General features: G+C 44.5%; 1 protein-coding gene and 2 long non-coding RNA genes across 3 annotated transcripts; all 3 read left to right on the forward strand.

Annotated features, from left to right (window-relative positions):
• Window positions 1-35,537: 35,537 nt before the first annotated feature.
• Window positions 35,538-37,267, forward strand: LOC122940470. Its single transcript, XR_006390291.1, has 3 exons — window positions 35,538-35,566; window positions 36,978-37,127; window positions 37,211-37,267. It is a non-coding gene; the product is annotated as an uncharacterized LOC122940470 (long non-coding RNA).
• A 3,202-nt stretch (window positions 37,268-40,469) lies between these two features.
• LOC122941890 (zinc finger protein OZF-like) lies at window positions 40,470-49,060 on the forward strand. Its single transcript, XM_044299386.1, has 3 exons — window positions 40,470-40,516; window positions 44,109-44,164; window positions 46,957-49,060. Exons 1-3 carry the CDS (start codon window positions 40,470-40,472, stop codon window positions 48,141-48,143), a joined length of 1,290 nt encoding a protein of 429 aa, XP_044155321.1. The 3' UTR covers window positions 48,144-49,060.
• A 792-nt stretch (window positions 49,061-49,852) lies between these two features.
• LOC122940478 lies at window positions 49,853-53,041 on the forward strand. The gene is made up of 2 exons (XR_006390302.1): window positions 49,853-52,101; window positions 52,205-53,041. It is a non-coding gene; the product is annotated as an uncharacterized LOC122940478 (long non-coding RNA).
• Window positions 53,042-72,089: the final 19,048 nt, after the last annotated feature.

The following is a 72,089-nucleotide window of genomic DNA, read 5'->3' on the forward strand; positions in this document are numbered from 1 at the left end:
ACGCTCACACTCTGCCCTAACCTCTGAAGACGCCGGTACATGGCGAAACATGTCTGGGGCAGTGTGAAGCTCTAGTTTTAATACAGCACATTGTCACAGCCAAGCAGCACAGAGTCAATATAAACACAGTGCTGTCACAAATACTGGCAGCGCACAGCCAGAAAGGCACTAGTGTTTTCTACCCTGGACTAGTGAACCTGGTTAGGTGACTCCTAACATGGAAACCAAACAGATGTGAAATGGCTACAATGTACAAAATTTTTTTAAGATTTAGTTAGTTATCTCATTAATATTAGGAGCAGATTAATAAAAGTTAAGTCTTAGGCAATTAGGTAGGTGCAGGATTAATAGGTGTAACACAGTCCTAGGGACACTAGTAATTTTGAAACTGTGGATGAAACCCATATGCACCAAAAAATTGTGACTTATCAGAGGACTCCTGGTGACGGTTATTTAAAGCAAACTCAGCAAGGGAAAAAAAAGAATACCAATCCTCCTGATTCTCCGCCACAAAACAGCGCAGATATGTCTCCAGATTCTGACTGACGCGTTCGGTCTGACCATTCGACTGCTGATGAAAAGCAGACGAAAATGACAACTCCAAGCGAGAACAGAAGGCCTTCCAGAATCTGGAAACAAATTGTGTGCCCCTATCAGAAACAATGTATGAAGGAATGCCATGCAATTTAACAATGTGATCAACAAACGCCTGCGCCAACGTCTTAGCATTGGGTAACCCAGGAAAGGGAATGAAATGCGCCATTTTGCTAAAACGGTCGACTACCACCAGAATTACAGCCTTCCCCGAGGAACGAGGCAGGTCCGTAATGAAGTCCATGGACAGATGCGTCCAAGGACGGGAAGGAATGGGTAACGGGAGGAGAGAACCCGATGGCCGTGAATGAGGGACCTTGGCACGAGCGCAGGTCTTGCAGGCTGCCACAAAACCCTCAACCGTCTTACGAAGAGACAGCCACCAGAATCTCTGAGCAATGAGATCCACTGTGGCTCTACTCCTCGGGTTCCCAGCAAGGACAGAATCATGGTGCTCCTTAAAAACCTTGTGTCGTAAAGCGAGAGGCACAAACAACCTCCCAGGAGGACAAAGACCAGGAGCCTCTGCCTGGGCTGCCTCAACCTCTGCCTCCAAATCAGGATGAAGAGCAGAGACGACCAACCCTTCAGCCAAAATGGGACCCGGGTCTTCAAAGTTCCCCCTCCCAGAAAACAACGTGACAGGGCATCCGCCTTCAAATTTTTAACCCCAGGGCGGAACGTGACAACAAAATTAAACCTAGGAAAGAATAAAGACCATCTAGTCTGTCTCGGGTTCAGACGCTTGGCTGATTCCAAGTAGGTCAGATTCTTATGGTCAGTAAACACGGTAATAGGGTGTCTGGCTCCCTCTAGCCAATGGCGCCATTCCTCAAAAGTTAATTTGATGGCCAACAACTCCCTATCTCCCACATCGTAATTTCTCTCTGCGGAGGAGAGTTTCCTTGAGAAAAAGGCACACGGTCGTCATTTGGCAGGAGAGGGACCCTGAGATAAGACCGCACCCACACCCACCTCAAAAGCGTCCACCTCAACAATAAAAGGTAGAGAGACATCAGGTTGTACCAAAATGAGAGCGGAAGCAAAACTCTCTTTGATACTAGAAAAGGCCTTAAGCGCATCTACCGACCAGGAGGAAAAATCTACCCCCTTTTTTGTCATATCAGTCAGTGGCTTAACAACAGAGGAATAATTCAAAATGAACTTTCTGTAATAATTGGCAAAACCCAAAAACGCATTAGCGCCACCTGATTCTCAGGAAGCTCCCAATCAAGCACAGCGTGGACCTTCTCAGGGTCCATGCGAAAACCAGAAGCGGAGAGAAGAAAACCAAGAAATTGAATCTCTGGAACCGCAAACACACATTTTTCCAGTTTAGCATACAATTTATTCTCCCGCAGAATGAGCAAGACCTGATGTAGGTGGTCCCTATGAGTTTTGAAATCAGGAGAAAAAAATCAAAATGTCATCTAGATACACCAGTACAAATTTCCCCATTAAATGATAAAAAATGCTGTTCACAAAATGTTGGAAGTCGGCCGGAGCATTTATCAAACCAAAAAGGCCTAACCAAATTCTCAAAATGACCCTCAGGGGTATTGAAGGCCGTCTTCCATTCGTCCCCTTCCCTGACCCTGATTAGGTTGTATGCCCCTCTTAAATCCAACTTAGAAAAAACCTTAGCCCCAACAATCTGGTTAAACAGGTCCGGGATCAGAGGAAGCGGATATGGGTCATAAATTGTGATACAGTTCAGCTCCCTGAAATCCAGACAAGGTCTTAAAGAACCATATTTTTTCTTAACAAAAAAATAATAATGCGGCAACAGGTGACTTCGAGGGTCGGATGTGTCCCTTTCTCAGGCTCTCAGAGATATAAGTACACATAGCAACTCTTTCAGGTTGGAAGAGATTGTATAAACGTGATTTTGACAGCTTGGCGCCTGGGATGAGATTAATAGGGCAATCGTACTCCCGGTGAGGGGGCAGCTCCTGGACACCATTCTCGGAAAACACATCCGAAAATTCTGAGAGAAAAGATGGCACAGTCTTGGTAGAAACCTCTGAATGAGATGTCGTGAGGCAATTCACTCTGCAAAAGTCACTCCAACCATTTATTTGCCTTGCTTGCCAATCAATGGTGGGGTTATGTTTAGTGAGCCAGGGTAGCCTCAACATTAGAGGAGTAGGTAATCGGCTTAGGACGAAACATGACATATCCTCAACATGAGCATCACCCACAGTCAAACGGATATTGTGAACTATGCCCTTTAACGATTTTTGAGAAAGTGTAGCGGAATCGATAGCAAAAACAGGTATATCCTTTTCCAAAGTGCATACCTGGAAACCATGTGTTATAGCAAATTGATTATCAATGAGATTGACAGCTGCTCCACTATCTACAAAAATCTCACAAACAATGTTCTTGCTATCTAGCGCCACCATGGCAGGTGGGAGAAAACGGGAACTACAAGGAAACGGCAAACCTTCAATTTCAGCATCAACCTTGCCAATAGTAGCAAATGGAACGTTTTTTGAGGGGTTTTTTTGTTTGTTTCTTTATTACCCTGAGAAAACTCCCTAAATCTCCTAGAGGGGCAAACATTAGCCAAATGATTTATACCCCCACAACAGAAACAACCCGTCCTCTGAGAGCTGAATCCTGTACTATCAGAGGCAAGCAAACCCAGCTGCATGGCCTCCTGTTTAGAGGGGATTGAGAGAGACTGAGGCCCCTGCGCACTGAATGAGACCGCCCCACTGTCCTTGGACTGAATATGACAGGAAGGAGTGGTCTCTCCTCTCTCTCTAAGACGCCTGTCAATACAAACAGCTAGAGACATGGCAGACTCCAATGAGGCAGGTCTCTCATGAAAAGCAAATGCATCTTTCAAAACCCTCCGAAAGACCATGGCAAAATTGACTTCGGAGTGCAGCATCGTTCCAACCAGTATCAGCTGCCCATCTCCTCAATTGAGCATTATTAATTGTCATTGTCATTATATTGCAGATGATTAATGAACATAGAGAAAAAGGAGCCATGAAGTTTGGGTGCCGTTTTTCCACATGGAAGTGTGCTGTATCCCACGTCCAATGATATCCACATTTTTGGGCTGATCTGGATTGGATTGCGTGTTGGTGTCGGATTATGTTCCGACATACTGTATATACCTGTTTCTTTTATGAATATGTAACACCGAGGAGAACCCTTATTGAGTGGCTATGGGTGACGAGATAGAGGCGGCATTTGGTACGCGACCGATACTGGGGTGTCGGTCGGGACCATAAAGCATGCCCAACATGGGATTACCATGATCCCCTGACGGAGGGTTATGGTTCTCCTATTCTTGCCTCCTGGTAGCCATCCCAAATATAGATTCAGGAACTATGGGCAACCCGTCCAGAACCAAATATGGCGTGGCATAGAACGCCTTGAGCATGCGCACTGATGTTGAGCTAGTGGCGTGCAGTTGATGACGTAAGGTATGATGCGGGCGCGCCGCAGCAGGACGTAACATGACGCGATTCTGTAGGGACGGATACTGGCGCCTGCGCACTTCATTCAGCTAGACGCCAAGTGTGGCCATTATCAGGATGTGGATACAAGCGAACTCTGTGGTACGTCACCCCTATCTTTCTGGCACCTTCTTGTTTTTAATTAGAGTTTATTAAAGAAGATGTGAAACAGATGATTTATATTGGAGCCACTTATGTTTACACTATGAATTATACTTCTTTCCATGTATTTATTGTGAATCACATCCACTATTATGTATTATTAGATTCATCTCTGTATGCTACTATTTTTTATAACACTATTTATTGATGTATTTGTTACTTTGATATTAATTGTGAAACCTAATTGATTATAATGTTATAATTGTGTACACCTATTTATATGTGCATTCACCTTTGTATGTTGATGCTTGAGAAAGGCTCTGGATTTTGAGCCGAAACGTCGCCTCTGTGCCACTGTGGCCCAATAAATTATTATTTTTTGTACTACTTGGAGTTGCTGTCCGTTTTCGTCTACATATATATATATATATATATATATATATATATATATATATTAACATAAAAACATAATTAAAACCCCTTACAGTTTTACAAGAAGGAACTAAATCCCAAGGTTTTGTTTAAACTTCTAGGTGCCATAGTGCCCAATCGAAAGATCCATTTGCTTTCGATTTGGGGCCAGCCTCTTACTGAGGTCCCATCCCCCCCGCCCGCATTCCCATGTGTACCTGATCTATACCTATAAACTTCAACAATTTTTCATTACATTGATTAAACAATTTAAAGTGTTGGGGTATCATTTTAAGATTGTTTAGGTCCTCTTCATCTTTACTTTTCTCTATATCCCGTATGTGTTCCCTAACTCGCTTTCTCAATTCCCTGGTTGTCAGATCTATATAGATCTTATTACATGGGCATTTAGCGTGGTAGATAACACCTTTTGAGGAACATGAGATATATTCTCTAATTGTATAGCTTTTATCATGGTTGAGGCCTTTGAATTCCGTAGATCTTACCATATTTTTGCAGGCCTTGCATGTTCCGCAGGGGAAGGATCCTTTCAATTTATCATTATCTTTGCTCTCTGTTTTTCCTATATAGTGACTATGCACCAGTAGGTCTTTAAAAATTTTTGCTCTTTTTGCTGTCACAAGAGTTATTTCGGAAACACATTTTTTCAGGGTCAAATCTGTTTGTAATATATTCCGGTGTTTCTGTAAAATTCCTTTATTTTGCCACCATTGGCTATTGTATTCCGTAAAAAATCTGGTGTCAAATGATGTCTCTTCAGTTTTTATCACATTAGGGCATAATAGTTGTTCTCGGGTCTTTTTCTTTATTTTTCCGGCTCCTCTTTTAATTTGTCTGTTACTATATCCCCTGGCTTTGAATCTCTCTATCATATTTTTACTTTGTTCTTTATACTTTCCTTCATTAGAACAGATCCTTTTTATCCTAGCTATGTGTGGAGTGGAGATATACGTTATATATACCATATGCGACTATTGAATAAGTCAGCATTCATAGTCGCATCCATTAGAAGAGGGAATTAATAATATATTCGATAACACCAGCAATTTACCTCTATGCACCCACGGACTTAGTAAGTCAGCTGAATGACTTCGGTGCGCATCACGGGTCGGAGGTGGGTGGACTTGCGCCGTTCCGTCAGGCGTGATCCTCGTGACGTCAGACGTGTGCTGCCCTCACTAGAGTCGCGCGATCGGAAGGGCGGAAGTCCTTTGAATACCCGGCCGGCTGACTACATGATGCGCCTTAAGTGGAGTCAACACTTGATAGCTCACATGACTGGAGGGAAACCAACTATTGGCCACAAGATAGTTTAAAGACCTCCTGTGCTAATAGATAGCGAATTCTCCTGAAGAAGCGAACGCAAAACGTGCGTAGAGGACCACGCCAGGCAGTGACAGCTCACTCACACACAGCGGGATATCAGGTAAGAGAGATCTGACCTGCTCGGTAAACATATGATTTGCACCTTACTGATGCATATACGTATACACTTGATTTACTGAGCCGGCTACATTGCACATATATCATCTGTACCCGCTATACTCCCATCGCATATTGAAGTTAGCTATTATGGTAGATATGTTACTTATTAGATATATGCTATGCAGATTTCGAGTATTCCTGCTGTGAATATCATATGTGATCTCCTTTAGCTGCATTGTTATGGGATCTTTGTGAGCTGCCGTTGTGGGCACTTTGTATTGTCTCTACTTATTTGTATCTGTGTTCATGTTTTTATGTTCAATACATTTTTGATACTTTGGGTATTTTGTAGTATCTGCTCTCCTTGTTGATATATATTTAGGGGGTTCACCCGTGCAAGCACTAGGTGGTGTCGATCCAGTTGATTGCTATTTATACTTGTGACCCCACCCAGGGGCTGTGCTGGGAGGCAGGAAGCACGCGCCCCTGGAATAATAAATGACAGGAAGCTGCGGGCACGCACCCTTATGGAAAGCTAGCTTGGGATGGGGCACAGAGGCAGCATGGCCGAAGGATTAGTCTGGCAGGCGCGCGCCTGCACTATCTGGTGGAGACAGCAACGGGCAGCGAGGCAGGAGATGCTGGGATATGACAGGTGAGACAGAGGGAGGTATGGCAAAACGCCCAGGCCCAGGTCAGACCAAGGGTCCACAGACATAGAAACAGGCAAACATAAAGGGCCCCTGTCACATACACATCCGAGTTCTTGGAGCGCCAATAAAAACCTGACACCTGCACATTACATAACACACATAAAACATTATAGAAAGGTAAGTGGTTCCTCTCCACACATTTACTACCTCAATTTATACAGTCACTTTTCCCTTGCTATTAATATGACTTACTGTTAGTATGCACGCATGCTTTACTTGCCTTCATACAAGTACCCAACTTTCCTGTAACTCAACACCGCATTCACACACAGCTATTCATATTTACTGCCTGAGAAGAACGCTTTAAATATTAATTTATTCTGATAAAGGTTAAAATTCAGGCTAGGTGCAATGAAGCGGTGGACTGTTTGTATAATTTACAGCCACTGGCTTCACTAGTACCAATAATACTTCTGTGTGCAGTACTGGAATTAATCTCCACCAGGATAACTGCTCTCAGAATAGATACACTTGATGTCTGTAATGTGTATCAAGGGTTAATAGGTCAGTCAGAGCTAATGACAGCACTCACTACGTGAGGGGGCGATTGATTAAATGTGCGTTTGTAGCTAGCAATCATACCCCAAACAGCTGTCACACTCTGGGACCTAGTATTAGGCTCTTATGTGCATAGTCCCTGCCTAATGTAGCGTCCACTCGATTCTTATGCTGACCAGTAGGGGCAGTCTGTCATCAGGAGCAGAGTGACTTAGCTCGCATTGCGCCTCGCCTGTGTATTTTAGCGTGACTGCATCTGGGAGAGAACAGGGAATAGCGCTGCACGCTGGAGGAGCCACTCGTGCAGCTGAGTGATCGCACAGCCTCCGGCTCTATGACGGCCGTAATCGCGGCCGCCACGAGCGCTCTTTACATAGATGGGGCCACTCCCACTGGGTGGAGCTACAGACGTCGAGAATCGGACGAGGCAGAATAGACCTCCCCTCATGCCGTCCTTCATTTTATGCATAGTGCTGACGTGGATACTGGTTGATTGGCTACATTAGCTACTTGTAAGTAGAAATATAGATCCTATATGTGGATTATGGGTTACAGCAAGGGAAGGGTTTAAACAAGGTATAGTCAGTCTCCCTTGACAGGGAAATACTATATATGATTATCTATTCTTTATATTTATACATACAGCACTTAGGTGTTATTACTGACATGGGTGGAGGGCATTGGAGCCTGTATGCATCACATATCAAGGCATAGAAACGGCATGACATATATATCATACATAGCTGCTATTAGTAAGCTGCAGATTTTTTTTCTAAAATTAGATGAAGTTAGTATATAAAATAAAGTCATTCAAGCCGCTTGGTTTAAGTAAGATAAGATAAGATGCCTTTATTGTCACCGTACAATACAATGAAATGTTGTTTTTGGAGCAATCCTAGATGCCATGGACAGAGGAACAAGAACTGACATTTAAACTAAAGCATTACACTAGAAAAATACAAAACATTGCACTAGAAAGCATTACTATTCACAGTTCACAGCATATATATAGCAAGAGCAAAGTAGGAAGTGCTTGTGAGTATATATACACACTGATTCAGACACCACTGCAGAGATCATCATGGGTTCATGAATGCAGCAGTCACTTTCAGTCTGTGGTAGTCTCTATCCTAGGAAGGGGCAATAATCTCCGAGCATTTAGGAGACTGATTGCTTTGGGGTAAAAGCTGTTCTTCAGCCTAGTGGTGCGGGCATGTAGGGCTCTAAGACGCCTACCAGAGGGTAGGGGAGTGAAAAGGCTGTGGCCGGGGTAAGTTGGATCCCCGCAGATAATTTTTGCCCTGTTGCTGCAGCGAGCAGTGAAGATGTCATCCAGAGATGGTAACTGAGTACCAGTGATTCTGCCAGCCATTCTGATGATGCGCTTGAGGGTCTTTTTGTCCTCAGAAGAGCAGCCGGAGGACCACACTGTGATGCAGTATGTGATAACAGATTCTATGGTGCACCTGTAAGAATTGACTAGCAGCTGTTTTGGGAGTTGTGCTTTCTTCAGACTCCTCAGAAAATAAAGCCTCTGAAGGCCTTTTTTGGTAATTTCTGTTGTGTTTTTTATCCATGACAGGTCCTGACTAATATGAACTCCCAAGAATCTGAAACTTTGAACTATCTCCACGTTTCCACCATTAATGCTAATGTTAGTCTTAATGATGAAGAAAAGTGCTTGCCCATGCGTACGATTTGTGGTCTTTTTGTAAGAAAATCCAGTATCCAGTTGCACAGGTGTGAGCTAAGACCCAAGTTGTTCAGTTTCGTTGCCAACTTGTTGGGAGGGATGGTGTTAAAGGCCGAGCTGTAATCAATGACCAGCATCCGCACATAGCTGTCTCTCTGCTCCAGGTGTGACAACACAGTGTGAAGGGTAAGTGAGACAGCATCCTCAGCCGACCTATGTGCTCTGTAAGCAAACTGGTATTGGTCAATGGAGGTGCAGATCTTGCTCTTCATGTGCCTGAGGACAAGTTGTTCAAAGCACTTCAAAGCAATAGGAGTGAGAGCCACCGGGCGATAATCACTTAGGCTTGTTTCACACGAGCGGATGCCGTGCGTGGCATCCGCTCCGTGAAAGAGTGCCAAGACCCGATGCGGACAGCAGAAGCATGGAGCAGTAACATGACTGATAATGATCCGTGCCTCTCTGTGATCTCTATACTACGAAATCACAGTGACAACTTTATCTCACCGTGATTTCGTAGTAAAGAGATCACAGAGAGGCACGGAGCTTTATCAGTCATGTTAATGCTCCGTGTCTCTGCAGTCTGCATCGGGTCTTGGCACTCTTTCCCGGAGCAGATGCCACGCATGGCATCCACTCGTGTGAAACAGCCCTTAAGGTCTTCACCCCGGCCTGTTTTGGAATTGGGACAATTGTGGAGGACTTCAGGCAAGTGGGGACAATGGCCGGCTCTAGTGAGCTGTTAAACATACTGGTAAACACTGTTTTCAGCTGTTTAGCACAGTTTTTTAGGACTTTTCCAGGAACTTCATCAGGGCCAGCTGCTTTGTGGGGATTAATGTGGTTTAAGGCCCATTCTACCTCATGTGCTCTCAGCATCAGGGAACATGATCTCTTGCTGGGCAAATTTGATGATAGGCAGCTCATTGTCTTTGTCAAATCGTGCAAAAAAATGATTTAGGTCATCAGGAGAGAAAGAGTTTCCAGTGTTGATAGAACAGGTGTTGCGCTTATAATTCGTAATGGACTTGATACCCTGCCACATGCGTCGGGAATCAGAGCTTGTAAAATGATGTATTTTTGTTTTGTAGCAGCGCTTCGCCTCCTTAATGCCCCGCTTCAGATTGGACCTGGCTGTTTTGTACTCATCTGGGTCTCCCTTTCGTAAAGCAATGTCACGTGCCTTCAAAAGGTTTTGGACATTTCTGTTTATCCATGGTTTCCTATTTGGGAAGGTCCGAATGATTTTGGTATCAGTGACATTGTCTATGCAAAATTTAATATAGGGTAGGACAGAGGAGGCATATATGTTTAAGTCTGTGTGATTTTCCTTTGTAGCTGCCTGTTCAAACAAATCCCAACCGGTGTCCTCAAAACAATCCTGTCGTCTCATTGTGGCTCCTTCAGGCCAAACTCTGATTGTATGCAAAGTAGGCTTAATCCTGGTGATAAGAGGTTTGTATGCTGGAGCTAAAAACAAAGAAATGTGATCCGACCTGCCAAGATGGTGGGCAGGTGATGCTGTATAAGCATTTGCTATGTTACAATAAACACGGTCCAATGTATTTCTCCCCCTAGTTGGGAATTTAACAAACTGGTAGAATTTGGGGAGCACAGTTTTGAGATTGGCTTGGTTAAAATCCCCCGCTAAGATGAGCACTCCATCTGGATGGATATTTTGCAGACTGTTCGTAGTATCATGCAATTTGGACAGTGCCAGCTTAATATTAGCTTGTGGAGGAATATAAACTACGGTGAGATACACGACGGTGAATTCCCTCGGTAAGTAGAACGGTCTGCATTTAAGTGTCATAAGTTCTAAATCAGCAGAGCAATATTGTTCAGCGATGACTGTGGAGGTACACAGCGCCGATGACGTCTTCTCTTTCGGTGACATCATCGGCGCAGGCGCACTGAGGGAGTGCTGAGGAGGCCAGCCTCCTTATCTCAGAGCGCCTGCGCCGAATCAACACAGGCACGCGATTTTTTAAATGCTGACAGGGCCAGCCGGAGGAGGAGATTGCGGCTGGCCCTGTCAATCAACAGGAAGAGGGGGAGTTTTTTTTGCGGCTGCTACCAGCAAGTAGACGCCCTACTTGCTGGTAGACAGGTAATTAGCATATTATAAAAGTATGTTTTTGACATATCTACAGAACGAAAATGATTAATAACATAATGTATAGCTATATCACAGGATAGGGATTATAAGTACCCCCCAAAAAAAGAGTTTAGTGGGGTGACAGAAGCCCTTTAAAGGTGCCCATGGGATTGTTACTCAGCCCTGTAGCATCTATAGGGGGATTGTATAAGCTGTGCACCAACTTGTCTCTCAGATTGCTTCCCCTTCTGTATGTTACCAAGGGATAGTCTCCCACCAGGTGACCTACTATTGGGTCTGATTTCAATAGTCCCCAATGTTCATTTAGTAGGTCACGAATTTCCCTATTTTCCACATCATAGGTCCCTATGATCTGGATTGTACCGTCATTAGAGTCACGTTTTTTAGGGAGCAAGAGGTCATATGTGTTACTCACTGATGCGTGTGCGTACACCTCAGTGAGACATGACTTTGGATATCCTCTTTGGGAAAATCTTTTTTGCAGGTCATTGGCAGCCCTTTTAAAATCTACTCACTCAGAACAATTGCACCTGACTCGTTAATATTGGCCTTTGGGTATGCCACGTTTGAGCCTCTTTGGATGAGTGCTTTCCCATCTGAGTAGGTTGTTGGTGGCCGTAGGTTTGCGGTACATATTAGTAACAATCTTTCTGGATTTGTCAATGGTGATTGACAAATCCAGGAATGTCAGATGGGTGTCATCAATTTCACTGGTGAAAAACAGGCCAATATCATTGTTATTTAACTGTGATACAAATTCATGGAAGGCCGTATGTGTGCCATTCCATAAAATAAAGACGTAGTCTATGAATCTTAACCAGAGAGTCACAGACGACGTCCATTGGTACATTTTATCACTGAAGACAAATTCTCTTTTCCACCAGCCCAGGTAGAGATTGGCAAAGGTTGGGGCACAAGGACTGCCCATTGACACTCCCCTGAGCTGGTGGTAAAATTTCCGGTTGAAGAGGAATACATTTTGTCCAGAACGAACTCTAATAATTCCATCACCAGCTTGCCATGGGCCATTAAATGTGATCCCCTCTCATGAAGGAATGTTCTGACTGCTCCACATCCATTCCTGTGTGGTATAGAGCTGTAAAGTGCCTACGTCAAGGCTGGCTAGGTATGTTTCTGTGTCACAGTAGACGTCGTTTAGGCGTCTGAGGACGTCCATGGAGTCTCGTATGTATGACGGGAGATTGAATACGAAAGGTCTTAAAATTTCATCCACGTACATACTGATTTTTTCAGTGAGACTCCCTACGCCTGACACTATAGGCCTGCCCTTTAAGGGACTAAGCCCTTTGTGTATTTTTGGCACCGGACATTCAGGTAACAGGAAAGAGAATTCTGTCTTATCAATAAGGTGACATTGTCCAGCCTTTGATAGGATGTGCCTAAGTTGAAGTTTAAATGCATTCATAGGATTGTGGTCCAACCGCCTGTAGCAGCATGAACTATCATTTAAGATGCGTGTACACGTCTTCATATTTGTCCACGTCCATAATCACAACGTTACCCCCCTTGTCCGAGGGTTTGATTACTATAGTGGAATCTTTTTGTAGGGTTTCAAGAGCCACTAAGACTGGTTTCATACAAGCGTTGCGGATTGGGGCCGGATGAGTTCAGAGTGCGTTCAGTGAAACTCGCACTATTTTACAAGCAAGTTCAGTCAGTTTTGTCTGCGGTTGCGTTTAGTTGTTCAGTTTTTTCCGCGCGGGTGCAACGCGTTTTGATGTGTTTTTCACGCGCGTGATAAAATACTGAAGGTTTACAAACAACATCTCTTAGCAACCATCAGTGAAAAACGCTTGCTTGCGGATGCAATGCGTTTTTCACGCAGCCTCATTCACTTCTATGGGGCCAGGGCTGCGTGAAAAACGCAGAATATAGAACATGCTGCGATTTTCACACAACGCAGAACTGATGCGTGAAAAACAACGCTCATGTGCACATACCCATTGAAATGAGTGGGTCAGGATTCAGTGCGGGTGCTATGCGTTCACGTCACGCACTGCACACGCGCGGAAATCACGCTCGTGTGAAAGGGACCTAATTTTTCCTCTGTCATCTTGGATGCGTGGGATACTGTATATATGGAAGGAGAGATTTTAGTTTATCCGTAATGACTGAGAAACGCATCCAGCGGGGAATAGTCACCTATTTTGCGTGATTGTGATCTCAGATTAGTAAATGGGCCCTGGCCTGGATGTTTATCCCCTTCTTCCAACAGGTCAGTTAGCATTCTGACATCTTGTAAATCTTCAGGTTCAATGCCTAATCTATGACATTGCTCACTGTCATTTTGTAGGAAGAATTTCTTCCATTTGAGCTTCCTGATATACAGGTTAATGTCTTTGACCCAAAGGAAGGGGTTAAAGCGACAGTCTGGGACAAATAAAAAAAAACCTTTATATAAGGCCTCATGCACACAACAGTATTTTTTCACGGTCCGCAAAACGGGGCTCCGTTGTTCCGTGATCCGTTTCCGTTTTTGTTTCCGTGTGTCTTCCTTGATTTTTGGAGGATCACCAGACATGAAGGAAAGTCAAAAAAAAGTCAAGTTTGCCATGCAAATGATAGGACAAAAACGGACGAGGACGCGTGGACGTGGATGACAATCTTGTGTGCCTCCGCAATTACGGCCGTCATAGAGCCGGAGGCTGTGCGATTACTCAGCTGCACGAGTGGCTCCTCCAGCGTGCAGCGCTATTCCCTGTTCTCTCCCAGATGCAGTCACGCTAAAATACACAGGCGAGGCCCAATGGGCGCTAAGTCACTCTGCTCCTGATGACAGACTGCCCCTACTGGTCAGCATAAGAATCGAGTGGACGCTACATTAGGCAGGGACTATGCACATAAGAGCCTAATACTAGGTCCCAGAGTGTGACAGCTGTTTGGGGTATGATTGCTAGCTACAAACGCACATTTAAGCAATCACCCCCTCACGTTGTGAGTGCTGTCATTAGCTCTGACTGACCTATTAACTAGGGCTGCAACGATTAATTGAAGTTATCGATAATATTCGATAACGGGAATCGTTGTCACAACGAATCCCGTTATCGAATAATCGGCCGATTCGTTGCTATGCGGGGCGGGAGCGGGCGGTCAGGGTCCTTAACCAGCAGTAACTTTTACTTAAACTTTAAATCAGCGCATCTTTACTAACTGAGGCCTCCTGCACACGACAGTATTTTTTAACGTCCCGCAAAACGTGGTTACGTTGTACCGTGATCCGTGCCCGTTTTTTCTTCCGTGATTTTTGGAGGATCCACGGACATGAAAAATGAAAATAAAATCTAAGTCAAGTTTGCCATTGAAATGATAGGAAAAAACGGACACGGATCACGGACGCGGATGACAATCTTGTGTGCATCCGTGATTTTCACTGACCCATTGACTTGAATGGGTCCGTGAACCGTTGGCCGTGAAAAAAATAGGACAGGTCATATTTTTTTCACGGCCAGGAAACACGGATCACGGACGCGGCTGCCAAACGGTGCAGTTTCCGATTTTTTTCACGGATCCATTGAAAGTCAATGGGACCGCAGAAAAACACGTTAAACGGGACAACGGCCACGGGTGCACACAACAGTCGTGTGCAGGAGGCCTTACAATGAAGCTCCGGTAACAGGCAAATTGGGCGGCGTTGTTACGTCACTTACTCACGTGACGGGCCTGCTTCATTCATAAAGTTGGCGGAGCAGGCGCATCACGTGAGTTAGTGACGTTACGCCGCCGCCTGCTCTGCCTGTTACTGGAGTTTTATTGTATTTGTAAGGTAATAAAGATCATAGAGCTGATAGTTCAAGTAAAAGCTACTGTCAGTTAAGGAATAGTCTGAATACTGATGTGGCCGGTGTATTGGGAGATCTGTGGATGGCACTGTTATGGAGGGGATCTGTGGATGGCACTGTTATGGAGGGGATCTGTGGATGGCACTGTTATGGAGGGGATCTGTGGATGGCACTGTTATGGAGGGGATCTGTGGATGGCACTGTTATGGAGGGGATCTGTGGATGGCACTGTTATGGAGGGGATCTGTGGATGGCACTGTTATGGAGGGGATCTGTGGATGGCACTGTTATGGAGGGGATCTGTGGATGGCACTGTTATGGAGGGGATCTGTGGATGGCACTGTTATGAGGAGAGGGATCTGTGGATGGCACATATAGCATATGATACTACATAGTGTCATCCATAGATCCCCCCCATAGCAGTGTCGTACACTGATCCCCCTCCCCATAACAGTGCCATCCACAGATCCCCCTCCCCATAATAGTACCATCCACAGATCCCCCTCCCCATAATAGTACCATCCACAGATCCCCCTCCCCATAACAGTGCCATCCACAGATCCCCCTCCCCATAATAGTACCATCCACAGATCCCCCTCCCCATAACAGTGCCATCCACAGTCTTTTTTACATTGTAATGCAAAATTTTAATAATTATGTAACTCCTAAATTTGTTTTAATATGGCCTTTAAACATAATTTTTCAAGTGAAATCATATAAACCCCATTTTTTTTGTCATTTTGGTGTTTTTTCCAGATTAAATCGATGAAATTATCGACAACTAATCGATTATTCAAATAATCGTTAGCTGCAGCTCTACTGTTAACCCTTGATACACATTACAGACATCAAGTGTATCTATTCTGAGAGCAGTTATCCTGGTGGAGATTAATTCCAGTACTGCACACAGAAGTATTATTGGTACTAGTGAAGCCAGTGGCTGTAAATTATACAAACAGTCCACCGCTTCATTGCACCTAGCCTGAATTTTAACCTTTATCAGTATAAATTAATATTTTAAGCGTTCTTCTCAGGCAGTAAATAGTAATTCTAATCAAGTTCGCAAACAGATTGCAACACATAGTTACTCCACAGCTCTTCATAGCCACAACCAGAGCTGCACCGAGAGAGAGAAACATCTTTTAAACGTAATTGCCCGTTTCTGGCTAATTTTGCCCATTTCTCTTCTCTTCTACAAACAGAAAGTTAAACAAACAGATGCAAATCAAATTTTTCAAGACAAAATAGTAAAAAGTGCAAATAACAGAATAACAAAATCAATACAATGCCATGTAGACGTAATATATAAGGGACTTCCTATCTTATATGCAAATAATCATTAAAATTGCTTATTACCATATTTTTCGCCCTATAAGACGCACCGGCCTATAAGACGCACCTAGGTTTTAGAGGGTGAAAATAGGAAAAAATATATTTTGAACAAAAGGTGTGTTAATAATGAGCAACATGGGGTTAAAGCATGACGTACATGAACAGTCACTTGCTATTAATGTTATCAGCTCAGTCTTATGAATTTTGACTTCCATCATTTCATGTGCCTAACATTAATAATAAGTGGCCTGTATTCTGTATCTCACATTAACCCCACGTTGCCTATTATTTGAGAAGATATGGTACTTTGGGGGTCACTTACTAATAACGTGAGGCACATGTGCCCAGCCTGACATTAAAAATAAGTGACTCCCGTTCATGTTTAAAACATGGCAGTGGCAAGATTGGCGTTAATGAGTCACATTAACCCCAATCTTGCTGGCTGCCTGGTACATATGTTGTTGCCTGCCCTTATTTTTAGGCAGGCTAATCACTTTTGTACTGGGGGGATAGCTGCTATGCTGCTGAGTGCACCCTGGGGCCCGGGCTGATGCTGAGGAGGACAGTCAGTAGGGAAGGCTGCTGCTGCTGTTTGTCACGCTCACAAGGTCAGACAGCGCAGCAGTTTATTCCTCTCCCAGTCCCTCCTCCCCCTTTAATTATCATCACATTCATTGGTGGCAGTGGTGCGGGAAGATTCAGAGCCCACAGTTTTCATTTGGGCAGTGGCGGCTGCATCACAGGAGAGAGGGACTCCAACCAACCTTCTCTGCTGTGCCGCCAGAGTGAACATGATGAGCGCCAAGCAGCACACCGCCCACATGCTGCAGATGGGAAGGAACGCTGCCGGCCAGGCTGTCCCATTATGTATGCCACATAGAAGCGCCGGGCTCTTCCCTCTTCCTCAGTAGGTACCGTACATGCCAGGATAGAGGTCCGGTACATCGCAGAATGATGTCCTTATGCAGTATAGCCTGCAATGTATCGGCAACATGCAAAGCGCCGGCTCCGCCCCCTCCCTGTATTCGTCCTATAAGACGCACTATAATTTTCACCCCACTTTGGGGAGAAAAGAGTGCATCTTATAGGGTGAAAAATACGGTATTTAAGTGAATATATATATATATATATATATATATATATATATATACACAGGGAGTGCAGAATTATTAGGCAACTAGATGACAGCTGAGAGAGGGAAACGAGATGACAAAACGAAAGCAAAACAAAAGAACCTCAAGCAGGAGGTTCTGAAGAACGTCTGTCAGAGCTTCTCAGATGTCTGGCAGTGACAACGTGGAACCGAACTCGAGTTTGGGAAATTATTTTTTACAGTACAAATTAATTTACGAACTCATTGCGGGAAGTCTCACAAGACTTTGCGAAGCAATAACTTCGACTCATCTGAGCCAATACATTCTAATACTGTACGGCGCTCCTGCTCTGTACAGTGTTAGAACGAAGTTTTATGCGAATTGACTAAAGATGTTTCATCCGAAGTCGATTCGCTCATCCCTAGTCATCATCATAGAGATTGTACTGAAAACTAAATTTTCTGATAGTCTGTCCGATCGGGGTGGTGTAGAGAGAGAAGAGTAGAGGACCTAGGACTGAACCCTGATGAACTCCAACACCGAGAGGGAGATAAGAAGAAGCAGAGCCAGCAAATTATACATTAAAGGAGCGATCAGAGAGAAAGGAAGCGAACCAGGAGAAAACAGTGTCCTTAAGGCCAATTAAGTGGAGCACGGTGAGAAGGAGTTTGTCATCTACCGTATGAAACGTTGCAGAGAGATCAAGAAGAATCAGTAGAGAATAGTCGCCATTCCTGTTTGCTGTCAGGAGATCATTAGACATTTTAGTAAAGGCAGTTTCTGTAGAATGTAGAGTGGAGAGAGGGAAAGGCAGAGGAGAGTAAAAGAGATGTTCCAGAAGTTCAGAAATGAAGGGGAGGTTAGAAACAGGTTGGTAGTGAGCGGCACAGGTCGGGTCAAGATGTTATTTTTTTAGTAGTGGGGTTATGACAAAATGTTTCAAAGAGGATGGGAAGCGAGAGAGAGAGAGGTTATCTATTGTAGTAAGGCGGGTAATGACAGCCGGGGAGAGGGACTGGAGAAGGTGTGAGGGGATAGGATCACTGCTACAGGTGGGGGGTCGAGAAGCAGAGAGAAGCCTAAAGACTTCTTCATCTGTTATAGCGTCAGAGGAGAGAGAGTGCATGGAAGTGTGGGAGGGAGGAGGATCGAAACTGGTTGGGACTGGGAAATTATTTCCTGCCGGATGTAACCGATCTTGTCTCTGAAGTAGGTGGCCAGGTCATCAGTGCAGGTCCTATCTTCTCTTCATGATGCAGCCGCTGTCTTCTAGAACACCACAAGCTCTCACCCCTGCGTCTAACACAGAGCAGAACCCAACAAATCCATCCCCAGCCCCGACACAAAACAGACAGAAAAGCTGAGGCTTCCAGAGTCCAGAACGAAGCCAGAAGAAATCCCACCCAAAGAAGACTTCATGGCCTACAGAGAAGCAGCTTCATGTCCGCTCTCACCTCCTCACAGCAGGACTTCTTCACTTCTATTACGTCGTCTCTGTCCCACAACCCCAAATAATTATTTCATACCTTTACCTCCCTCTGCCCCCCGTACCCCGTCTGACACCCCTCATCTCAGCTGAGGACTATGCCTCTTATCTCCAAACCATCGGCAGCGTTAGATGAAGCTCGGAGCCGCCGTCCTCTCAGCCTCTCTACGTTACTACTCGCTGCTCTTCCCACATAACCTGCTTTACCGCTGTCACTGAGGACAACCTTCCCGCCTTCTCCCCCTGTTGTGGAATCATATATCTATATATCTAGTATCAAATGTATACTTGCTTGTATTATATCTAACAGTTTGCTTAACAAAATGGCCCCTGAAGTAGCAGCCAGCTCCCTTAATAATCCCTTACTAAACACTTTATGATATTGAAATTGCTGACATAGTGCTGACATTTGCTAAAGTATGGAATGATAATGTGATACGTTGTCATGGGACTTAGTAATGTGACAATTAGATCATCAAATTAGCCGAGTCATAAAGTTCCTCTTTTTCTGCTATAAGAAATCATGTAATCTGATTAATAAACAGGACATCTAGCATTGACTGACTTCTCTGTGACAGTCTGTGTGTGATCTCTCTCTCAAGGCGTACGTATGCCAATCATTTTATACCATTCGGAGCAATACATCAACTCTTTCCTGGCTATTGGAGTCAGAATCAGAATCAGAACCATATCAGTTGGCGCCAAACGACGTGGGGCCTGAGGATTGGACCTCCTGCTGGCGTACCCCCAGAGACTGGATCCGGAGAGACAAGCCAACGGACACCGGGACTGCGCAGCCCGTAATAAGAGGTGAGAAAATATATTCATCTTACCTATTCTGTGTCCCTTGGCTTAGTCTATCCATATTTGTTCTAGGGAGGGGTGCACCGACAGTGAGGCATCCTCAGGGGCATGAGAGTAAGAACCCCATTGTATTGATAAGCTTGATGTATTGTGTTTTATTATTTTTTTGTGTATGGTTGGTTTCTCTGGTCTCTGGGAGAAAGGAAAGGAGAGGCATAGACTGACAGAACAATAGAAGTCTCCTAAATTGCCTACATTGAGGGGTAACCCTGGTGTGTAACCCCAAGAAATAGTAGAAGGGAAGGAGACGGCTTGCTGATAACCCAGTGGTGTGTTAATCTCAAGCTCAAGGTGTTTGTTTGTCAGTGTCTGTGCTAATCCAACTATCAGAGACAGTCAGTAAGTGAAGGCTCCAGAACGTGTTGAAGGCTCCAGAACGTGTTGTTTTGAAAAAAATGGGTAACCGAAATAGTGTCCCGAAGGGCTATTGTTCACCTGAACAGTACGTGGCGGACCGGAGAGGAAAAGGTTATGTTAAAGGATTAAGCAAGTTAGAAAAGAATTATGGTATTGCAAAAGGAGGTGTATTGTGTTCTGCTATGTGGCAGACATTGTTGACTGAGAAAAGAGGCAAATTGAATGATGATAAGTTGATAGATACAGTCAGGGTATGGCTGGACTGTAGCAAAGAGTTTGAACAGACAAAAGGAGAAGCAATGTTTGATGAAAAATCAGGACTCCATTACTATCGGCCTGGCCCAGCCTTAGTACAGGAACAGCCACCGCCCTATAACAATGGCGCAGCTGAAAGAAAAAGGGGAAGTTGGACTTGTACACATTGTGGTCAGCAGAACCCTGCCCCCCCGTGATACGTGCTTAGCCTGTGGTGCTCCACGCCCACATAATCATGCTCTTTTAGCCCCCCAGCACGTCTCACCAGTCCCAGCAGTGACGCCATCTTGTCCTCAGCCAACGCCCAAGGCTGGACTTGTAATCTCCCCAAAGCCTGCACTTTCTGTCATGCCACAGGTCACTACTATATACCCACTTGTAAATCCTGACGGCACCTACATGCTACCCAGTCAGCCCATAGCTCCAGCTCATATAATGGTAGGAGGTAGTGGTGCTGTAGATCAGGAAGATGAGGATGGGGAGAAACAAAAGGAAGATACAGGGGAAGACTCACAGCAGACAGTGGACTATGCACCTGGTACTGCAGCACAAACCCCAGGATATCGCAGCCCCCCACCGCACCTTGGACAATTTTCTGATATTACCCTAAGTAGCCAGCAGGGTGCAGCAAGAGCAATGAATGAGTCTTTTCAAAACCAAATTACAGAGCTGCAAAGAGAGATCCATAACATAGGACAAGGAAATCTTGAAGCCTTAAGGGAAATATACTTGAACACTCGCCCAGTCGGGCCACCTAAGTATGTGTCCTTTACCCCCCAGCAGTTGTTCACCATAGTGAACCTCATGCCTGACCCAGATACTCACCCTATGCCCTTTTACAGAAAATTGGCACAAGTTTATCAAACCTACGGGTGTACTTGGTCAGACTTGCAAAGTATTGTGCAAAATAAAACTGGTGAATTTTCTTCACTTATAATGGATCACATACGCCAACCAGAACTCCCTGGAGCAAATTATGACACTCGTGATTCAGAATCTGGCCGTGATTTCATTCAGCAATTATATAAGTGGGCGAAAGACAGACTAGCAGAGCAGTCCACAACTCTGCAAGACATGATACAGGATAAAGCAGAGTCAGTAGAAAAGTTTGTACAAAGAGTTAAACAAAACTATAAAGATATGGGATTCAGTCCAAATGAACCTGTGCACTTAAGACTCCTAGCACGGTCATTTGTAGATGGCCTTAGGCCAGATCTGAACAAAGCTCTTGTAACCTGTCGCCCAGAATGGAAATCATTAACATTGGAAATTTTAGAACAAGTTGCAAAAGGGCTGGAGAGTAGTACAAAGAAATCCCGCATATCAGTCATGGCAGTCATGACGGGAGAAGAAAGAGAGGAAAGACCCCCGCCCCGTGTCTGTTATGGGTGCGGCAAACCAGGGCACATTAAGAGAAACTGTCGCTCCAAACATCTGTGGCCAGCAGATCAGAGCCAAAGAGGAACTCCTCCTCCATGGCCAGCTCCATCCTACTAGGACGTTGGCAAACCAGTGTTGCTGGGAGGGGACACCCCATGTATGGCAGTCTCTGCCCCTCCTGCAGGCCCCGCCCCTCGAATCACCCTCGATGTGGCAGGGAAGGAACTCTCATTCCTTGTAGACACTGGTGCAGCCCGCAGTGTGTTATGTGAGAACGCCATACTCCCTTCCTGGCTCACAGATATGCATTTACCCTGCTCTGGTTTAGAAGGGGTCACCCAGCACAACCCTGTTACTAAGCCTCTCTTGATTACTCCCTCCACTAAATCCCAAAGCCAATCTCCACAGTTACATCTGCCCACTGGAGTAATGTCACAATTTGTTGTAAGCCAGACATGTCCTTATAACCTATTAGGCTCAGATTTTCTTCAGAAAATACGTGCCAACATCCAGTTCAAGGAAAATGGTACAGTTGTTTTAGGTACGGCATTGAGTCCTGAAGAAACCTGCCTCCTAATGGCATTAAAATCCCAGTCACTTGAATCACATGAACAAGGGGATTCGCTGCAAAGCATTTTGCACCTCATCCCTGATACCCTTTGGACCAAAGGTCCCCAAGACATAGGGCGTCTCAAAGTCCCGCCAGTCACTGTAACCTTGAAGAATCCTAACTTACTGCCATATAAAGCACAATACCCTCTCTCCATTTCCCAGAGAGATGCTATCACCCTCCAGATACAGGCTCTTCTTGCAAATGGAGCTATTAAAATTACCACCTCACCATGTAACACTCCCTTATACCCAATTAAAAAGAAGAGTGTGAAGGGACAGCCTCCCGTATATCGCATGGTACAAGACCTCAGAGCAGTTAATGAGGCTACGGTCTTTGAAACCCCCATTGTACCAAATCCCCACACTTTGCTTGCTAGCATTCCTCCTGTGGCTGCTATCTTTACTGTCATTGATCTAGCAAATGCCTTTTTCTCTGTCCCATTACATGAAGACTCCCAATTTCTCTTTGCTTTTACACATGATGGAAAACAATACACCTGGACGGTGTTGCCTCAAGGAGCTCATAATAGTCCTTCCTGCTTTAGCAAAGCAATGGCATCCATCTTACAACCATGGCAAGCAGATCACCCAGAGGTGGAACTCTTACAATATGTCGATGATTTACTCCTCTGTGCTGACTCACACCCCGTCTGCCTGAACTCATCTGCCTCACTTCTTGCCTACCTGGCGGATGCTGGATGCAGAGTCTCACGTTCTAAATTACAATTGTGTCTTCCAAAAGTTGTTTTCCTAGGTCACTGCATCTCACAAGGCAGTAAACATCTTACGGATGCCAGGAAGAAAGCAATTTCAGACATCCCACTGCCAGATACCCCTCACCAACTGCAAACCTTTCTGGGACTCATTTCATACTGTAGACCATGGATCCCTGATGCATCCGTTCTGATGCAGCCACTGTTTGATTGCATACCCCGTATTGCTACTGTCCCTTTCCAAATGACTGCAGAAGCCATAAAAGCATTCCAATCCCTCAAACAAATCATTGTCACTGCCCCAGCTCTTGGCATCCCTAACTATCAGCTTCCCTTTCGCCTTTATGTCATGGAACGTCAGGGTCATGCCACTGGAGTTCTCACCCAGAGCCATGGAGGTCGTAGTAGACCTCTAGGCTACTTCTCAAAACGTCTAGACCCTGTAGCCAGAGCCACCCCTTCCTGTGTCAGGGCCGTTCATGCTGCTAGTTCTCTCCTGAACGCTACCGCTGACATCGTCCTGGGACACCCACTCACCATCATGGCTCCCCATGACATCTCAGCTATCCTGCAACAAACACAACCTAAACACCTCACTGCACAACGCCACCTCAGGCTCCAGTGTAGTCTGCTTCTGCCAGATAATGTCACCATCCAGAGATGCCACATCCTCAATCCTGCTGCACTCCTTCCTCTCCCAAGGGGGGAGTATACTGCAGATGGAGATTCTGAAGATTTTATTGATCTACGTGCTGAAGAAGATCTTCAGAAAGAAGAACTATGGGCCTCAACCGACTCTCTTTACAAAGAACAAGAACATGATTGCATTACAATGATGGAAGCTGAAGTAGGAACTCCACCATCAATACAGGATACTCCTTTGCAAAACCCACACTGGACACTCTTTGTAGACGGTTCAAGGTATGCCGATGACAAAGGGAAATTCCATACAGGCATGGCAGTTACTAGTGAGTATGAAGTACTGTGTGCAAGGCAATTGCGCCCAGACCAGTCAGCACAAGAGGCTGAACTCATAGCTCTTACTGAGGCCTGCCTCATAGCAAAAGACTCCACTGCTAACATCTACACAGACTCCAGATATGCTTTTGGAGTAGTTCATGATTTCGGAATAATATGGAAGGCCAGAGATTACATTACAGCAGCAGGAACCCCAATTAAACATGCTTTAGCAGTGGAGGCTTTGATGACTGCAGTACTCCTGCCCACCAAAGTAGCAGTAATCAAAGTAAAGGCACATACCCGTGCCGACACACCAGAAGCCAAAGGAAATGCATTGGCTGACCAAGCAGCCAAACAAGCAGCAATGGAAGAGGAAAGAGCACAGCCAGATAAAATCATGTTAGCACAACCGGATGTCAAGCAACAAGAAGTATCATGGGAACTACTGAAACAGATGCAGAAGCAAGCCACCCGCTCAGAAAAGGAAACCTGGCTAAAAGAGTCAGCCCTGGAAGAAGAATCCGGACTTTGGACACAAGGGAAGAAAGTGTGCTTGCCTAGAGCACTCTATCCTGTAATAGCCTCTGTGGCCCATGGGCCCACTCATCAATCTAAGACAATAATGAAAGAACTCATCGATAAAATATGGGTAGCCCCAGGAATCACTCCTGTACTAGTGAAATATGTCCAGTCATGTTTAATCTGTGCCCAATGCAATCCAGGTAGGACTGAGCCCACGCCCAAAAAAATGTCTCCCAAAAGCCTTATACCCCTTCCAGAGGATCCAGATTGATCATATCCAGATGCCAATGTGCCAAGGGTTTCAATACGTGTTAGTAGTGGTAGACATGTTCTCTGGGTGGCCAGAAGCCTACCCCGTCAGGAATCAGACAGCAACAACTACTGCTAAAAAATTGATACAGGAAACTGTCTGTAGGTACGGGGTACCTGAGGTCATTGAGAGTGATCAGGGCCCAGCATTCACTGCTAACCTAACCCAAGAGGTCTGGAAGATGGTAGGGTCACACCTGGCATTCCACACCCCTTACAGACCCCAAAGTAGCGGCAAAGTCGAGAGACTGAATGGGGTATTAAAGTCAAAAATGCTGAAAATGACTAGGGAGACAGGGCTCAATTGGGTTCAGTGTTTACCAATAGCACTCTTTGCAGTCAGACACACTCCCAAACCTCCCCATAAGCTGACTCCACATGAGATATTGTTTGGGTCGGGACCCCGGATGGGGCTGTACTTCCCTCAACAGTTGCAAATGCATTATGAATCTGTTGCAAAGTATGTGATAGCTTTGAGCAAACAGTTGTCTAACATCCATGTGCAAGTCTTTTCTTCCATTCCAGATCCTGACTCCCTAGAAGGCAGCCACACTCTGAAACCAGGAGAGTGGGTAGTGGTCAAGAAACACGTCAGAAGTACCCTAGAACCACGCTTCGAGGGGCCTTACCAAGTACTACTGACCACTCCAACTTCTGTAAAGCTCGAAGGGAGATCCACCTGGATCCACGCCTCTCACTGCAAAAGGATAAAGAACCCGCCAGATTCAGAAATAACAAAATGATTTTCTTTTATCTGCTAGCACTGATGACACTCACCAGTGCATACATTCCTCCCCCGGCAGAAATGGATGATGACGGGTGGGACAATAAGTTTGTCAAACATCATCAAGTGTTGTATAAAAGCTTCCCTAATAGTAGTAGCATGGGATGGGTCCCCATGGCTAATGATAAACAGAACAGGACCCTCAGCTCAGAATAGCAATATGCCCTGGAATGACTATATGTGGAGCAATGTATCCTGCTTCCCAAATTGGACCCACTGTTACTGCCTACAGGTACAAACCCATGGTATGGTTTTCAGTTCCCATAACAGATCAGGCTGCAATGATTCCAACCCAGACAGTCCAGTACAGTGCATTGGTATATATGCTGAAGCAAGTGGTGATCTGGCCTGCGCCCGGCGCAGTGTAAGGGACTTGACAATAGGCATAACTAGTAAAACCACAGAGGGTCAAGAAAAGGGGCAAAAACTAGCAGAAGGTATCAAATTAGCCCACTTAATCACTCGTTTGTTCAATAGTACAGTGGTTTCGGTCCCAAAAAATATATACCTAGTATGTGGACACAGGGCATATAAATGGCTCCCTTCGGATTTCAAAGGTTTATGTACAATTGCTAGGCTCACACCAGCCACTTTTACACTGCCTCATGGAAAATTAAATGTCAATGCCATCCCCAAACACACCTTATATAAAAGAGCCGCAGATAACATTCCTAGACCAAATGGAAAACCCCATCTTGTAGAAATGAGTGGTGCCAACAAGTTCTTTAGTACTCTATTAATCTATCCTATGCTTACACAAACATATGACAAGCTAGTAATGGCTACCGACTACTTGGATGATCAAATTTGGGAAATTATGAAACTGATGAATACATCTAATGTTGTCCAGAACCAGCTCATCATAGTCACTAATCAACACACTTTAGTATTAGACTATTTGACTGCAAAGGATGGAGGTATGTGTCAGGTAGTAGGTACCGCATGCTGCCATTATATCGATCCACAAGGTAATCTACAAGTAAAAGCTGGTTTGGAAAAGATGAGTGAGATACGTGATGAATGGCTAGAGGCTCACAGTGCAGATGAGTCAACATGGTGGTCTGACACTTTCTCATTCCTTAATCCCAGTAACTGGTTCAAGGGAATTAGTGGATGGACGATGGGAATAATTCAGGGAATATTACAGATAGCCCTAATATTGATGGTAATCTACATATTTATCAAATTTGTTGTTTCCTGCATTAACCGCATCACCAACAGAAAGAAGCCTGCTGAGGAAACCATACTACTTCTCTATGAACAAATGGCTAGCACCGCAATAGATGTGGATGTAATTCCTGCATTCCCGACACCCCCGCCTTCTCCAACTCCCGCTGATGAAGCTCCTCCTCCACCCAGGCCTGAAGATCCAAGAGATGATGAGAATTAGGGACAAATGAATCCCAGGGTATTACCAGAAGTCCGCTCAATCGGGAACTTATTCACAAGGGATAAGTTGTCGCCACTGTGGGTGAAGAGGATACGAATGGTATGCCAAGGGATTCGCTAGGTTTAGGGAAAGTCTACAATCAAGTCTACAATCAAGTCTACAAGGGGGGACTGTTGTGGAATCATATATCTATATATCTAGTATCAAATGTATACTTGCTTGTATTATATCTAACAGTTTGCTTAACAAAATGGCCCCTGAAGTAGCAGCCAGCTCCCTTAATAATCCCTTACTAAACACTTTATGATATTGAAATTGCTGACATAGTGCTGACATTTGCTAAAGTATGGAATGATAATGTGATACGTTGTCATGGGACTTAGTAATGTGACAATTAGATCATCAAATTAGCCGAGTCATAAAGTTCCTCTTTTTCTGCTATAAGAAATCATGTAATCTGATTAATAAACAGGACATCTAGCATTGACTGACTTCTCTGTGACAGTCTGTGTGTGATCTCTCTCTCAAGGCGTACGTATGCCAATCATTTTATACCATTCGGAGCAATACATCAACTCTTTCCTGGCTATTGGAGTCAGAATCAGAATCAGAACCATATCACCCCTCCCCCGTCACACTAATCACCGCTTTACCTCCCCGAGCCGGTCCTGCCTCCGATCACAATCTGTCCGACATTTCCGCCGTTCTCCAGCGTCGCCCGATGCGTTTTTTCTAGAAAGACTAAAATCTCATCTTTGAAATTCAGCCAATGATACAAGACTGAGACAAGGGAACTTATCTCCTGTCCACTGATTGTGGGGTCCATCCGCTGGGGGCCCCTGCCAGTCATGAGAACGGGGCCCATGTTCCCAGATTGGTATGGAGCAGCAGACAAGCTCAGATCAACTACAGAGACAATCCCCAGCGATAAGACACAGCGCGGCCATTTATGTGCTAACACTAGGAATAACAGAAGAGAAGGTTATTCCTCCTTTTCCCCCACAGCGGAAATCCTACATCTGCCCCGACATAAGGTATCGCTAACATCATTTCTAATAACTGATATGGAGAAAAGGGACAGAGTTACCCCTAAACATCTCCTGAGCGCACACAGAGCCCCGATACCAGCAGATTACATCGCCGGCTCTGCTACATGGACATGACAAAGACTCCACTGTAGTAACTGAACATTACACATACACAGCTCTGCTGCACACACTGATAGAAGTCTTTAGAGGCATATTACACATAAACAGCTTGGTTGTATGCACATACAGCTCAGCTACACAGACATTACACGGATACAGCTCATCTATACAAACATTACAGGCTTACAGCTCTGCTACATACAGACTGCAATTCCACACAGCACAGCAGAGTCTCACACACAGAGCAGATAAACCCGGTCATGTGATCTCGGTGACTCCTCCCACACCCTATCACATGGTCATGACATCATCACAGGTCCTGTACATTCTGCAGCACAGCCTGACTCCGCCTACACACGGTCACATGGTCATGACATCATCACAGGTCCTGTACCTTCTCCTGCAGCACAGCCTGGAGCCCGACTACTACACGGTGGTAGAAATTACAGCCCAGGAGGCTCCATAGTGAAGGGTTGTCAGAGGAGGACACGCCTGCCCCCAGGTAAGTGGAACACTCATCACATCCACACATATAAGGCACCACAGCCACAGAGATACACAGCTCCATCCGCCCTTAAGGCCAAGTTCACACTTCAGTTATTGAGCCCAGACCAGCAGTGAAGCGACTCAGAGATCAGGTGTAATGGGAAGATCTGCACTTGTTCTGTGTTTTTCTCCCGCACCAGGTTTTGGCTCACAATAACTGATCAAATAACTGAGGTGTGAACTCAGCCTAATCTACAAACTGCAGAGAACATGAAGCAGGAAGTAAAGACGCAGCTTCTGGGGCAGGACACCAGCCTAAAGATAATAACATAACATACAAATCACAAGAGGTTGGTTCTAGTATACAATGCATTTCAAGGCGGCCTTCCTCAGGTGCAACAAAAGCCAGGAGCAGGGGACGTTATATAGAAGACATATCCAGGAGATCTCAGAGACGTGGACTGGAGCAGGGGACGTTATATAGAAGACATATCCAGGAGATCTCAGAGACTTGGACTGGAGCAGGGGGAGTTATATAGAAGACATATCCAGGAGATCTCAGAGATGTGGACTGGAGCAGGGGACGTTATATAGAAGACATGTCCAGGAGATCTCAGAGACGTGGACTGGAGCAGAAGACGTTATATGGAAGACATATCCAGGAGATCTCAGAGACTTGGACTGGAGCAGGGGGAGTTATATAGAAGACATATCCAGGAGATCTCAGAGATGTGGACTGGAGCAGGGGACGTTATATAGAAGACATGTCCAGGAGATCTCAGAGACGTGGACTGGAGCAGAAGACGTTATATGGAAGACATATCCAGGAGATCTCAGAGACTTGGACTGGAGCAGGGGGAGTTATATAGAAGACATGTCCAGGAGATCTCAGAGACGTGGACTGGAGCAGGGGGCGTTATATAGAAGACATATCCAGGAGATCTCAGAGACGTGGACTGGAGCAGAAGACGTTATATGGAAGACATATCCAGGAGATCTCAGAGATGTGGACTGGAGCAGGGGGCGTTATATAGAAGACATATCCAGGAAATCTCAGAGACGTGGACTGGAGCAGAAGACGTTATATGGAAGACATATCCAGGAGATCTCAGAGACGTGGACTGGAGCAGGGGGCGTTATATAGAAGACATATCCAGGAGACCTCAGAGACGTGGACTGGAGCAGGAGGCGTTGTATAGAAGACATATCCAGGAGATCTCAGAGACGTGGACTGGAGGAGGGGGCGTTATATAGAAGACATATCCAGGAGATCTCAGAGACGTGGACTGGAGCAGGGGGCGTTATATAGAAGACATATCCAGGAGATCTCAGAGACGTGGACTGGAGGAGGGGGCGTTATATAGAAGACATATCCAGGAGATCTCAGAGACGTGGACTGGAGGAGGGGGCGTTATATAGAAGACATATCCAGGAGATCTCAGAGACGTGGACTGGAGGAGGGGACGTTATATAGAAGACATATCCAGGAGATCTCAGAGACGTGGACTGGAGCAGGGGGCGTTATATAGAAGACATATCCAGGAGATCTCAGAGACGTGGACTGGAGGAGGGGGCGTTATATAGAAGACATATCCAGGAGATCTCAGAGACGTGGACTGGAGCAGGGGGCGTTATATAGAAGACATATCCAGGAGATCTCAGAGACGTGGACTGGAGCAGGGGGCGTTATATAGAAGACATATCCAGGAGATCTCAGAGACGTGGACTGGAGCAGGGGGCGTTATATAGAAGACATATCCAGGAGATCTCAGAGACGTGGACTGGAGCAGGGGGCGTTATATAGAAGACATATCCAGGAGATCTCAGAGACGTGGACTGGAGGAGGGGGCGTTATATAGAAGACATATCCAGGAGATCTCAGAGACGTGGACTGGAGCAGGGGGCGTTATATAGAAGACATATCCAGGAGATCTCAGAGACATGGACTGGAGCAGGGGGCGTTGTATAGAAGACATATCCAGGAGATCTCAGAGACGTGGACTGGAGCAGAGGACGTTATATAGAAGACATATCCAGGAGATCTCAGAGACGTGGACTGGAGCAGAGGACGTTATATAGAAGACATATCCAGGAGATCTCAGAGACGTGGACTGGAGCAGAGGACGTTATATAGAAGACATATCCAGGAGATCTCAGAGACGTGGACTGGAGCAGAGGACGTTATATAGAAGACATATCCAGGAGATCTCAGAGACGTGGACTGGAGCAGAGGACGTTATATAGAAGACATATCCAGGAGATCTCAGAGACGTGGACTGGAGCAGAGGACGTTATATAGAAGACATATCCAGGAGATCTCAGAGACGTGGACTGGAGCAGAGGACGTTATATAGAAGACATATCCAGGAGATCTCAGAGACGTGGACTGGAGCAGAGGGTATTGTATAGAAGACATATCCAGGAGATCTCAGAGACGTGGACTGGAGCAGAGGGTATTGTATAGAAGACATATCCAGGAGATCTCAGAGACGTGGACTGGAGCAGAGGGTATTGTATAGAAGACATATCCAGGAGATCTTAGAGACATGGACTGGAGCAGAGGACGTTATATAGAAGACATATCCAGGAGATCTCAGAGACGTGGACTGGAGCAGGGGGCGTTATATAGAAGACATATCCAGGAGATCTCAGAGACGTTAACTGGAGCAGGGGGCGTTATATAGAAGACATATCCAGGAGATCTCAGAGATGTGGACTGGAGCAGGGGACTGGATCGCCCAAAACATAAAAATTCATCCTTTTCAAAAAATCACTAAAAACATGACTGGATAAAAATTAGTGGCACTAAAAGAAGAGGATCACCCCCCCCCAAGGATAATATATAAATACAGGACACGAGGCTGAAGTTGGTTTCTTATTCAGAAGTTGCAGTGAGCGTCCTGAGGGAAAAATCTGATGAAAGCGGCATTAAAATATAAAAGACTGGCATAAAATGGGCAGAAAAGTGTGATTTAAAGACTGAAATGAACTGATCTCACACCGGTGACATACAGAGGGTGGTGCCCGCACCATATGCAGGGGAGTTCAGCCCAAACAGGTTCTGGGCACAAGAACTGGCAGCAAAGTGGACAGACTGACACTGTCACTGATTTCAATAAGTAACTGGTGTTTTTAAAGGGTTAAATGAATATGGGCCGGGCTGAACTGAAATGTATATGATGTGGGGCATCACCCTCTGTATGGTGGCAGTGTGAGATCAGTGGGTGAATTAATTAGTGGATTACATTGTTATGGGGGGACGCTGTGGATGACACTGTTATGGGGGGACGCTGTGGACGTCACTGTTATGGGGGGACGCTGCGGATGACACTGTTATGGGGGGGCGCTGCGGATGACACTGTTATGGGGGGGACGCTGCGGACGTCACTGTTATGGGGGGGACGCTGCGGACGTCACTGTTATGGGGGGGACGCTGCGGACGTCACTGTTATGGGGGGGACGCTGTGGACGTCACTGTTATGGGGGGGACGCTGTGGACGTCACTGTTATGGGGGGGCGCTGCGGATGACACTGTTATGGGGGGGCGCTGCGGATGACACTGTTATGGGGGGACGCTGCGGACGTCACTGTTATGGGGGGACGCTGCGGACGTCACTGTTATGGGGGGACGCTGCGGACGTCACTGTTATGGGGGGGGCGCTGCGGACGTCACTGTTATGGGGGGGACGCTGCGGACGTCACTGTTATGGGGGGGACGCTGTGGACGTCACTGTTATGGGGGGGACGCTGTGGACGTCACTGTTATGGGGGGGACGCTGTGGACGTCACTGTTATGGGGGGGACGCTGTGGACGTCACTGTTATGGGGGGCGGTGTGAAGCCGGTAATTCTGCTCATAGATGATGGAGAGGAAGTGCGCAGGTCTCCAGTGGGAGGCGCTGACGAGACAGAAATCATAGAACGGCGAAAGGAAATTCACAAGTAAAGTGACTGAAATAAACAATAGTAAAATCACCAACCGATATGACAGACGTCTGTAGGGGACGTGTCCTCCCCGACGCGCGTTTTAGCTGCTGCCTTCATCTTGGGGTTGGTGCTGCTGTGTGCGAGAAGCCTTTTATATCAGTGTTTAATATACCGTGCCTTGCAAAAGTATTCACCCCCCTGACTTTTTTCGCAGTTTGTTACATTACAGTTCAGTGTTTTGTTAATCTGACTTTTATGTGATGGATCAGAACACAATAGTCTCAGTTGGGAAAGTGAAAGGAGAAAAATATATAAATAAAACTATTGTTTAGAAATAGAAAACAGAAACTTGTCATGTGCGTATGTATTCACCCCCTTTGTTAGGAAGCTTTAAAAAGCTCTGGTGCCACCAATTACCTTCAGAAGTCACATAATTAGTGAGATGATGTCACCTGTGTGCAATCTAAGTGTCACATGATCTGTCATTACATATACACACCAGAGGCTGCAACACCTAAGGAAGAGGCATCACTGACCAAACACTGCCATGAAGACCAAGGAACTCTCCAAACAAGTAAGGGACAATGTTGTTGAGAAGTACAAGTCAGGGTTAGGTTATAAAAAATATCCAAATCTTTGATGATCCCCAGGAGCAACATCATAACCGAATGGAAAGAACATGGCACAACAGCAAACCTGCCAAGAGACGACCGCCCACCAAAACTACGGAGCGGGCAAGGAGGGCATTAATCAGAGAGGCAGCCCAGAGACCTAAGGTAACCCTGGAGGAGCTGCAGAGTTCCACAGCAGAGACTGGAGTATCTGTACATAGGACGACAATAGGCCGTACGCTCCATAGAGTTGGGCTTTATGGCAGAGTGGCCAGAAGAAAGCCATTACTTTCAGCTAAAAACAGAAAGGCACGTTGTCAGTTTGCAAAAAGGCGTGTGGGAGACTTCCAAAATGTATGAAGGAAGGTGCTCTGGTCTGATGAGACATCAAAGAAAACGCTATGTCTGGCGCAAACCCAACACATCACATCACCCAAAGAACACCATCCCCACAGTGAGACCTGGTGGTGGCAGCATCATGCTGGGGGGACTGGGAAACTGGTCCGAGTGGAGGGAAAGATGGATGGTGCTAAATACAGGGATATTCTTGAGCAGAACCTGTTCCACTCTGTGCGTGATCTGAGGCTAGGACGGAGGTTCACCTTCCAGCAGGACAAGGACCCCAAACACACTGCTAAAGCCACACTGAGTGGTTTAAGGGGAAACATGTAAATGTGTTGGAATGGCCGAGTCACAGCCCAGATCTCAATCCAATAGAACATCTGTGGTCAGATGTAAAGATTGCTGTTCACAAGAGCAAACATCCAACGTGAAGGAGCTGGAGGAGTTTTGCAAGGAGGAACGGGCAAAAACCTCAGTGGTCAGATGTGGCGAGCTCATAGAGACTTATGCAAGATAAGGAGAGGCTGGGCGACACAACCTTAATCCCCTGGTCGATCCCCGCAGCACGGGCAACACCGGTGCGGAGGTACAAACGTGATCAAGTGGAGCTGCCGAACAGGTGGTGCAACGCCAGAAAGCAAACAGCCACAAATTCCACAAGGTAGGAGAAGAAAATAGGCGGCACTCGTACAAAAGCAGTACGTACAAAATTCCTCTATTTCATCCAGGATACAGGTAAGAGGCCTGTCAGGGCATACAGGGGTGGACGGTCATCAAGCATGCACAGCGGCGACAGCCGTTTTGCGCAAGGCTGCGCTTCTTCAGGCCGCTGACATGAGAACATGAAAGCATGCTCTCTTTTAAACTAACCCAGGGGGGCGTTGCTATGACATCACATGACGCTCCACCCCCTATTACAGGTAAGATACCTTAAAAAGACAGAACGTCTATAATTAATAGCAAATATAATACAGACAGCGAGGATCATAGAGACTTATCCAAAGCGAGCTGTGATTGCCGCAAAAGGCGGCTCTACAAAGTACTGACTTTAGGGGCTGAATAGTTCTGCACATTGACCTTTTCTGTTATTTTGTCCCATTTGTTGTTTTTGCTTCACAATAAAAAATAAAGAACATCTTAAAGTTGTGGGCATGTTCTGTGCGGATCCCCCCCCCCCCCCCCCCCGTCACCCGCGGGTCTTCATTCTGGGGTGTTAGTTCGCTCTGCAGGTTTGTCTGCATTTTATTAAAATTTTTTATTCCCAGTTTTATTACTTGTTGCTCAAGTTATTATTTTATATATATTGGATTTTATGACATATCATGAAACTGCCTTGACCTCGCACATGTTTCGATCCCTATAAAAAGAGAGAACACAACATCTACACTTTATTATCTCCTCCGATGTCTCCTCTTATCTCCAGTTATTGTATTTTACATGAGATTTTGTAGGATTTTACATCGTTTCATCTTCTCTCCATTCAGGTTCCTACAATATAGGATCCGTTCAGTGGAGATCTTCTATATAAGACTCTTCTCCTGATTGACCCATGAAAGATGGACAGGGACAAGATGGCGGAGAGGATAATAAATCTCACCCTAGAGATCCTCTTCCGGCTTACTGGAGAGGTGAGAGATTCTGATGATATCACATTACATCATCTTATCTATGTTACTAACAGATGGACATGACTGGAGAGGTGAGGGACTCTGGAGATGTATGGAGTGATAGTTATTACTGTGTCTCTCCATAACCAGGACTACACAGTAGTGAAGAAGACGTCTAATGAGCACTGTCAGGACCCTGTGTCTGAAAGATGGGGAAGAACCCTGAGCCCAATCATGGGGCCTCCATCTCACCCCCTGATACATGAGGAAGTAAATAGAGAGAAGATCCTAGAACTCACCAACAAGATGATTGAGCTGCTGACTGGAGAGGTGACACTGCTGGGAATGCTGGGACATTATACAGGAACGCTATGAAGGGATCTGGGTGATGACTGTATCATTGTGTTGTCAGGTTCCTATAAGGTGTCAGGATGTCTCCGTCTATTTCTCCATGGAGGAGTGGGAGTATTTAGAAGAACACAAAGATCTGTACAAGGACGTCATGATGGAGGATCACCGGCCCCTCACATCACCAGGTAAGACATGACTAAATACACACGTCCTCTCATTATCTGTATGTAAGGGATGAGTTCAGTCACTGGATTTGTTTTCTACTGTTGGAAATTGGCCACAACAACACAAAACTTCTTGAAGCAACTTCTTCAGAAGATTCTTTTGATTAAGCCTCATTCACACATCAGTGTTTTGTCAGTGATTTCCATCAGTGATTGTGAGCCAAAACCAGGATTTGAGCCTCCACAGACATAAGGTATAGGGGAAACTCTGTACCTGTTCTGTGTTTAGAGTCTCACCTGGTTTTGGCTTAAAATCTCTGATGGAAATCTGAAGAGCAGCAAGACCTCATTGAAGTCAAGGTAAAATGCAGACAGATTATAGCATAAGAGGTAAATGGAAGTAAATTACAGTAAAAGGCAGCGCTCTGTTATAAGTCCTGGACACCGTCCTTTATACCTCAGAGAACAAAGGAATAATTAATATGTTAATTCCAGTTTTCCGCAGTGTGTCGCTGTACGTAGACTTCAGTGTTTTACACACAGATTCCATCATTATCATACGTAACCATAGATCTACACAAGTTACACCGACAACAACTGCTAATTGGATAAAAGTTCCTTATCACAATCTCTTGTTGCATAAATAATTTGTTCCTGGGGCCTTCCATTAATCCTCTCCAATTCAAGTACCAATCTCCATTCTTTCCAAAGAGCCCCATGGTCCATAAAGCCAAGATCCGCTCTTTCATTTATCACCGGTCCAACACCAAGGATCGATCCTGATCATAAACCTGCAAATGGTTAGTTTTATTAGACAAATACATTTATCATGGCCAAGGCTTCCACTTCTAGTGCAAATATTATCTACTTTCTAAAGGTCACCATTCCATCATCTTTAATCAATTACTTAAATGCGGGCCGCAATACACGAGCACAGTCCGTGGGGCAGCTGCAGCGGATCGCAGACCTATTCAGTCGAATGCGGTCCGCAACACGGCAACGGGGCTCACACGCCAGTGTGAAAGAGGCCTAACTCTTTAGGGAAGCTCCTTTTTGAGGTGTAAACACAAGGGAGGTCCTTTACTATTCTGAAATAAATTAGACCTCCTAAATTAGACGTATTTCAGGCGGAGAGGTCAGTGCAATGGGGGGCGGGCAGGTCTACAATTGTCTGTGGGCGGGGAGGGAAACGGGCCGGCAGGCCTGTCTCATTTACCATTTTCTACAAATGTTTCAGGTATAGAAAAGGGTCTAAATGTACAGAAGCCATCTTACATTTAGAACTGGTGCTCGAAGCCCTGAAGTTATGGAGAGTCCTGCGCCTCTTCATAACTTCGGCGGAACACAGGTCTTAATAAATGTGCCCCGAGATGTATACCTAAGACAACATGGCTGACCATCCGATCTAATCCTGATTCTGCAACACCTACAGTTAAGGAAGAGAGAACAACACCAGAGAGATGTCCCAGTCCTCCTCTTCCACAGCATAATTCAGAAGAACATCACTATGTCCCACAGGATGATCAGGTAGATGGATATAAGGGCATCATGATGAAGAATCACCAGCCCCTCACATCAACAGGTAATAGACATGACTAAATACACACGTCCTCTCATTATCTGTTTGTAAGAAATGAATTCAGTCACTGGATGTGTTTCCTACAGTTAAGGAAGAGATAACAACACCGGAGAGATGTCCCAGTCCTCTTCTTCTACAGGATGGTTCAGAAGAACATCACAATGTCCCACAGGATGATCAGGTAGATGGAGATAAGGTCTCATGAAATGTCCCCTATGATCTGTAAAAGGCTGTGAAGATCTTGTGTTCAGTCTTGTTTTATCCACCAGTATTATATGTTTTATCCTTGTATAATGAGAAAGATGGGGATGGCAGGATTACAGCTGACCATAGACATTACATGTTGTCTGGATCTTCTCACTATTTTCTGCCTGTATAGACTTTTAAGATGACCTTCTCTGTCAACTGCTGCAGATCTTTTGTGGTCGCACAAGAGTGGCACAACAGTTTTCTGAGAGGTCTTAGGCCGGGACCATACAATACTACAAATGGTCAACCAAAGTTGTGTTTGGATTGTCAGCTTGAACATGAACATCAGGAGATAAATGCATCATTATCTTCAAAGGTTTTGTAGTCTAGGGTGCAGTCTCCTGGTGTCTCCTTACTGTCAGAATGGCAGTACCAAGATCATACCACGGATTCTATTCTAGCACATGTAGATCCAAGTCATCCTTCTTACTTGTATAGAGTATAATATAATATTCAGGGGTGTAGCTAAAGGCTCATGTGCCCTGGTAAAAGAGTTCAGCTTGGACCCCCTTCCCTCAGTGCTTTTTGGCCAGGGGCAGGGAAGCACATAGCCTTCGTGCTGCCTGAGGTGAAAACTGAAACTGCATCCCCTGCCCCAAGCCAATTTCTTGACCTTACCCCTTCCCTCCAGCTAGAGATGTAACTTGACCTGCATGAACTTTGTATAGTTCCGGTGTCTTCTTATGTGGCACAAGGGTCTTTGGGACCCCTCAGGCTCCTAGGCCCAGTAGCGACTGCACCCCTTACAGCAGGGGTGGGGAACCTTTTTGCTGCCGAGGGCCATTTGGATATTTGTAACATCGTTTGGGGGCCATACAAAATTCTCAACTTATATGTTTGACCAAATATAGCCATCAAATGTTTAAGTGACTTAGGGGTAAGTTAAAGAAATTGTGCTTCAATAAAAAAAATCTAGCGCGCTGTATTTTTACAGCACAAAATGCGCTATATATTACAAATAGTACAGGCAGGGCCGGCTCCAGGTTCATGTGGTCCCTTGGGCAATAAAGCCTCAGTGGCCCCCCCTGTGCTAAAGCCCCTTGCAGACGAGCGTTCCTCCCGCAGCGAGTCCGTATCGCAGCACCCAGCCTGACCCCCCAGCACTGACGGGATTCACATAGCATTATATTGATTTATGATGCTATGTAACCCTTACAGTCCTGGAATGTATTAGATGACACTAACAGCATTATGCCAGTGTTATCCAATACATTCCAGAACTTTAAGGGTTAGATCAATCAATATAATGCTATGTGACCTCCAGCAGGGTCTGGGAGGTCAGGCTGGGTGCTGCGATGTGGACTCGCTGCGGGAGGAACGCTAGTATGCAAGGGGCCTAAGGGCTCTTTCACATGAGCAGATGCTGTGCGGGTAATCCGCGGTAAGCTCCGTCCCGGACAGCAGAGACACGGAGCATTAACATGATTGATAATGCTCCGTGCCTCTCTGTGATCTTTTTGCTACAAAATTATGGTGACAACTGTATCTCACAGTGACTTTGTAGTAAAAATGTCACAGAGAGGCACGGAGCATCATCAATCATGTTAATGCTCCGTGTCGCTGCTGTCCGGAGCGGGGCTTGGCACTCTTTTACACAGCGGATTACCCACATGGCCGTTGTGCATTCATTGCGGTCCCCAATGCATGGGCAAGTCCGTGCAGCGGCCAGGACCGATCCGGACCCATTTAACTTGAATGGGTCCGTTAACCGTCCGCCCCCGCAACAAAATTGAGCAAGTTCTATTTTATTGGGGTGCGGAGGCACGGCCAGAAACACCACGGAAGCACTCCATAGTTCTTCCATGGGGTTCCGATCCATGCGTTTGTTCTGCATCTCTGTGATTGCGGACCCATAGTGCACATGGGCCAGTGCCCGTGTATTGCCTTGCGGACCTGCCGTATGCAGGCCGCAATACAGCCATGGGCAGTGGGCACATAACGGCCGTGTGCATGAGGCCTAAAACATAAACTCCTATAAGAAAATAATAATCAATAATACACTTTATTGGCGAAAATTCATTAGACGAAATTTTCACCAATAAACTGTATAATTGATTTCATGCGTTCTGGTATTTTCTTATAGGAGTTTATATTGTGTTTTGGCATGTGTGCTGCTGAGCAAAGCAACACATGGTAATTGTCCTCTATTCAACCATTGGTTTGAGCCTTTATTTTGGTGTACACTGACACTGTAGATAGCCCCAGGTGGCAGGAAGCCCCCATGTAACATGAACTGGTCTTGGTCTGTCTGTTGTAGTACCTGAATTCTAAATTTAAAACGGGTCCAGCAGCATTCAGCTTGAGCTTCAGCCAGGTTTCCTCTGGGCTCGGCAGTCGGCTTGGCCAGGTCTTCTCTGGGCTCGGCTATGCGTCCTGTCTGAATCTTCTGCGCCGAGACCTGCTGCTGGCTGAGGGCCGGCTTACACTGCACAGCCTGTGCGCTGTGGAAAATGTACTCCCGCCGCGCGGAACACAGACGCTCTGCCTGGAGTCAGATCATGTGAGAGAGGGGCCGGGCGCTGCGCAGCATGAACTATCTACTAACTGAAGTATTAGTACAACCTACTCAATCATCCGATTAACATAACTGAAGTATGTAAAAATGTTAAAGGGGCCGCGCCGCGGAAACGAGTGGGCCCCCTAACTTACAGTGGTCCCCGGCACTTGCCCGTGTATGCCGGGTTCTGACGCCGGCCCTGAGTAAAGGCGCCATTTTGACCACATATAGCAGTCTAATTTTTAAGTAGAGAATGTTATATATTTAGTTCTTAATTTGGCATTATTGACAGCCAAGCTAAACCCAGAGGGGTTCACCCAGCTTTCACTCTCCCTGCCACTGTCCTTGCCTCTTTCTGTACAAATGTCCCCGCCTTTGTCCCTTCCTCAGTCTAAAATCGCCCTCCTATCAGACCCCCCCATCCTTCATCAGCCTCAGATCAGACCCCAGCCTTAAAATAAAATAAAGAAAAAAATAAACTTGCCTCTCCAGCTCCGGATGGTTGGCAGATTCACTTACCTTCCCGCCACAATGTACTGTGACCTGACAGCGCACAGAGTCAGGTCATAGTGCGCATCTACATGCTCTATGTCCTGACAATGTATGTGTTAGGGCACAGCGTAGGGCCGGAAGAAGACCAGGGAAGGTGAGTACAGCTAGCAATGCGCTGTTCTCGCCTTCCTGTGCCTCCCGCATGCTAATGACCCCTTCCGTAATGGGAGTAGTCATTAGCATTTTCACAGTATGTACTGGCAGGGGGCCACATGAAATGGTCCCGCAGGCCAGAGGTTCCCCACCCCTGCCTTACAGCTACGCCCCTGATAAAGTTGATTACTGGAAAAGCTATATAGGATTATTTTCATCAGCACATATAATTCTAACTCGCCAAGAATTTTCGAGCTGCTCAGATGCATCCATACATTTTGAACCTATGATTATGGACACCTGGTCATGTGATCTCTAGTCTGACCTCCAGTCTGAGGCTTGCTGTCTCTCTCCTGTGTGGCTGACATCCTGTGATCTACAAGATTACAGCATCTGTTCGTCATTGGACTGGAAAAGCTGCATATTATTACTGTGTGTGACCGGTGCTTTAGATTAGGTAGGAAGATATCATGTTTAGTTAGAGGCCAGATGGGCAGGTGTTTGTTTGTTATTATTTATGTTTGTTTTGCTGAGGTGCCAAATAAAAGCAATGTATGGACCTTAAACTTGGTGTCTGGCGAAGAGACTTGTGAAAATGACCCCCGAAAGTGGGCTAACCCCTCACAGTCCCTAAACATATCATGCTGCTGAAGATATAATCTCTACATTATCCATTACACTAGAAGAGCAAAGGTTTAGAGTCTAAACTTTGTAGAAGTGGAGAGACATTTGATTGTACCACGTTCTTTAAATAAATAAAAACACACTTGCCATTTTGCTTGTCCTGTAAATAATCTGTCTGTACCAAACCCCTGACTTTTCATTTATAGGCCTCATAATAAAATGTCTGAGAAATGGAAGAGTGCAAAACGAAAGACCCATGCCTCGTCCTCCCAGAATCAGAATGTATGTAGTACCAGCAGTATCAGTACCTGCCAGGAGTAGTAGTAGTTGGCCAGAGTTCTACCTGACTCCTAATGTTATTGAGGACACAGAGGTGGAATTGTGGACTGGGTGGCTCAGCGTTTAGACTACCATGAGGAGGAGATTTGGGGCGGAGGGGCACCCCATGCATAGCTGTGTTTGTGGTGGTAGGAGTAGTGGCACCTGTAGCTGCACTGGTGATGGTAGGGGCAGTGGTAGCAGCAGTGGAACTCAAGGCAAGTATAAAGCAGGTAATCTGGAGGGGGCTAGGAAGCCCATGATGACATATCACAGTTTTCATGGCGGGGAGGTTGAGGACTATTACAATGATTGTGTGTTGGACAGGATCTGGGAGCTAGATCAGGGAGCTGAGAAGAAGGTAACATCAGAGGAAGAGGATGGTGGCAGTGGCAGCAATACAGAATGAAGGCAACATACAGTTAGAACCTCCTAAAACCTGCCAGGGCCAGATCTGCTTCTAGTATTGTCAGCTTGGGAACTGGTGATCCTGATGATACTGTGGTCGCAGGCTGAAAACGGGCCAGACCTAAAACAAGCTCGGCTGCAGCTAGCTCTGTGTGGAGTGTGCAAGTATCTCCTGTCTGGCAGTTTTTCTCTACGGTGCTGGAAAACAAAAGCAATGCCCTGTGCAAGATCTGTCAGATTACAATAAGCCATGTGTCATGAGGTGCTATGTGCGGAAGCGGGGACTGCCGGGGTGCGCTCGCGTCATCAGCGCATCCGGCATCACCCGCTCCCATGGTAACCACATCAGGGCTGAGTTCCGAGCGGTTCACTCGGCGCTTGGCTGCATTAGGACTCAGTCATGTGACGCTGGCCACGTCACATGACTCCACCAGCGCCCTATTTAAACAGGCAATCTGCTGGCTACAGATTGCCTGTTATTGAGGTCCTTTCTGCGTTATTCTTATCTGGTTATTTATTCCTGCTTGGTTTCTGATTTCCGTCATCGTCTGGTCTTGGCGTTACCTCCTGGTTTTGACTCCTGACGATCCTCTGCTTGATCCCCTGGTACCGTAGTTTTCTCTTGGTTATTGACTCCTGCTTGTTTGACCTTCCTGCTGCATGTGTTGTTTGTCTTCCCTGTACTTTCCTAGCTAAGGGTTTGTCGACCAGTTGTCCCTTGTCGCTAGGACTTGCGAGGCAAGTAGGCAGGGACCGGGGTGCGGGTGGAGTTCAGTGGTCACTTCCGCACCCCCGGTGTGTGTGACACCATGGGAGTGACAGAGGTGTATGCCAACTACCACAACAAGAGATTCCGCCTTCTCCCAGTCTCCTTTGTGGCAGCCAGGCGTCATCCACGTGCAGTACTGTGTCCAAGTCATCATCAGTTACTGCTTCTCCTGCTCAGACTATGCCTCCTCCTATTCTGTCCCACCATCAGCCATCGATAATGGAATGTGTGACCAAGAAACAACTCTGCTTACACAAGTTGCTGGTGGTGCAGTCTCTGTGGTACCACTTTGTGGATTCTGTTGCCTTTAGGGGGCTAATGGCATGTGCTCAGCCTCACTAGAAGTCATCTAGCTGGCATTTTTCAAAAAAAGCCATCCCTGCTTTGTACTCTCAAGTGGCGGTGAATGTAGGCCACTCCTTGCAATTCTAGCTGTGCGGTAAGGTGCACACAATGGACACCTGGAGCATCGGTTACGGACTGGAACAGTTCATGCCTTTCACAGCCCATTAGATCAATGTTTTTGCAGTGAGGCAGCACTGTAGCAAAAAGGCCAGGTCCTATTGACACCTCCACGTTTGTTCCGACACCAGGCATTTATCGGCCTCCTCCATGGCTATCCTCCTGTCCCAAACAGAAGCAGGGCAGAACATCGCTCCCTCTCCCCCTTCTTCCTATCATGTGAAGCATTGCCATGCCGTTTTAGAGAGGATCTCCCTGGGTGATAGTAGCCACATAGCCAAATACTTTCTAAAGTGCATCAAGCAGCAAACAACCGCACTGGCTGTCTCCTCACCTAACTCCAACTGGGCAAGGTGGTCAGAGACAATTGCAGGAACATTGTGGCTGCTTTGTGTTTGGGAGAAATAACACCTGCTCCCTGAATGATGCATGCGATACGTCTAGTCTACATCAGCTCCGGTTATGTGTGCCACCTCCTGTGTGTCAATCTTCTAGTAAATGTTGTTTGCTCCCTCGCTGGCACAGGCATGGTCACCTGCTTTACTGCAGCCAATGACTGGCTTTAGTGATGATGTGTTTCTTGTGTACAAGTTACCCCTGAATCCAGTCATTGGCTGCAGCAGAGGAGATGATTATGCCCATTCCGAGGAGGTAAACAAGCCACGGATCAAAAGAACTGTGGCTTATCGGCTTCACAGCAATGGGGCGGCCAGCAAGGACAACACGTGCACAAACAATGTAATGTTATATACATACAATGTAATGTTAGGGATGGAATATAACCTGCATTGCAAACTGGTTGGAATAACGAAGCAATCAGATTGGATTTATACAGGAGACCTCCAGATATTTGGGTCAGATAACTCCTGCTGTCCGGTAATTTTTGGTAGTCTTTTCAGGTCATATAAAACCTTCTACACGACTTCTCCAACCGTCTGATGACTTCTACAATATTTGTTTTACAGCTTATGAATCCGGGTGAAGATCTGAACAATATTAATCCTACAGAGACATATGTGAGGGGTGATGAGCAGAGTACAGAGGACATTCCTACAGATAACCGGCCAGGTGAGTAGTGACCACTAAGTAATGCAGAGAAGTCTCTAAGATTCTGCTTATACAAATAAGAAAAAATATATTGTGCAATGTTGGAATAATGATATTACAATTATCATTATTGATGAGTTTATATGAAAGTATAAAGGAACAAACATAAATACCATCTACTGGACAGTTGTCAGCCCTTCTTTATATAATTGACAACTACAGTACCTTTGATATACTAATGGGCCGTTGTCTCAATAGACAGTACTCGCTCACACTGGCTTTGAGAGGACAAGTATAGGCTCTAATTACCAGGAAGTTGCTGAGAACAGGATACCAATGCAATATATGGCTTACATTATTTTCCTAAAAATTCTTCAAAATCTTTATTTCTCACACGTGCATAAATAAATTCAACTACACACGTTGACATGCTATTAATGGGGTTATTAACCCCTTAGTGACCACCCATACGCTTTTTTACGGCTGTCACTAAGGGGCCTTAGGCTGGGCCGCCGCTTTTTTTTTACATCGGCCCAGTCTAAGCGCTGTAAAAGTCCCCCATCACATGAGAGCCACGGCCCTGCTCTAACAGCCCGGACTGGCAGGAGTGCTGATCCGGGCTGTTTAACACTTTACATGCCGCGGGCAGTGGCGTCTGCCGCATGTAAAGTGCTGAGAGAGGGAGTGGACTCCCTCTGTCTCCCATCGGCACCCTGTAAATGCGATCGCGGGGTGCCGATGTATGTGAAGGCTGGCTGGGGTCTCGTGTAAGCCTCAGACCAGCCTTGAGTAATTTCCAGCAGGCTGCGCCTCTCTGGCGCAGTCTGCTGGTCAATGTCAGAAAAGCACTAACCTTAAAATGCAATGCAATGTGACTACAGCTAAGAACTCATCACAACCCAAAGGACTCGTATACCTGGTAAACTGACTTTTGTTATGCTTAACCCTGTTGTACCATGCCATGTGTATTTACCAGACCACTTTATATATTTTCTATGCATATTGTGTTGCGAGGTGCGGTATTCGTCACAATACAGAAAAATAAACACCGTGAAATTTAGAATGTAAAAACACAGTGGCAGTATTGCTGTTTTTCCAGAAAAATTTAATAAAAGTTAATTAGAAAGTTATGTTTACCCCAAAATGGCTCCATTTAAAACTAAAAAAAAAACATTATAAAGCTATATAGATGGAAAAATAAAAAAGTTATAGCTCTTGGAACGAGAAGGAAAAGGCTTGGCCAGTAAGGCCCAAAACAGGCTGGTCACTAAGGGGTTAATGATTGTCTCAGGAATGTTCTGCCATGGTGAATGCATTTGGGCAAACAAATCATCAACATCTGCTGTTAATATCTAAAGGTGCATTTACACCAACAGATTATCTGACAGATTTTATGAGCAATCATTGGTCAGATGGCCGTTGGTATCTGGTGGGACCTTCCATCGCCCTTTTGTATTAGTATAAATGGTGTCAGTGTGCAGTATAATAAATCTTTTACATTAAATACCAAGTAATACTGGATCACATATTATTTAACATTCCCTAATTGACTCTTCTGATTGATTCATCAGAATTACACCTTAATTTCAAGAAATAGTTTGTCTGTAGTGATAGAATTTTCATTATCATTGGATGGTGTTTATATATGAATCGCAGGCCCTTAATATTAATCCACAAAAAAAAGGAAGATTTTATGGCGTGTGCCACCCAGTTTGTTTACTTGAGAGTGACAGGACTGTGCTTTCTACTGTCCATTCTACTCTCCTCCCTCCGAGTCCAGCTGCTGTATCTGTCATCCATTATAGCCCAGGTCTCATTCCCCGGCCTGCACTCTCCCCAGCAGCAGGTGTGATACAGTGATGTCATTGTACCTGCTGGGCTGAGAGGGAGAGCGCACAGACCACAGATAATCCCCGGCCTGTGCGCTCTCCTCAGCTCAGCAGGAGAGATGACGTCATCACATCACGTCTGCTACTGGGAAGAGCATGATGTGCTCGGTAATACTTTATTAATTTTTTTCATAGTACAGGAGCCTTACTACTATCAGGGGGACATTAAGGGGGCATAACTATTGTATAAGGGGACACAAAGGGGGCATAACTGTTGTGTGGAGGTACTAAGGGGAAGCATTATTGTAAGGGGCATAACTACTGTGTGGGGACACTAACGGGGCATAACTACTGTGTGGGGACAGTACTACTGTAGAAGGGGACACAAAGGGGGCATAACTACTGTAGAAGGGGACATAACTATTGTGTGGAGGCACTAAGAGGAAGCATTATTGTAAGGGGCATAACTACTATGTGGGAGCACTAAGGGGGCATAATTACTGTGTGAGGCCACTAAGTGGAAGCATTATTGTAAGGGGCATAACTATTGTGTGGGGGCACTAAGGGGGCATAACTACTGTGTGGGGGCATAAGGGGGCATTCTCCTGAGGGCATTAAACAGGAATTCTACTGTGAAAGGGACTCTTAGGGGAGATAACTATGGTGTGGGGAACTAAGGGAACACTCAACGCCTCTTGTCCAGCGCTAGGAAATGTTTTATTTATATGTATTTAAAATGACTGGGTGGAGGTTGCAGGGAAGTTGCTTAAGGTGGGGGCCAACCTGGCCTAGTTATGCCCCTTGGTCTACTATTATATTCGTGATCTTTTTGGCCACCACTGTTTTAATCAGTTAATTCTTGTATTTTGTGCTATACCTTTCTGTGGATTTTTTTATACTGAAATAGAATATTTAAATATTTCAGTATATAGAATATTTTAGTATATTATTCATAAATAATAAAATGTCTTTTGTTCTTGGCAGATGACTGTACCAGGAACTTGGAGAAACATCTGGCATCTTCAGATTTTGAAGTAGATGATTGTGGTATCATACAAGATATATATGAAGAGCATGCCAATATCCAAAATATACCCTCATCCAATCACAGCAACAATGCAACATTTGATACTTTTAAACAGGTCCAATCTTCTGATTCATCACAGACTGTAACACAGAATAAAAGTCACAGAAAAGGTGTTAAACATCAAACTCACGTAAGAGGGAAGCCAGTTTCATGTTCAGAATGTGGAAAATGTTTTAGATATAAATCAGAATTAGTGAGACATCAGAGAATTCACACAGGAGAGAAGCCATTTTCATGCTCAGAATGTGGGAACTGTTTTAAGTATAAACATGGTCTTGTTAAACATCTGAGAATTCACACGGGAGAAAGGCCATATCCATGTTCAGAATGTGGGAAATCTTTTAAAAGTAAAACAGATCTTGTTATACATCAGAGAACTCACACAGGAGAGAAGCCATATCCATGTTCAGAATGTGGGAAATGTTTTAAGTATAAACCAGGTCTTGTTAAACATCAGAGAATTCACACGGGAGAAAGGCCATATCTATGTTCAGAATGTGGTAAATCTTTTAATAGTAAAACAGATCTTGTTATACATCAGAGAACTCACACAGGAGAGAAGCCATATCCATGTTCAGAATGTGGGAAATGTTTTAAGAGGAAAACGGCTCTTGTTATACATCAGAGAGGTCACACAGGGGAGAAGCCATTTTCATGTTCAGAATGTGGGAAATGTTTTAAGTATAAACAAGGTCTTAAACATCAGAGAATTCACACGGGAGAAAGGCCATATACATGTTCAGAATGTGGGAAATGTTTTAAGAGGAAAACGGCTCTTGTTATACATCAGAGAGGTCACACAGGGGAGAAGCCATATCCATGTTCAGAATGTGGTAAATCTTTTAATAGTAAAGCAGATCTTGTTATACATCAGAGAACTCACACAGGAGAGAAGCCATATCCATGTTCAGAATGTGGGAAATGTTTTAAGAGGAAATCGGCTCTTGTTATACATCAGAGAGGTCACACAGGGGAGAAGCCATTTTTATGTTCAGAATGTGGGAAATGTTTTAAGTATAAACCAGGTCTTCTTAAACATCAGAGAATTCACACGGGAGAAAGGCCATATACATGTTCAGAATGAAACAAATCTTGTTATACATCAGAGAACTCACACAGGAGAGAAGCCATATCCATGTTCAGAATGTGGGAAATGTTTTAAGAAGAAATCTGCTCGTTATACATCAGAGAGGTCACACAGGGGAGAAGCCATTTTCATGTTCAGAATGTGGGAAATGTTTTAAGGATAAATCAGGTCTTGTTACACATCAAAGGATTCACACAGGGGAGAAGCCATTTTCATGCTCAGAATGTGGGAAATATTTTAAGTATAAACAAGGTCTTGATACACATCAGAGAATTCACATAGGAGAGAGTCCATATCCATGTTAAGAATGTGGTAAATTTTTTAACAGTAAATCACATATTATTATACATCAGAGAACTCACACAGGGGAGAAGCCATTTTCATGCTCAGAATGTAGGAAATGTTTTACGTAGCAATCGGCTCTTATTGCACATCAGAGAATTCACACAGGGGAGAAGACATTTTCATGCTCAGAATGTGGGAAATGTTTTAAGCATAAATCAAATCTTGTTTCACATAAAAAAAAACTCACATAGAGAAGCCATCTCCATGCTTAGCCCATTAGTGGCCACCCTTATGTGTTTTTATGGTAGTCCGTGTCGCTAACTGTTTTATCCGTCAGATACTCCTTTTTACAGGGAGATAAAACAGAACCTTGCTTTGAGTTACCAGAGGTGGCTGAGGGCTTGGAGTGATGATTGGGACCACTGTGAGAGCTCCCCAAACACGTATTGTCTCCTGTATTGAATGAATACCTGTCATCTAAGGACAGATCCAGTTAAAAGTGAAAGTTTATATAAACTGGATTCCAAAAAAGTTGGGACACTATACAAATCGTGAATAAAAACTGAATGCAATGATGTGGAGGTGCCAACTTCTAATATTTTATTCAGAATAGAACATAAATCACGGAACAAAAGTTTAAACTGAGAAAATGTACCATTTTAAGGGAAAAATATGTTGAATCAGAACTTCATGGTGTCAACAAATCCCCAAAAAGTTGGGACAAGGCCATTTTCACCACTGTGTGGCATCTCCCCTTCTTCTTACAACACTGAACAGCTGTCTGGGGACCAAGGAGACCAGTTTCTCAAGTTTAGAAATAGGAATGCTCTCCCATTTTTGTCTAATTCAGGCCTCTAACTGTTCAATCGTCTTGGGCCTTCTTTGTTGCACCTTCCTCTTTATGATGCGCCAAATGTTCTCTATAGGTGAAAGATCTGGACTGCAGACTGGCCATTTCAGTACCCGGATCCTTCTCCTACGCAGCCATGATGTTGTGATTGATGCAGAATGTGGTCTGGCATTATCTTGTTGAAAAATGCAGGGTCTTCCCTGAAAGAAATGATGTCTGGATGGGAGCATATGTTGTTCTAGAACCTGAATATATTTTTCTGCATTGATGGTGCCTTTCCAGACATGCAAGCTGCCCATTTCCAAAAAGAACTTCGAATCGTGACTCGTCTGACCACAGAACAGTCTTCCATTTTGCCACACTCCATTTTAAATGATCCCTGGCCCAGTGAAAACGCCTGAGCTTGTGGATCTTGCTTAGAAATGGCTTCTTCTTTGCACTGTAGAGTTTCAGCTGGCAACGGCGGATGGCACGGTGGATTGTGTTCACTGACAATGGTTTCTGGAAGTATTCCTGAGCCCATTCTGTGATTTCCTTTACAGCAGCATTCCTGTTTGTGGTGCGGTGTCGTTTACCCTGGGTTCACACCTAAGCGTTTTACAGCGCGTTCAAATGCGCTGTAAAACACTCAACATATGAAAACCAATGCTTCCCTATTGCCCTGGTTCACACTTGAGCGTTTTTCTGCGCGTTTGATTGCATAGGAACGCGCAAATATGTTATTTCGCGCGTTTTTGACCATAAAAACGCACGTTCGAACGCGCGTTTGGCACGTAGCAACAGTCATAAAAGGCCACACCCTAGTGATCGGCAAGTGTCTAGCCTGACCAAGATGGAGGAAGCAGGCTGTGATAGTGAGACACTGATCAGGCTTGTGCAGGCAAAACGCTGCCTGTATGACATCCAAGATGCCAAGTACAAGAACAGGAGAAGCAGGCATGGGAGGATATTGGAGCAAGCATCTGGCCACAGTGGAAGACATTCTCAAAAACTGTGAAAGAAGGCAAAGGTGAAAAAAAAAAAAAAACTCCTTGTGTGCACTGGTGTAAAATCTCTATGTAATAGTCCAGCCCACCTCTACCTGCGGCCCTCCAGCTGTTGGCCAACTACAACTCCTAATATGCTGTGCTGCATTTTACTTGCTGTAGCCTGTTTAAGCATGCATGGAGTTTTGCTACAGCTGGAGGGCCGCAGCTTCACCATCCCTGTTCTAGTATATGGTCAGTCAATGGTTCCCCATCACCCACATTCTTGCACAATGTAGTCGGCCAGTATGCTCAATTTGCACTTGTTCCAATCTGGCAATGTATTTTAAATTCAAATGTTGGCCTACATTTGTGGTGCGGATTTGGGTTATAAAGTTGATATGGATATTGTCTATGTTGAAACATTATTGTGCTTGTGGGCTATTGCAGCACTGGCACATGATAGGTAATTGTATGTCTATATAGTACCAGTATTGGGCACATAAATAGGATCTGTAATTCCGGCAACATTGTTTTCCCTTGTTTTAATGGACGAGTATTGGGCACAAAAATGGGATCCGTAATTCTGCCAACATTGTTTTCCCTTGTTAAAGGACGAGTATTGGTGGGCACTATTGGGGCTTCTACAAGGGGCACGATATAGGTGAAAAAACGGCATTGCACAAATTCACTCTTCAAATCTTTTAATTCACCCATTACAATAAACAAAGAAAATGGAATATTACAAGATAAAGAAACAATTTTTGCAGCTGCAAAACACTAAATAATATTAAATTATATGGCTTGCATTTGCCACGGTAACTCCCCCTGTGGTGTCATAAAATAAGCCGCAAAGTGGTCTCGAATGGCGGCACCATGTGTGGTCCCACGCACACCGCTGCGATTCTGCCTCTCCATGGAATGGCTCAACGAATCTTCAAAATTGAAGCCATCCCTTTCACGGACAAAATTGTGAAGAGCACATGCTGCCTTCACAACCGAGATGGCAGTCTCCAATTTCAGATTTATGGGAGAATGCAGAACTCGCCATTTGTTGGCTAAGATGCCAAAGGCGCATTCCACCACCCTGCGTGCTCTTGTCAGGCGATAGTTAAAAATATGCCGCGCAATGGATAAATTACGGGTAGAGTATGGCCTCATAAGGTGCTCACCTAGACCAAATGCCTCGTCACCAATAAAAACAAAAGGCATAGAAGGAAAAGTGGTGCCAGGCAGTGTGGTGTTTCCGGGAAGGTCAAGGGCATTTCTACTGAGCATTTGCCCAAAGTCAGAATGCCCAAAAACAGCAGCGTCAGAGCTGCTGCCATAGGACCCCACATCGATGTAACGGAAACAATAGTTAGCATCACATACCGCAAAAAGAACAAACGAAAAGTATTTTTTATAATTAAAAAAACTGACTGCCACTCCTCATTGGCTTCAGAACGCGGATGTGTTTTCCATCAATTGCTCCGACACAGTTTGGGAAATTGCAGGTATTTATTTGGTTGGCCCATCACAACAGCATGAAGGACCTGCCAAATGGCGCTGCAGGTTTCCCTCACAATCACACTGACTGTGGATTTCCCGATCTGGAAGGTGTAGTGCAGACTGGTCAACGATTGGCCTGTAGCTAAATAGCTGAAAAAAAGGTGTGAAAAACGAAAACAACAATTAATGGATGTTATTTTATTTTTGTTATAGTAAACTTCCTAAAAAGCAAGTGGAAGAGCCTCAAAGATGCCTTTATTCGTCATCGACGCAAAGAGAAGGAGCAGAGCTTCGCCAAGTGCACGGTCCAGCTATGTCCATGCGGAGGAAATGGCCTTTCTAATCCCATGCACTGAAATGCGTAGTTGAGTCCAGGGCATACACATGGAGGAGAGGGTGTGGTATGACATGCATTCACTTTCATATCTTGCACATACTTATGTATATTTTCATGTTCATGTTCACAGCACCGATAGTAGCTGGTCGAAAAGACAACAGCAGGAGGAGGAAGAGGAGGAGGTCACCAGGGACAGTGAGGCCGGTGCGTCTACGGGGCCACTAAGTCCTACTCCACCCGATCCCACCCCTACATTCCAAACACCCTCACAGCCTGCCCCACCTGTCGTGGAACCCGAAAACATTCGGACTCACCGTTCTAAACGGAAAAGAACTGATCGCCAGGAGGACCGGCTAATTGCATGCCTGGATGCACTTGCCCATCCAGCACCCAAACTCACTAGTGATGCACTTTTCTTACTGAGTTTGGAGGAAAAAATGCTGCTAGTGCACCGAAGTCGCATAACTGAAGCGAGGGATGCCTTAACAAGGACTCTAGACAGCTACATTACACATTATGACATCACACAGCCCAACAATGCACCACAACAACATCCACCACACTATCCACCACAGCATCCACCACCCACTCACACATACACATCACAACATACCCACAAACTAACATACCACACCCTCACGACACATGGCACACACACTCATCCCTCCACTAGCATGGGCACCAACACCTCCACCACCACTCAAATGCAACCTGCCCAGCAATCAGGCGGAATGAGAGAGGCCATGTGGGATAACGAGCCACAATACCAAAACCTTTGAGAAGTAGCATACTTAATTTGGTGCATCAGGGGTGTTCTTCCTTCATTGTTAATATCGGAAAATTACCGAATAATTTTAAGTTAACAATTACAAAACTTATGTTGATTGTGTTAAACCCAGTTTGCGCATTTTTGGAGGAACTGTAAGATGTTATTACTTTTCCAAAATATAAAAACATTTGCAAACTTTTTGGGACTCTTATTTCGAAGAGAGTGTTTGGTATGGAAAAATGTGGGTCAACTATGTATGGTATCTATATGCCAAATGTAAAAAGCATACACATACAATACCCCTCTCAAAAACACTTGAAACATCACAACCACCAGTAGAAACTAACAAAGGCCACACTAATATCCAGTCAACACACAATGCAAATGCTTTATTAGGCCACAATTACAGTCTACTTACCGCAAAGTAATGATCAGTCTTTCCGCTGGTGGTATACTGTCCCGCATGAATGTGTCCTGACGTTGTAAACGGGTGCCCAACAACCCCAGGAGCTCATCAAAGCTGTTGCAAACGAAAATGGTGAGGGTTAACAATACCAAAAAAATACAACTGGTACCTTCACAATTGGAACCCCACTCCTAGAACTATTGTATTTGTACAAACCTGGTGATGGACATCCGCGTGTATGAAATGTTGTCTTCATGGGCCCGGAGAGTCTCGTACAGTGCCCAGAACTGTCCCCTTTCCTGTCGGTTGGCAATGACAGGATGGACCCAGAAGCGTCGCCTGCTCTCTCTCCTACGCCTCAAACGTCGGAAGAGGATTGCTGACACAATTGCCGCAATTGGTCGCCTTCGGGAGTATTCCATGGTCGCAAACAATCCACTACAATCCGTTCTACGCGCGTTGACTATGGACAAAAACGCGCGTTTTGTCGCGCATAAAACGCTCGGATCAAAAACGCTCAGGTCTGAACCCAGCCTTAAAGACCCGGAGATCACGGGCATCCAGTATGGTTTTACGGCCTTGACCCTTACGCACAGAGATTGTTCCAGATTCTCTGAATCTTCGGATGATGTTATGCACAGTTGATGATGATAGATGCAAAGTCTTTGCAATTTTTCGCTGGGTAACACCTTTCTGATATTGCTCCACTATCTTTCTGCGCAACATTGTGGAAATTGGTGATCCTCTACCCATCTTGGCTTCTGAGAGACACTGCCACTCTGAGAAGCTCTTTTTATACCCAATCATGTTGCCAATTGACCTAATTAGTGTTAATTGGTCTTCCAGCTCTTCATTATGCTCAAATTTACTTTTTCCAGCCTCTTATTGCTACTTGTCCCAACTTTTTGGGGATTTGTTGACACCGTGAAAATTTGAATCAACGTATTTTTCCTTTAAAATGATACATTTAGTCGGATTAAACGTTTGATCTGTCATCTACGTTCTATTACAAATAAAATATTGACATTTGCCATCTCCACATCATTGCATTCAGTTTTTATTCACAATTTGTTTAGTGTCCCAACTTTTTTGGAATCCGGTTTGTAAAATATATATATATATATATATATATATATATATATATATATATATCCCCTCTAAACAAAAATGTTTGGTGAGAGGAAACAAAAAATAAACCTATAGGACCTGATATAAAAAGATAACTATCAACCTATTCCAGCCCCGGTCTATTCTACCTACCTGTTATAAGTATTTGTAAAATTAAAAACGTCAAATATGAGCTTGTCAAGAAACCGTCGGCTCTTACTGGGTTTCATCAGTAATGTGCAAATTCTCCCAACAAGTGACCTAGGTGAGGATTGCCTCATTACATAGAAGCCATTGCTCGCCCTCATAAAGATATACCATCTTAATCTGTACACCCTGACCAAAAGGTGCCTGAAGATAAAGTGAGGTCCCCGCCACCCCTGTATTTGTCATGTGGTTCACTCATCTCACATGAATTTACTAGTGGGTGAATCCTTGGTTATTTTCTTCTTTGTATGTCCCACCAGCTCTGTATTGTTAAGTTTTATAATTGAAGACTTGATATAAAATATTTTTATTGGATATATCGATTTTTGATCATTTTGTTTCCTATGACTATTTTCATTTCTATTATTGTATGGTGATACGGATATGATATGTTTTTCTTGGAGGATCTCTAAAATTCAGTCTGTTCCATCGGCGCAGTTACAGTATTGTTTGGGTTTTTAATCTGATGTTTTACACCTGACAATACAATGATAATACCTCGGATTGGGGGGGGGGGGGTAGTGATCCTTTAATGTTTTTATGGATAGTTTCGGACACTGTCCTTTAATATATTCTGTTGGTGATTGCTTATTTTTTGCACATTGTGGTTTCTACCTTGCCAGGCAGGGCCGTTATGGTGCAGAAGCATCACTTGTCACATTTGGATTCCCCAGATGTGTAACTGTCCCATAGGCCAAAATATATTTTAAAGTATCAAAATATATAATAAAATACTATTGAGAATAAAATAGAAATAAATGACTGCATAGTTTCTCTTTTTACATGAAACATAAAAACTATCAATATGACCAAAACGGGGAACCAATTTTAACCATTTATTTTGGTGTCAATCTGCATATTTAAAGAATAAGGAGCTTGAGTTTGAATTAAAAAGAAAATACATTTCTGAAAAACATACTAATATCAGGGAAGACGCAGCTCAGCACAGCACTGTCCAGTTGAGTGTAATCCTTAGGCTACTTTCACACTAGCGTTCGTCGGTCCGCTCGTGAGCTCCGTTTGAAGGGGCTCACGAGCGGACCCGAACGCAGCCGTCCAGCCCTGATGTAGTCTGAATGGAGCGGATCCGCTCAGACTGAATCAGTCTGGCGGCGTTCAGCCTCCGCTCCGCTCGCCTCCGCACGGACAGGCGGACAGCTGAACGCTGCTTGCAGCGTTCGGGTGTCCGCCTGGCCGTGCGGATCCGTGCGGATCCGTCCAGACTTACAATGTAAGTCAATGGGGACGGATCCGCTTGAAGATGCCACAATGTGGCTCAATCTTCAAGCGGATCCGTCCCCCATTGACTTTACATTGAAAGTCTGGACGGATCCGTCCGAGGCTATTTTCACACTTAGCTTTTTTTTTTCCATTTTAATGCAGACGGATCCGTTCTGAACGGAGCCTCCGTCTGCATTATTATGAGCGGATCCGTTCAGAACGGATCCGCCCGAACGCTAGTGTGAAAGTAGCCTAATCCTTCTAACCACTTTCGACCAGAACCCTCCTTCCTATGATTCAGATCCAGGTGACCCTCAACGGCGGGAAGAAAAAGAGCCAACTCCAGGTGCTCAGGGACGTCTGGGAGCTGAAAAACATCTGCGGCCTATTTGGCCGGTGGATCCCCAACCTGCCGAGCACTCCCCGCCACCGAAGTGCTTCTAAAGAATACTTGCGGTCCCTTCATGAAACTTTGCCCTATTATTCCTTTGGACCATTAACAACAGGGGGATGTGAAGGGACAAGTGGATAGCCCAGAGGAAAAAGATTACTCACCACCGCATGTCAAGACATCCCCCCAGCACTGTGTGGAAGCGCCATCTTGAGAACTGAGCACGATGATAGAATGAAGCAGGACTCCTGTCGTACTGCCAATTCTCCAGAATCAGCAACAAGGGCAAGTAGGGGTTTTACCCCACCAAAACCCCTCACCTTTAAAGCTAGCCACTAGCTGCTATTACAATCCGAGGCAACTATACATACCTCACCCCAGACCTTAAAAGTCAGAGACCCCCAGATTATCATTATAGACCCATTAACCCTACCGCAGCAACTCACCAGTGGTAGAAATAAGTCTCTCTCTCCATCACAATAAGAAGTTCTTTACCTAAGAGGTGGTAGAGCTGAGCATAATATACTGCACCATAGAGTTGTTGCGATACCAAATTTATGATTTAATTTCGATACCATAAAAAAGTATTGCGATACTCGATACCATGCGAAAAAATAAACAAAAAAATCCATGTGCATTCCGCATTTTAAAAAAATGGCGAATTGTGCAGTTTTATTATTTTTTTTCTGTTGCTGCGTTCACCGCATAGATTTTTAAAAATATATATTTTAATAGTTTGGACTTTTTTTACGTGGCAATATGTATGTTTATTTTATTGTTTATATATTTTATATGTAAAATTGGGAAAGGGGATGATTTATACCTTTTGGTGGGTTTTTTAACTTTTTTTATTTATTTATTTTTTACACTTTTTATTTAATAACTATTTCCCCCTTAGGGGCCAGAACCTGGGATCTTTTTTTCCCTTGTCCTATTCACCTTAATAGATCTCCATCAGGGTGAATAGGACCTCGCACTGTTCCTGCTGCTCTGTGCAAATTTGCCAATGTGTAGATAACCTGGAAGCAACACTTCCATAATAGATTATACCAAAAAGAACACAAACACCCTATCAACTTATCAGCAACACCTCAACTAGTTGTATGACTATCTAGAAGACCAAGACAATAGGGGAAGAAGAAACAACATACGCTTTAGGGGCATTCCGGAATCAGTTGCCCAGGATGCTATACATAAAGCTATTACACAAATATGTGAAGCTGTTCTGGGTGAGTAAAACACTGAATCCACAATAATTGAACCTGCTCACGTCCCAAACCGAAGCCATCAAACTCACCTAGGGACATCATCTGCAGGTTCCTAAATTACACTCAAAAAGAGTTAATAATGAAAAAGGCCAGAGAAAGTACAAACACCACTTATGAGGGATCAAAGATTCTGTTCTTTCAAGACCTTGCCCCAGCTACTTAGAATAAGAGACGCATTCTCAAACCATTTACTGATCACCTAAGGCACAAACACATTGCCTTTAGATGGCTCTTCCCTTTTGGGCTAATGATCTCCTGGAGGGATAAGAAAATAATCATCAAAACACCCAGAGAACTTCAAGACGACACAGCAGCCTTAGAAATAGAAGATCTAGACATACCAGACTGGTCCTCTACTAATGACATTTGCATACCTCAAGAAATAACACATCCCACCCCGTGTCAACTACGGAAAAGCACAGAAGCAAAAGAAAAAGCAAGGGAAGCTGACTCCACGTCGCATCATCTCAGAAGGAGAATGAAGGATACTCTGTTGTGATTCATTTTCTTATGCTTTCCCCCACCCCAGAGTAGCTGATTATGGCTAATGTGATGTTTCACAGTTGCTGACTTGTTCACTGGAGCTCACACTTACACCGTTCTGTAAGAGATCTTGCTGCAGTCGCAGTGGTTTTGACATGTAATAGACATCTAGACTAGGGTGTGTTGGCGCGCAGCTGAGCAATTCGAGCAACACAAAGTGCTTAGTATATGCCGCCCTCACAGAGGGTCAACTAGTTTGGTAAAGGTAACATCCAAGCTCTTCCCTCGCATGGTTTCACTAGACTATATTTTATGTTTGTTTTGTTTTATATATTTGTAACTTCATTCCTCCTCCTTCACCCCATATTAAGTTGGAGGTGAAAGAACCATGTTTGGTTCCCCCTGGAGTTGGAAATTCTCTATTTTGTTTCCCCCCCCCCCCCCCCCCCCCCCACTGGAGGAAGTTTGTTCTATTGTTCTTTGACGTGTATCTTTTAATTTTTACAGTTATATGTAACCCTTTCCTCACCCTTTTCACCCCGGTATGCTGCCATCAACACACTAGTCCACCCAACCGATGCACATCCTACAATGGGTATGTACAACAGCAGTCCAACTTTCATACACACTTATTCCCAATATGGCAGATCTGAGAATAGTAACTTACAACGTTAGAGGGCTGAAATCCCCAGCTGAACGCAATCAGGTCATGAGACAATTTAATAAAGATAAAGCCCAAATTGTGTTTCTTCAAGAAACACACTTCAAACATGACAAAGGCCCCAATTTATCCCGCTCCTCTTACAATTTGTGGTACTATAGTACCTCAGATTACTCTAACAGACTAGGGGTCAGTATAGGGGTACATAAACATACTCCTTTCTCGCTAAAGGGATTTAAAAAAGATAGAGGGTAGATACTTACTCCTAAAGGGGATTATAGACTCTCAAACTTATACTTTCGCTAACTTTTACGCCCGTAATTCAGCCCAAAAGACTTGGTTTGCCGAAGTAATGCCAATGTTAGAAGGTTTTAGGGAAGGCATCACTGTAGTTGCAGGAGATCTCAATAACTCATTTAACTCCAACTTGGATTCCTCCACGGGTAAAACAGCGATTCTATGCAGCACCCTAGGGACTATAGATGGCCTCCCACTCCTCTACTATAAAACTTTCAAAGAAACATTATCACCTTATATTTTCAAAGGTATAAATTATTTTCTACCACAGACCCTAAGTGCACATATAACGTTGATACATAAAGCACATAAAGACCCCAATTTATGCTCTAATTATCTCCCCATCTATTTGCTTAATCTAGACCTTAAACTCTTTGCAAAAATTATAGCCTCCAGAATAAAACCTCTTCTAAGGGACATAGTCCATTCAGATTAGTGCAGCTTTGTCCCAGGTCGGGAGAGGAAGGATCACGCATACAAAATATTAAATGCTATTACCCTCACAAAGAAGAAAAACAGGTTCTTAGTTATTTTAAACATGGACGCCAAAAAGGCATTCGATAGGGTTGCTTGGTCATTTATTCGCTTGACCTTAGCAAGATTTGGATTTCACCAACCCTTCATTAATTCAATCTTCTCTATGTATGCAGCACCCAAAGCTTACATAAAAATTAATGATACCCTATAATCCAGCTGTCAATATCAACAATGGGACCAGACAGGGTTGCCCCCTGTCACCTATTTTATTTATATTAACTATAGAACCCCTGCTTCAACAGATCAGGCATTCATTAGTGATATGTGGACTAATATGTAAAAAAATAGAAATAAGAGAAGCCGCATATGCAGACGATCTCTCTCCTAATTTCCAACCCCAAACAAGCGTTTCCCAGTCTAACACATTTTTCACGCTTTTGGATACATATCCAATTACAAAATCAACCCAGCCGTGTTGTGAAAGACTTAAAAGAAAATTACCTCTTCAAATGGGACGCTGACTTTATAAAATTCTTTATGATATCACCCCCAACCCTAAACGCTTATTTGAGTTAAACTACCAACCATTACTAAAATAAATACCACATCTATTAAACTCCTGGTCGCCGACCTTTAATTTGTGGCTGGGACGTAAGAATATCTTTAACTCCTTAATTATCCCCCAAATTACTTATCTCCTTCAAATACTTCCAATCAAGCTTCCCAACAGTTTTTTCACATAATTCCGTAAGTTATGCTCCAAGTGTATTTGGGGCAATATAAAACCTAGGATTGCATTTAAAATACTGCAACTGCCCTTTTCCCGTGGAGGGATTGGAATCCCCACCATATCGAGATTATATAAAGAAGTTCAACTAGCAAGAATAATAGATTGGATTAGGAGGCCACCACATAAACAGTGTATTATAATAGAAGAAATACTACAAACTCCACTGAGACATTTGGTTTTCTCAGACCCGGAGAAGCTTGAGCCGGTTAACGTAGACCTCTCTATCGTAAGCACCACTATTGGGTTACGGAGAATTAGGGACATTAGGAACCTCTGTTCAAAATTCCCATCCCCTCTGATGCAGATAAAAGACTGCTTTAAACCCTGCCTTCCCAACTAAAAAAGAGCAACGCAGGGATATAAGCTTTACTGGATCATAATGGGTCTTTCTACAACTTAGCAGACATTCAGGCCAATCTACATTTACCCAATTTAAATACGCTACAATATGAGTATATTAAAAATATAGCAAAGGAAAGCATAGCAACAAGGGAAAATATAGACAACCTCACCTGGTTTGAGAAGCTAGTGTCCCAGGACAAATACCCTACAAAAATCCTATCAAAGATAAACCACAACCTATTTGAGTTAGAAATACCTCCTTCCCTCTACTACATTAGGGAATGGGAAAGAGACCTGAAGATTACCTGAACTGACAAAGACATCAAAACTATGTTAACTGCCCCAAAAATAACATCTAGATGTGTCACAATACAAGAAAATGCATATAAAGTCCTCACTAGATGGTACCTAACACCTGATAAATTAAGGAAAATGTATGGGACAACATCAGACAAATGATGGAGGTGTCAAAACCAGGTTGGTAACTTCATCCACATCTGGTGGTCTTGCCCTAAACTGATTTTTGGAACGCAATATTTGCAAAAATCAAAACTATATTTAGACTAACTGATAAACAATTGCAACAACATCTTAGGATAGCATTACTTTCTCTTCTACCAGAAGAACTTTCAGCTAACATAAAAACATTGACTAGGATTTTGCTCACAGCAGCGAGATTACTCATTGCGAAGAACTGGAAAGCAGACACAATACCCTCACAAGCACATTGGCAGATAAAGGTTAAGGAAGTGGCTAGGTTGGAAGAATTATCCCACTGGGAACTTAGATCCCATCATAAATATGAAATAATTTGGTGCCATGGTTGTCAGGAAACACCTGATGAGCAGTAAATAAGTTATACTAGATCTAGTCCACGTAAAACCCTGTATGCTTACACACTCATAGAACCGTGGGCTTACATCTAACTCTATTTAGACTATCTACCCCATTTGGACTGGCGTGGATGATAACATTTATTGTCATCTTTGAACTAAAACAATAGTCCGGACATACCATTGGTCACGTCCCTCTCCCCCCCTCCCCCCAAAATTTCTGTCCTTATATACCATTTCTAAACTAACTAGAACCTTCTAGTGGGAGGGTGGAGTTGAGAAACTCACCATAACAAATACACAGTAACAACTTCCATCTCTAATAGACTTGCATTAGAGCCTCAACGATACTCAAAGGCAATAACACAGCAGTTTTTCCAGACAAAAACAGGTTTTCAGACATAGTAACATAGCTAAACCAGACATTCAAAAGGTCAGTCTGTCTGAATTTGGTAGTAAACAACGTCTGGCTTTTTTCCTATAAAACATGCTCTTTTGCAACCCTATGGTAGCTGTGGAAAATTATCAGCTTCTCATTCAAAGTCTCAAAAGTCTCTGTCTTCATTAACCCTTTCCACAGTGCTGTTCAAATGAACAGGGTATATATGACAACATGCATATGAAATACAGTTATGCAGTATTAAACAGTATAAATCAATGCAGGTTAATCCTTTAAACTGAAATAGAGTAATGAGTTGATGACTTTTCATAGGGCAGGCTGGTATAAATGTCCAAAAATGTTCAGACTTCAAATAACCCTTGCTTTAGGGTACTACAGCACTGCTGCCAATCAGATGGTCTACAGTAGGTCTGGCACCAGAACTCCACAGCTCCATCCATTGTGCTGTGGTCAGAGGCGGTGACCAATCACTTCAGTGGGAGCAGCTGCTAAGATGAAACAAGCTAAATCTTTTACACAACTAGACATCTACTGCAGAACATCTGATCAGTGGAGAGCACAGAGTCGGACCAATGGCAATATGATGAGGATAGGCCATCAATATCAAAATAGTGGAAAACCATTTTGTGAAGGGGGTTGTTTAAAAGAGAAAAAAAACTGTTGCACCAGGTATAACTCTTTGAAATCAATGGATATAGGGACCTACACTCAATGATTCAGGGGTTGAGAGCAGCTTCCCCACTCTGAACCTATCCCTATTCCAACATTGGAACACTGGTGCAATAATAGACGCAAGTGGCAATGGACAGGTGACAATAAAAGATCAAATCCACGGTCCAAAGTCACTTGCAGAATAAAAATAAATCTTCAATGAATCGTAGTTGCTAAATAAGCAAGTGTCCACTCTTCTCTAATTAATGGAAAGGGCACAGGCTAATCCCACACAGTCACTGCTATGTATGCAGTTGGGACATGGCCCAAACGGTCCAAACAGAAAACATACTGCTTGCTAAGTAAAACTTGTTTGACCTTCTCTAACTAAATAGCTCTTCTATGAAGTAACAGGGCCTTGACGCGTTTCTGCATCATTAGATGCCTCCTCAGGAGTCCAACAGACAGAAGAGTGCTATGAGCAGTGGTTTAGAATATAGTAACAGTAAAGGCACACAACCCCTCTCACATAGGGGCAGCGTTACGGTGCTATGATGGCCATGAAGCGGCCGCCGAAAAAGCTGTCTATTTAAATGGCTCCACGCACCCTTACGTCAGACGCAAGTCTGTCCTCCCAGTTACTCGGGTCTGTGCCGGAATCAGCGCTGAATATATAAAGCGCCGCGCTACGAACCCTGTACTACAAGCAGGAGGGAGAAATGCAGAGGGACCAAATGTCCCCTTTAGGTAAAGCAGGGATCATAAGGTGGATATATCTAATGGCATTGAGTAATAAAATACATTGTGGGAGAGGGATTCAATGCTCATTATACTGCTCGCAGAAAAACGCCTACAGAGGTAAATTCATAAATGTGTAATAGAATGCACACAATCAAAAAGGACAAGTGTACATAATCGCATATATATATAATAAAAAGACAAGTATGTACAAATATACCCCCACTAATAGACGGTAATGATATGCCATTGTATATGAACAATAATACAAGTATGGTATATAATAAGTGCAGTTCCACATCAGCAGTATCAACCCAAATAATGTATTTAAATGAGGGGGCGGCAATAACCATGGTTGCAATAGTAAAATCAGCAACAGAGAAGATATCGTACTAATCGGAGCAAGAATACAATTGGGTATGCCCTATTATGTTCCTTCATAAAGTCCGTCAGTTAATCAATTAACACCAGACCAGGGCTGAAGACACATGGGTACCCCAAAATGACCTATAGAAAACAAGTACAGGATATGTGTTCATTGAGACCTTTTGGTTGTACAGTGTTAAGCTGAAAGGTCCGTCTCGCCTCTTTTTGTAGTACGCACCGATCATAATCACCCCCTCTAGTTGAGGGTCGAATTAATTCAATGCCCTGTAATTGAACAACCCTAGGGTCACTTGCATGCTATTCCGTCACATGTCTTGCCACCGGAGTATCATTGAGGTGTTCCCCGATGCGTCTGCGGAACTCTCTCACCGTTTTCCCCACATACTGTAATCCACATACACATGTCATTAGATGTATTAGACCTGTGGATTTACAATTTATAAAAGATCTGATATAATGGATGTATCCAGTAGTGGTGCTCGAAAATGTGCAACCCTTCTTGATTGAGCCGCACGCGATGCACCCCCAAATCTATAGGTACCCAACAGTTGGTCCCTGAAGGAGAAGGGAGGCTGCACAGCCGGAGTATGGAAACTGTGAACCAGTCTGTCCTTAATATTTCTACCGCTTCGATACGTAATAAACATAGTTTAGAGGCTGAAAAAAGACATTTGTCCATCCAGTTCGGCCTGTTATCCTGCAAGTTGATCCAAAGGAAGGCAAAAAAAAAAAAAAACACTGTGAGGTAGAAACCAATTTTCCCCACTTAAGGGGAAAAAAAATTCCTTCCCAACTCCAATCAGGCAATCAGAATAATTCAGTGGCGTAACTAGCGGGGAAGCGGATGCTTCGGGGCCCGCCAGCGCGTGTGACAGTTTATTTTCAAGTTAGTTAAATAGTTAATCATGATCGATTCTTGTCTTAATGTTCAGGGCCCCTTCACAGCAGGCGCAGCAGCAGCCCCCCCCCCCCCACCCCCCCTGTCCAATCCTCGCTAAAGTTATCTAATCTTACTGTCTCCTGAAGTCTGCGCAGCGCACAGGCTGTATTAAGCCCGCCCACATACTGATTATTCAGAGCAGGGAGCGGCAGGTGGCAGCAGTACGTGACAGGAGGCGGGACAAAACAGCCAGGAGGACAGGAGGAGCTGCGCTGCAGGCAGCAGCAGTAGAGAAGATGCAGGTCCAGCGCCCAGACCAGCGCAGAGTGTGGTACTGGTAGCTAGTAACTACTTTGTGAGGTACTAATGGAAAATGTCTACTCTGTGGGGCAATAAAGGGGCATAACTAGTATGTGGAGTGTGGACACTAATGGGGAATAATAAGATTTTACTGTGTGGGGGCAATAAGGGAGCATAACTACTGTGAAGGGGAAATAATGGAGCATAACTACTGTTTGGGGGCACTAAGGGGCATACCTACTGAGTGAGAGGGACGTCCGACGTTGTGTGGTGAGTGTAGGCGTCTTACAAGCCGCTGCTGAGGGAGGGGTTGTGGGGAAGATGCTCTGGGCATTCATAAATTTGCTCTGGCTGGGGCCCATACATTTCTAGCCACTGTCTGTGCCTCCCTGGCCACTGTCTGTACCCCTGGGCCCTGGCCCTTATCTGTGCCCCCCTGCCTTTGTCTGCGCCCCTGGCCTCTGTGTGCACCTCCCTGGCCCTTTCAGTGCAGCCCCTGGCCCTTATCTGCGCCCCCCTGGCCCTGGCCTGTAACCCCGGCCCTTGTCTGTGCCAAAGTAGTGCGGTTTACACAGGAGGAGGGAGGTGTGAAGCGCGCTGGTGGGCCCAGTCACTTCTAGTTACGCCCCTGGAATAATTCCCTGGATCAATGACCCCTCTCTAGTAGCTATAGTCTATAATATTGTTACACTCCAGAAATACATCTAGACCCCTCTTGAACTCTTTTAGTGAACTCACCATCACCACCTCCTCGGGCAGAGAGCTCCATAGTCTCACTGCTCTTACTGTAAAGAATCCTCTTCTATGTTTGTGCACAAACCTTCTTTCCTCCAGACGCAGAGGATATCCCCTCGTCACAGTCACAGTTCTGGGGATAAATAGATGATGGGAGACATCTCTGTACTGACCCCTGATATATTTATACATAATTATTAGATCTCCCCTGAGTCATGAATAACCCTAATTTTGATAATCTTTCTGTCACGGACGGTGTACAGGAAACAAGACAAAGCAACATGCATATATGACTTAATGGATCCAAAGCTAAGGAACCAAAAGGGAGACCCCTGCACAAGACCTAGCACTTTCCCTGGCTGCTCAGCCTATGCAAAGATCCCAGAGGTGGATGGTTGAATATCCACGTACCTCGACTATATAACCCCGGAACACCCTACAATAGTGAGGGGACACGACCACCGACTCCCTACACCAGACACGGAGGGAGTCAGGGTCACCTGGGATCCAGCAAACAGAAAATAACAGATAAATGTTCAGCACTTAACTTTGTAGCAGACTGGAAAACAAGATCAGCATGCACACACACTCCAGGAAGAAGTATAAGCCGCCCAGTAATGCATTATGCGGCAGAATTTAAAGGGATGCAATCAGTCCAACCACATGACAGCTGAGAGAGGCTAACAAGATGAGGAACTGAACATCACAACAAAGAAACTCAAGGAGGAGGTTCTGAAAGGCTTCTGTCAGAGCTTCTCAGCTGTCTGGTTGTGACACTTTCAGGGTACTGTAGTCCACCCATTCCAGTTATTACTTTAGTTGCCCTCCTCTGAACCCTCTCCAGCTCTGCTGTGTCTGCCTTGTTCACAGGAGCCCAGAACTGTACACAGTACTCCATGTGTGGTCTGACTAGTGACTTGTAAAGTGGCAGGACTATGTTCTCATCATGGGCATCTATGCCCCTTTTGATGCAACCCATTATCTAATTGTCTTTGGCAGCAGCTGCCTGACACTGGTATCTACAGCTTAGTTTGCTGTTCACTAAAATTCATATGTCCTTTTCCATGTCAGTGTTACCCACTGTTTTACCATTTAATATGTACTGGTGACTTGCATTATTCCTTCCATGTGCATAACCTTACATTTGTCATTGTTAAACTTCATCTGCCACTTATCTCCCCAAGACTATAATCTATCCAGATCCCTCTGTAGCAGTATACTGTCCTCTTCCATGTTAATGACTTTACACAGTTTAGTGTCATCTGCAAAAATTGATATTTTACTGTGCAAGCCTTCTACAAGATCATTAATAAATATATTGAAGAGATAAGGACCCAATAATGACCCCTGTGGTACCCCACTAATGACAGTGACCCAATCTGAGTGTGTACCATTAATAACCACCCTCTGTTTTCTATCACTGAGCCAGTTACTTGCTCACCCACATGTAGACATTTTCTCCCAGTCCAAGCATTCTCATTTTATATAGCAACCTTTTATGTGGTACAGTGTCAAATGCTTTGGAGAAGTCCAGATATACGACATCCATTGATTCTCCGCTGTCAATTCTAGAACTTACCTCCTCATAGAAACTGATTAAAGTAGTTTGACATGACCGATCCCTCATGAAGCCATGCTGATATGGCGTTATTTGCTTATTTTCATTGAGGTACTCCAAGATAGCATCTCTTAGAAAACATTCAAACAGTTTACCCACGACAGATGTTAAACTTATCGGCCTATAGTTTCCAGCCTCTGTTTTTGGCCCTTTTTGAATATGACACCACATTTGCTTTGTGCCAATCCTGTGGAACACCCCCTGTCAGTATAGATTCCTTAAAGGGGTTCTGCACTTTCATTTAACTGATGATCTATCCTCTGAATAGATCATCAGCTTCTGATCGGCGGGGGTTCGGCCCCGGAACCCCCACCGATCAGCTGTTTGAGAAGGCAGCTCCAGCAGCACCTCGGCCTTCTCACTGTTTACCGCCGGGCCGCCGGCCCACTGACGTCATGACTAGTATCAACTAGCGTGGGCGCGGCTAAGCTCTGTTCACTTGAATAGAGCTTAGCCGCACCCACGATAGTTGATACTAGTCGTGACGTCAGTGGGCCGGCGGCCTGGCGGTAAACAGTGAGAAGGCCGCGGCACTACTGGAGCGCCGCTGCCTTCTCAAACAGCTGATCGGCGGGGGTCCCGGGTGTCGGACCACCGCCGATCAGGATAGATCATCAGTTAAATGAAAGTGCAGAACCCCTTTAAATATCAGAAATAAGGGTCTGGCTATGATATTACTTAATTCTCAGGATACGGCGGTGTATGCCATCTGGTCCTGGCGATTTGTCTATTTTAATCTTTTTAAGATGCCGCTGTACTTCTTCCTGGGTCAGACAGGGCACTTTTAATGGACTATAACATCCTAGACAGTTTATTTTCTTCAGTGAATACAGTGGAGTAAAAAGTATTTAATAGCTTTGCTTTCTCCTCATCGCTCTCTGCATCCCCCCCCCTCATTATTCTGTGTCACGGATCAGTGGATGTAAACCCACTGTGCCACTGACTCGCAATTCTCCGGAGGGGCGTAACTAAGCGACTACCCAGATTTTACTAGAGCCTCAGATGGTGAGGATAGGCTTGACCGTTGGTAGTTGCCAGGGAATACTCTGGAGCATAACTAGTCAGTGACAGCTGGTCCAGGTAAAGATACCAACAGTAGAGACGTAGTAAGCCAGGCAGGGTCGTATCCAGGAGTAACAAGACAGCTACCAGAGGATAAGGCAGAGGCGTGGTCAGGACAAGCAGAGGGTCAAGGCAGGCAGCACAAGAACGAGGTCAGACAAATCCAGGTCGGTTACAGAAGAGACAATGTAAGCATATAAGGATCAGACGATTAGCAGAGTCCAGAAGTGAAGCACAAGTCAGGAACACAGTAGTCATCAGGCTTTTTAGCAAACACAAAGACCAGGCATCCAGGAAGAGGGCTGAGCCGCTTAAATACCTGCAGGAGAGCCAGGGTTGGTCAGCGAAGTCACCTGACCTAACCGACACAGCACAGGGAGTGATGCGCTCCACCCTTATGGCAGTGAAACCAGACACCAGCAACAAGCATGCTGTCACCAGGGCTGAATTGAACCCAAGGAGCGGAATCCTCAGCACCACAGCACGTACAGGCGATGGAGTCCAGGACTGCAGCAGTGGACAGAAGAATCATCGTTGAGCTTGGCGCTCAGGTCCGCGGGGGAACAGTGGCGCACGGCAGCTGCTGTTACACTCTGTAAAGAGCCAACACCTTCAGATTTTTTTCCTTATAGTTTTTCAGTGCTTCCTCGCTACCCTCCTGTTTTAGGGATTTAAATGCTTTCTTTTTGTCATTTATTGCTTTCCTTACAGTTCTATTTATCCACATTGTTTTTTTCTTGTTCCTTAACCTTTTATTCCCATAAGGTATGTACCTCTCACAATTAGATTTTAGGATGCTTTTAAAAATATCCCATTTTGTGCCTGTATTTTTATTTTTAAGGACGTTTTCCTAGTTAGTTAAGCCTATGGCCTCTCTTAGTTGGCTAAATTTAGCTTTTTTTGAAGTTTGGTATTTATGTTCCTCCCTGAAGAAACACTTTTTTTTAATGACAATTGGAAAGTTATTACTTTATGGTCACTATTTCTTAGGTGTCCGCCGACCTACACATCTGTTGTTCTGTCAGGTCTATTGGTTAAAACTAAGTCCAGTGTGGCCGTCCTTTTTGTCGGGTCCTGAACCCGTTGGGAAAGGTAATTGTCTTTGGTTATTGCCAAGAACCTGTTTCCTTTATGAGATGTACAGCTTCCAAGTCTATAACTGGATAGTTGAAGTCCCCCATAATAACCGCCCATAATTTGCCGCCTCGTCTATCTCGTTTAGTAGCAGATTTTCTGTGGACTCTGGTATATTAGGTGGCTTATAATAAACTCCTATTAGTATTTTATTATATTGGTAGTTTTTCCCCCCATATATTTCTACCCACAGTGACTCCACATGTTCATGTCCATCACTTATATCTTCTCGGACTGTGGGCTTTAGACAGGTATACCCCCCCCCCCTCTGGTTTTGACGATCCAAGGCCATCTGTCCACCAGCTGACGTTCAACAGAAGATGGGTGTTGCAACAGGACAACGACCCAAAGCATAGAAGTAAATCAACAACAGAATGGCTTAAACAGAAGAAAATACGCCTTCTGGAGTGGCCCAGTCAGAGTCCTGACCTCAACCCGATTGAGAGGCTGTGGTATGACCTCAAGAAAGCGATTCACACCAGACATCCCAAGAATATTGCTGAACTGAAACAGTTCTGTAAAGAGGAATGGTCAAGAATTACTCCTGACCGTTGTGCACTTCTGATCTGCAACTACAGGAAACGTTTGGTTGAAGTTATTGCTGCCAAAGGAGGTTCAACCAGTTATTAAATCCAAGGGTTCACATACTTTTTCCACTTACACTGTGAATGTTTACATGGTGTGTTCAATAAAAACATGGTGACATTTAATTCTTTGTGTGTTATTCGTTTAACCACTTCAGCCCCGCTAGGTGAAACCCCCTTCATGACCAGAGCACTTTTTACACTTCGGCACTACACTACTTTCACCGTTTATCGCTCGGTCATGCAACTTACCATACAAATGAATTTTACCTCCTTTTCTTCTCACTAATAGAGCTTTCATTTGGTGGTATTTCATTGCTGCTGGCATTTTTACTTTTTTTTGTTATTAATCAAAATGTAACGATTTTTTTGCAAAAAAATGACATTTTTCACTTTCAGCTGTAAAATTTTGCAAAAAAACCGACATCCATATATAAATTTTTCGCCAAATTTATTGTTCTACATGTCTTTGATAAAAAAAAAATGTTTGGGCAAAAAAAAAAAATGGTTTGGGTAAAAGTTATAGCATTTACAAACTATGGTACAAAAATGTGAATTTCCGCTTTTTGAAACAGCTCTGACTTTCTGAGCACCTGTCATGATTCCTGAGGTTCTACAATGCCCAAACAGTAGAAAACCCCCACAAATGACCCCATTTCGGAAAGTAGACACCCTAAGGTATTCGCTGATGGGCATAGTGAGTTCATAGAACTTTTTATTTTTTTGTCACAAGTTAGCGGAAAATGATGATGATTTTATTTTTTTTATTTTTTCTTACAAAGTCTCATATTCCACTAACTTGCGACAAAAAATAAAAAATTCTAGGAACTCACCATGCCCCTCACAGAATACCTTGGGGTGTCTTCTTTCCAAAATGAGGTCACTTGTGGGGTAGTTATACTGCCCTGGCAATTTAGGGGCCCAAATGTGTGAGAAGAACTTTGCAATCAAAATGTGTAAAAAATGAGCGGTGAAATCCAAAAGGTGCACTTTGGAATATGTGCCCCTTTGCCCACCTTGGCAGCAAAAAAGTGTGACACATCTGGTATCGCCGTACTCAGGTGAAGTTGGGGAATGTGTTTTGGGGTGTCATTTTACATATACCCATGCTGGGTGAGAAAAATATCTTGGTCAAATGCCAACTTTGTATAAAAAAATGGGAAAAGTTGTCTTTTGCCAAGATATTTCTCTCACCCAGCATGGGTATATGTAAAATGACACCCCAAAACACATTCCCCAACTTCTCCTGAGTACAGCGATACCAGATGTGTCACACTTTTTTGCTGCCAAGGTGGGCAAAGGGGCACATATTCCAAAGTGCACCTTTCAGATTTTCCAGGCCATTTTTTACACATTTTGATTGCAAGGTACTTCTCGTACATTTGGGCCCCTAAATTGCCAGGGCAGTATAACTACGCCACAAGTGACCCCATTTTGGAAAGAAGACACCCCAAGGTATTCCGTGAGGGGCATGGCGAGTTCCTAGAATTTTTTATTTTTTGTCACAAGTTAGCGGAAAATGATGATTTTTTTTTTCTCTTTTTTACTTACAAAGTCTCATATTCCACTAACTTGCGACAAAAAATAAAAAATTCTAGGAACTCGCCATGCCCCTCACGGAATACCTTGGGGTGTCTTCTTTCCAAAATGGGGTCACTTGTGGGGTAGTTATACTGCCCTGGCAATTTAGGGGCCCAAATGTGTGAGAAGTACTTTGCAATCAAAATGTGTAAAAAATGGCCTGCGAAATCCGAAAGGTGCACTTTGGAATATGTGCCCCTTTGCCCACCTTGGCATCAAAAAAGTGTCACACATCTGGTATCGCCGTACTCAGAAGAAGTTGGGGAATGTGTTTTGGGGTGTCATTTTACATATACCCATGCTGGGTGAGAGAAATATCTTGGCAAAAGACAACTTTTCCAATTTTTTTATACAAAGTTGGCATTTGACCAAGATATTTTCTCGTACATTCCATTGGGGGACACAGACCATGGGTATAGCTTAGAGGTATTACTAGGAGGGACACTATGCAAAAACGAAGCTCCTCCTCCTCGGGCTATACCCCCAGACACCTCCAGGAGGACTTCAGTCTTTGCTTAGTGTCTGTCCAAGGAGGTGACGCTTACTCTTCTCCTGTTTGTTATTTTTTTCTGTTTTCAGATGGGGACGCAGGTCAGCATTGCGCTTTCCTGGCCCCCGTGGAGTGTCTGCCACCGTCTTTCGACGTGTCCTGGCTACCTCCCATCCCCCCACAGAAGAAAAGTGGATCCAGGC

The sequence above is a fragment of the Bufo gargarizans genome, chromosome 6 (genome assembly GCF_014858855.1).
Source record: "Bufo gargarizans isolate SCDJY-AF-19 chromosome 6, ASM1485885v1, whole genome shotgun sequence".
NCBI classification, from domain to species: domain Eukaryota; kingdom Metazoa; phylum Chordata; class Amphibia; order Anura; family Bufonidae; genus Bufo; species Bufo gargarizans.

What these genes read in the sequence shown, in the direction of transcription:
- LOC122941890 (XM_044299386.1), top strand. Translation starts at nt 40,470, where the DNA reads ATGTATGTGTTAGGGCACAGCGTAGGGCCGGAAGAAGACCAGGGAAG. An exon ending in CCGGAAGAAGACCAGGGAAG is followed by an intron (nt 40,517 to 44,108) that starts GTGAGTACAGCT and finishes TCCTACAGAGAC; the next exon opens with ATATGTGAGGGGTGATGAGC. An exon ending in TCCTACAGATAACCGGCCAG is followed by an intron (nt 44,165 to 46,956) that starts GTGAGTAGTGAC and finishes TGTTCTTGGCAG; the next exon opens with ATGACTGTACCAGGAACTTG.